This window comes from Piliocolobus tephrosceles, chromosome 14, assembly GCF_002776525.5.
Source record: "Piliocolobus tephrosceles isolate RC106 chromosome 14, ASM277652v3, whole genome shotgun sequence".
Lineage (NCBI taxonomy): Eukaryota > Metazoa > Chordata > Mammalia > Primates > Cercopithecidae > Piliocolobus > Piliocolobus tephrosceles.
In genome coordinates, this window is record NC_045447.1 from 45,710,032 (window position 1) to 45,776,623 (window position 66,592).

A 66,592-nucleotide genomic window follows, 5' to 3' on the forward strand; every position below is an offset into this window, starting at 1 on the left:
CGAGACAGCTGGCACTTACATATTCGCCATTGGCCTGCCTCTGTTCACCCTCCATGGCCCTGCTACTGGCCCTTAGCCTGCTGGTTCTCTGGACCTCCCCAGGTAAGACTGAAGGAAGAGTCAGGGTCAGGGGCAGTGAGGGGCTGGCAGTGGGTAATGTCTAGATCTCAGATTGCTTGGCACTGGACGTAAGGGACATGGTGAGTTCAGGCGAATGCTTAGGTCTGCATATTTCGGTGTGCCTGGCGGGTCTCTGCATGTGTGCCTGTTAGTGTGGGTATCCCTGTGCCCCTGAATTCCAATGCGGGTGTGTCTCTTAGTACCTCCTGGGGCCTATGGCTGTGGCTGTCTCTGCAAGCTCTATTTCCTACTGCCTCCGTTTCCCAGGCAGAAGGAGATTTGCTTAAGGTAGGGAGAATGGCAGACACCAAGCCAAGGCTGATATTCAAAAATTTAGCAATTAATAAGGCTCCTAACACCAGCCTACCCCATCCCACACCCCTCCCACACTGTGACCTGCATTAACTCTTTACTTACTGGATTGTCGTGGGAGAGAGGTTGGGGTGATCAGGGCAGCAGGAAGTCATTTGTGGGGCTCAGGGCAGTGGTTATTTGCAAAACAGTTTAGAAGTATGACAATATGTTTAGCAACCAGCAGAGCCAGAGCCATATTGGTGCATGCTGGTTGAATACCAGGTCTAACTCCTCCCCTACCCCATCACACACACACAAACACACACACACACATACACACACATACACACACAGAGGTGTCCTTAATCCGAGCTAGGGCCATGGCCACGCCACCCTCAAGGGCCCTGTGTCCTGTCACCTTCTTTCCCCATCCCAGCCCCAAGTCTGAGTGGCACCAATGATGCTGAAGACTGCTGCCTGTCTGTGACCCAGAAACCCATCCCGGGGTACATCGTGAGGAATTTCCGCTACCTTCTCATCAAGGATGGCTGCAGGGTGCCTGCTGTGGTGTGAGTGGTGGGGGGGGGTGTCTAGCCTCATCTCCCTTTTTAGCCCCTGCTGAGACTCCCACCTTCTTATTCCCCTTCTCCATGCCAAACCCAACCCCTTCAAGGAAATCTCTGAAACAGGTTCCCAGACATGGTCCCCAGATATGCTGGATTCTGGGGGTCCATTCTCTCTGACCTCTCACCCCAGGTTCACCACACTGAGGGGCCGCCAGCTCTGTGCACCCCCAGACCAGTCCTGGGTGGAACGCATCATCCAGAGACTGCAGAGGACCTCAACCAAGGCAAGCCTGGCCCTCCCTGGCCCTGTATCCTCCCTCTGAGCTCCTGTCTAAGATTCCAGCCCATGACCCTTCCTCTCCTGCCTCCTCTAGATGAAGCGGCGCAGCAGTTAACCCATGACAGCACCAGAGGGAGCCTGGAGTCCAAGTAAAGTGTTGTGAATTATTACCTAATCTGGGGAACCGAGGACCAGAAGGAAGCACCAGGCCTCCAGCTCCTCTGCACCAGACCTGACCAGCCAGGACAGGGCCTGGGGTGTGTGTGCATGTGAGTGTGAGCAAGAGGGTGACTGTGGTCAGAGTAAAGCTGCTCCACCCCCAGACTGCAATGCTACCAATAAAACCACTTGGTGTTTACAACTAATTGATCACAACCAGTTACAGATTTCTTTCTTCTTTCTCCACTCCCACTGCTTGACTAGCCTTAAAAAAAGAAAAAAAGGCCACCTGGCACCCATAGATCTGTCTGCTGTCTGTTTGCTGTCTAGCCAGGAGGACAGGAATAGGAAGGGGGAGGTAGAATGGCAGGATCTATTTTCTCTTCTGTGGCCTAAGGGGTCTCCTCACTCACCTTCACTTAACAACCTGATGCTCTCAGGATCAGCCTCATTGCTTTCCATAGTTCAGCGACAGTAAGCTTGGATCAGTTCCCTGAGTGAGCCAGTGTCTCATGCCTCCCAGCCTTTGCTCTCCAAAGCAGGTGTTCAAGCATCCAGGTGTCTGAGGGATCCAGTGTCACTCAGGGGAAGGGAGTTGTGGGGAACCAGCTCTCATGGCTGGGGGAGGTGGAGTGGGGCAAAGGACCCAGCTCTACTGCCTGGGGGGAAAATACCCATCCACCCATGCCCTTCCCTAGGTCTGGCACACTCTTCTCTCTCCTCTGCCCACCTGGCTTCCCATCTGGGTCCAGACGCCTCTTCCTCCAGGGAGCCTTCCCTGACCCCAGGCTGGGTTAGGTAGCCTCCCGCAGTAGCCCCTCACAGCATTCATCACGCTGACTTATATTTGCTGGTTTGTCCAAATTTGTCCATGTTCTTGGACTGGGATCACATCTATTTTGTGTTCTACTGTTTTTCTGGTGTCCAGCATGCTGCTTGGCACAAGGCAGTCCCTCAATAAATATTTGTTTAGTGAATGAATAAATATGTGAGGAAAGACTCAGAAGCCAGGGCTGAGGGCCCATCTGTCCATTCTGTCCATATAGAATCTGACCTCCAGGCCAGCCTTCCTCTCTCAGCCAAACTGAGCAAGGTCTAGCCCCATCTTTGCAATCCTGGGGCCATGCCTCTCGGGGACACTGACAGACAGATCTGGGAGTCAGAGGTCAGAGACAGGAAAGAGGCCCACGGGGTGGAAAAAGGAGTAGCCAGGGAAGCACAAGAGATTCCGCATAGAGGAGCCCTACCACCGCCCCTACAGTCTACATGGGCTCCAGGGCTCAAAGGCAACACTGAGACGAGAGACATCTCCCCACATGAGACCAGAAAGGAATCTCAGCTCTGGGAAATGAGAGCCGTGTGATTCTTGGAGCATCCCACAGGGCTTCTCGTACAGAGTGAGGGCCTCATACTTGAGAAGTCCCCTGGGGAAGCAGGCTGGCCTCCAGATGGTGTTCTCTAAGGGCTTCTCCAGCTGGGAGTGACAAGTCTGTGCCACTGGGGTCAGATGAGAACAAGGCGGCCAGATTGAGCACCCTTGCCTGGGAAGAGAGGCCGTCGTTATATCAGGTATACCTCAGCCAGCAACAAAACCAGGCCTGGGCAGGCCTTGAAAAGGGAGAAATGGGCCAGGCGCGGTGGCTCAAGCCTGTAATCCCAGCACTTTGGGAGGCCGAGACGGGCGGATCACGAGGTCAGGAGATCGAAACCATCCTGGCTAACACTGTGAAACCCCATCTCTACTAAAAAATACAAAAAACTAACCAGGCGAGGTGGCGGGCGCCTGTAGTCCCAGCTACTCGGGAGGCTGAGGCAGGAGAATGGCATAAACCCAGGAGGTGGAGCTTGCAGTGAGCTGAGATCTGGCCACTGCACTCCAGCTTGGGTGACAGAGCGAGACTCCGTCTCAAAAAAAAAAGAAAAAAGAAAAGAAAAGAAAAGGGAGAAATGTTGAGGGAGTTGTGGCAGCCCCTCCTCACTGACAGCATGACATCCTCTTCCTCTCCTCTGCTCCCAGATGCAAGTGCTCAAAACCTTGGCTATTCCAGGTCTTAGAATCACCTGGGATCATGCATCCATGCATCCATTCATTCAGCAGTTTCTGCATTCATCAGACCTCCATCCATCCAACTGTCCACTCACCCACTTCCCACCCAGCCATTCTTTCATCCATCCACCGAGCCAGCCAGCCATGGTGTTCTAGGTCTCCTAGCTGTGGATCCCGTGCCCTGCATCCCAGCAGGCTGGTGTCTCAGAGGACAAATGCACATGGTGGGGGTAGGGGGAGCACATTGCCTAAAAACCCTCTCAGTGCGAGTGACATTTACAGGAAGTCAGCCTGCCACAGAAGCAACAAAAGTGATCTCTCTGGACTATCGGAGGAACACACAGACAGAGCAGGGCAGGTGAGAGTGGGAGCCTTGAAGAATATGCTACCAGGACAGGGGCCCCTGGATACTACCTCCATGACACTGCTGCCAGGAAGTACAGAGCAAATCCTGAAATCACTCCCTGGGCCAGAGTCCCATGATCCTCTCTCTGCCCCACTTATTGTGCGACTCTGGGCAAGTTCCTTTTCCATTCTGCACCCCAAGACCCAGTTTCCCCATTTGTCAGATGGGAGAGAGAAGCTTGATTTTTGAGACTCCTTCCAAACAACAACTTGGCTCCTGAATCTTTAGTTCTCATATTAAACCCCCAGCATTTGCATAGATATCCCACAAGTCTTGCACATCCAGAAAACACTCCCTGGGGCCACCTTCTGAGATCAAAGGAGAAGCTGAGGCTCAGAAAAAGAGAAAATAGTCTAGGAGCTAGTGAAGTGCCTTGGATTCAATTGACCCTGGAAGCCTGGGAAATGAAGAATTTGGAGGAAATCTGAGGGGGTGGACACGAAAGCCCTAGGGAAGCTGGCATGCAACCCTCCCCACCCCTTCTATAGCCAGTGCTTTCCATCCTAGCTTTCTGCCTTCCTCTTTTTCCCACCCCTCAACCATATCAACCCATCCTGGACACTGGGTCTTATCTCCCTGCCAGGTACATAAGCCCAGCAATCTGAGCAATTGGAGCAACTGAGCATCCTGCCTCACTCTAACATTCTCAGCCCTGTGACTCCATTTAATCAACATCTGCTTTCTACTTCATGGTGAGTCACTGACGATTGTTGCATCTTCATTTATCCAGAGTTCTGGTGGGCTAGGAGCCCACCAGAGATTGCCAGCTCTCTGAGGAGTGGTGTGGACTCCTAGCTCCCCAGTTAGGATGTGGAGGCCTTGTTGTCTGCCTCTAGATAGACACCTTCCTCTCTAGGGCACATGGCATCTGTTACAGGTTCAAGGCCTGCAGCTGGGTGATACCTCCCATCCTAAAGGCCAATATCTCAGTAGCCAATATCTTCCTAAAAGTATTTGACACCCCTGCTCAGGTTTCTCTTAGCCTTTGGGTGATGAAAAGCTCCCTTTTCTATTTGTTGAGAGAGGTCCCGAGGGAGAGGTTGGGCCTCACCCAACTCCATTGCCAACATTGCTCTGCCAGGGTCTGGCACAAAATAAGCCCCAATACATGTATGATTAACAAAAATGGAACTGAACATGGCCTTTTCCCACCATGCCCCGCCCCCCACCAAGAGCACATCCAGTTCTCAAGACAGCTGGGGCTATCTCTGTTGTGTGGTTGAGTGTTTGTTCAGAGCCAGCTTCATACGGTTTTGATCATGTTTTAATCATCTCATATTCAGCTTCTCGGCAGGCAAGCTCCATGTCATCCCCTCCTTCTAGGCTACGGGAAACTCAGAAACCACCAGAAAATCTTAGAAATAATAGTTTCATGAAGGCTCAGGACTCCTAATTGGGAAATTTCCTCCAAGTGCCCCTCTGTAGGAATCAGCAGGCATTTCTCTGGTCAGATAACTTCCTAGGTGACCCCTGAGACTTTGTCCACATGGAAGGACATGGCTCTGAGTGTTAGCTAATTCACCACTAACGCTTACCAGGTACTGGGCACTGCTTTAAGTGCTATTACCATTCTTATGTTGCAGCTGAGAAAACTGAGGTACAGAAGTTAAGTCACCTGCCCAGGCTGGACAACTAGAAAAAAGGCAGAGCTGGGGTTCCTGTCTCGGCAGTTTGGCTCCAGAATATCTACTCTGAACTACTACACATACCACTTCTCCGAGTTGACCTATCTCCTAATTACAAATGGAGAACAGTATAGCAGGGCCAGAAGTGGAGAAGTGGCCCATGGGAATAGGGAAAGTCGCTACTTCTGGATGCTGGCCATGTGCAAGTCTCCAAGCTGAGTCCTTTCTTGGCATTACATCATGGCACCCTCAAACGATCCCATGAGGTATCATTAGTACCATTCTATGCATAAGGAATTTGAAGCACAGAGAGGAGAATGACCTCCCAAGTCAACTCAGCTGCTGAGTGGCAAAGCTGGGATTGTAGTCTAAGCCTGCCTGATGGACAGCACTTGGACTGAGGGCTGGAGGCTGGGAAGTCTAGTTGGGGTAGAAAAGCTCAGCTTGCTAGAAAAAGCTGGGGAAATAAACAAGAGAGGAAGCTGGTGGCCACAGGTAGGGTCCCTGCACTTGAACCCAGACACAAAGACACAAACCCTAGAGGGCTTCCAACCTCCTGTGCCTCTGCAGTAGAAGGAGTATCAGCTTCCCCCGAGCCTCAAAGAGGGAGTTTACTCAGGCCTCAGTTTTCCCAATGGCAGAGCAGTAGAGAAGGGGATTGGGCTACAGCAATGCCCACCCTATTCCTATTCCCAGGGGAGTATCAGATGCCAGGACTTGGTGATATTGAAAGGAAATGAGGAATGTAGAGACAGTGCTGGGGATCTGGAGAGTAAGGGTAGAGGCAGGATAAGGAACCCTCTGACAGGCAGGGCTCCTGGAAAGGAGTGGAGCCCGGCGTCTGATCGGCAGGTGGCGGAGAACCTCTGAAGAGCAAAGCATCTGAGGGCAGCAGGGCAGCATCAACTCTCAAAAAACCCATTTCTGAGGGGCACTTCCATCTCCCAAGGGGCCAGGGGCAGGAAGGGCAGGGTTGGAGGAAAAGAGCGAGGACAGAACCTCTAAGGATCAGGGTAGATGAGGGAATCAGGCCTCCCCACCCTACTTCTAGGGCCTTTGGGTCTTCCCCGTGGCTCCAGTGGGATGCAGAAGATAAGAGCCGCCCTCAGTTCCAACTTGGCAGAGGTGGGAAAGCTTTCACCCCAGCCTCAGGAACACTACCATTCTGGGACAACCAGATCTCCTAGGGCTTTTGATCTCAGAATCCCGATCCCTGGAAATCTGAGCCTAACACCATCCAAACCCCAATCACCACTTCAACCTCATTCCTGTCAAACCATCATTTCAAGGGTCCTCTCCCAAGAGGAAGCCAGCCCTTCTGTCAGGGCCTCAACACTGTAAAGTGCTCATCAGTTTAGGAACCCCCATCCCCGACAGGATGTCCTAATATCTATGATGTCCTCATTGCTGACAGGACTCCCATTAATGTCAAGGTCTCCCCATTACTATCAAGCCACCATTCCTCTCAGGAAACCCTATCACTATCAGGAACACTTAAACCTGTCAGGCAGCACAGCAGCACTGCACAACTCCAGGGGGCACCATCCTCTCTGTAGTCTACGTAAATGGTTCCTGTATGGCAGCGCTGAGTGCCAGAGTATTGCTCTGAATGTTAGTATAGGGCCCCCAGGAGTCTCAGCGCTGCCATCACATAGGGTTCCAGCCCTGGGAAAACCCCTCATGTCTAAAGAGATGTCTCATCACTGTCTGCAACCCAGAACACTTATTCATTCCAGGCACTATTCTAGGTGCTGGTGATAAAATAGTGAACAAGATAGATATGGTCTTGGTCTTCATGAAGCTTCCCCCTCTCCTCCAAAAACAGAAGGCAAATAAACAAAAGTGTTGATCAGGATTCTTACTTGCAAGCCACTGAAACTCACTGGCTGATTCCAACAGAAAAGGAGTTTATTTAAAAAGACCCTGGGAAGATGCAGAAAATAGCAAGAATAAGTGAGCCTAGGCAGCCAGAATCACTCCCAGAGCATACAGTACAGTACAGATGGTCCAGACAGGCCTCCAAGACAGCATGGTTGCACCACCAAAAGGGGATGCCAAGTGGCCAGGACAACGCTTATGTTGAGACAACTGGGGCCCTTGCCCTACATTCCATGTTTTAGATGACCCTGATCTGGCCCTCCTCTAATCATATCTCTGGACACAGGAAAAAAAAGTCCACAGGATCAAGGGAGCACCCACCCAGAACTCATTCTTTTCTTCTAGACCACATTTCAGGAATTGAAAAACAGAATTTCCTGCCCAAATGCCCCCAAGTAGCTTCCAATATCCATATGGGCCTCTTCCTCAGATCTGTTCTTCCTAGGATAGACTGTATCACTGATATACACACTACCAGGTCCAGAGGGGAGCCAAGAAGTAGCTATTTGCAGGGAATGTAGAAAGAGCTTGTATGTTCAGGGCTGGAGCGTTTACACCCAGGCACATGAGACCCTTCATGGTGCAGGATAGAACTGTGGATAGGAAGAGGAGAGGGACAAGTGGAGGGCTAGTGATGGGTTCTCCCCTTACCACCTCATTCCATCATGGAACTCCAAGGAGTTCAAGAAGTCTCAACTTGAACCTAGCCTCCAAGTTGTTTTGAAAGTATATTTTTTGGCCAGGTATGGCGGCACATGCCTGTAATCCCAACACTTTGGGAGGCCAAGGCGGGTGGATCACCTGAGGTCAGGAGTTCGAGACCAGCTAGGCCAACGTGGAAAAACCCTTTCTCTACTAAAAATACAAAAATTAGCCAGGCATGGTGGTGCATGCCTGTAATCCCAGCTACCTGGGAGGCTGAGGCAAGAGAATCTCTTGAACCCGGGAAGCAAAGGTTGCAGTGAGCTGAGATTGTGTCATTGTACTCCAGCCTGGGCAACAGAGCAAAACTGTCTCAAAAAAAAAAAGAAGAAGAAAGAAAGCAAGCATATTTTTCAAGGTAAGGAAGACAAACACATTTTTCATTTGACAACTTGTTAGCTTGATTTTTAGCTTTTAAATATTTAGATAGCGGCCCTCCATTTTTATTATTGCCCCAAGCCTCACCAGTGTTAGGTGGTCAGCCTGCCAGATGCTACCTCTGGAATCATAGCTACAGCTGCTCCTGTAAAAGAGATTTCACCACCCCTCCTACCACCACCAGAAATAGATTCTCTAATAACCCCACTCCTTCACATCGCTACTAGTTTCCTATTCACAGTACTTGGAAGGTGATTATGACTAGCAAAGCCTAGGTCATGTGTCCAAGTCCTAGTGCAGAGGGGGCTGGGAAAATTAATATGTGACCTTTGGGGATTCTATGATGGAAAGCAAAGTCTACCAGTAGCCAAGAGTAATATAATAGGAAATTTGTCAAACACAGAAAGGGGCTAACTTTGTGGGCAATGAAAATAATAATAAATATCTCTATAGTTCACACTATCGCTATCCAAGATCAACATACATCCTTCTTCCCAAACCCTAGATTTCTTAGAAAATTAAGGGTATCACCTAACATAATATCACCTTTGTTTATGCAGCCAAAAAAAATTCACCCCTCCCCAAAGACAGATAACTCAGAGCCTTAGAAATTATCCCATCCATCTTAGTCAGTTCAGGTTGTCATAACAAAGTACGGTAGACTGTGCAGCTTAAACAACAGAAATTTATTTTCTCACCATTCTGAAGGTTAGAAGTCCATCATCAGAAGTGCCAAGATGGGCCAGACGCAGTGGCAGTGGCTCATGACTGTAATCCCTGCACTGTGGGAGGCCAAAGCAGTAGGATCATTTCAGCCCAGGAATTTGAGACCAGCCTGGGCAATGGCTCTACAAAGAAACAAAAAAGAGAAAAAAATAATTAGCTGGGTGTGGTGGCAGGTGCCTGTAGTCCCAGCTTCCTAGGAAGCTGAGCTGGGAGGATCTCTCAAGCCTGGGAGGTGGAGGCTGCAGTGAGCCGTGATCATGACACTGCACTCTATCCTGGGCAACAAGCAAGACCCTGCCTCAAAAAAAAAAAAAAAAAAGTGCCAAGATAGTCACTTTCTGGTGAGGGCTTTGTTTGTAGCTTGCAACCAGCCAGCCACCTTCTCACTATGTGACAAAGAGAGACAAAGAGAGGTCCCTTTCTCTTCTTCTAAGGCTATACTCCTATTGGATTATGATCTCATTTAACCTTTTTTCTTCTTTTTTTTGAGATGGAGTCTCACTCTGTCACCCAGGCTGCAGTGCAGTGGCACGATCTTGGCTCAATGCAACCTCTGCCTCCTGAGTTCAAGCAATTCTCCTGCCTCAGCCTCCCAAGTAGCTGAGACTATAGGCACACAACATCACACCCAGCTAATTTTTGTATTTTTAGTAGAGACAAGGTTTCACCATGTTGGCCAAGTTTGTCTCGAACTCCTGACCTCAGGTGATCCACCCACCTTGGTCTCCCAAAGGGCTGGGATTACAGGCATGAGCCACCACACCTGGCCTTATTTAACCTTAATTACCTCCTAAAGACCCCATCTTCAGATACAGTCACATTTAGGGTTAGGACTTAACATAGGAATTTGGGGGGACACAATTCATTCCATAGCAACATCCAATTCTAAATCCAAGATATTGGGGTGACATGTTTTCCTCCTCTACTTTTATTGTAATCTTACGTCTCTATTTTCTAACACCTGGTAACTACCACCAACACACCTGATTGGTCAGAGCAGGCTAGGAAATGCTGTAATAACAAATGACATCCTAATCTGAGGAGCATAATGCAACAAAATTCTATTCCCCGTGCATACCAAGCCTGCTGTGGGTCCAGGCAAGTCTCCAGCACAGCTGTAGTCCATGTGGCAGCTCAAGTTTTCAAGTGTTTTGATCTTTTGGCATACTTCTTCATCTCAACACAGGCTTCCATGGTCACTCCAGTCAAGGAAGACAAGGGAAATTCTTGCTTAAATGTTTTTGTCCACAGTGACATATGCCATTTCTGTTCACATTTCATTGGCCAAAGTGGGTCACACAGCCATGCCTAACTTTGAGGTGGTAACTCCCAAGATGAGAAGTAAAACCAGAATCTTGCTGAGTAGTAGTAATACCACCACAACAACCTATATTCAAGAATGCAATAAAGGAGGATAAAAGAAAAGAGGAGTCAGTTAAAGAACAGAAAAATAGACACATTTCACAAGGAAGGGAATAAGGATAAAAGTTACAGTCAGTAAGAGGAGTCAGTTAAAGAATAGAAAAAGAGACACATTTCACAAGGAAGGGAATATGGATAAAAGTTACAGTCAGTAGTTCTGCAACTGGTTCTGGGACTTAGCTGACATATATTATTCTTTTCTTGTATTGGTTTCCTTATTTTATTATTTTTTTTTATTTTTTGAGACAAGTCTCCCTCGGTCACCCAGGCTGGAGTGCAATGGCACCATCTCGGCTCACTGCAACCTCTGCCTCCCAGATTCAAGTGATTCTCCTGCCTCAGCCTCCCGAGTAGCTGAGACTACAGCACCTGCCACCATGCTCGGCTAATTTTTGCATTTTTAGTGGAGACGGGGTTTTACCATGTTGGCCAGGCTGGTCTCGAACTCCTGACCTCAGGTGATCTGCCTGTCTTGTCCTCCCAAAGTACTGAGATTACAGGCATGAACCACCGTACCCAGACTTGTATTGATTTTCTATTGCTGTAAAATAAATCACCACAAATTTAGCAGCTTAAAATAACTCAAATGTATTATCTCACAGCTTCTGTGAGCCAGAAGTGTAGGTCTAGGTTGACTGGGTCCTCTGATCATGGCCTCATGAGGCTGAACTCAAGGTGTCATACAAACATATTCAGACTGTCAAGCAAAAATAAAAATTAAAAATATAAAAGAAATGAACTCAAGGTGTCATCCAGCACTGCAATCTCATCTGAGGCTCAGAGCCCTCTTCCAAACTCACTGCTATTTTTAGTAGTTGTGCTTGTAGGACTGAGGCTCCCAGCTCCTAGAACTGCCTGTTGTTCACTGACACATCGTCCTCTCCACAATATGGAAGTTTTTTGAGACGGACTCTCGCTCTGTTTCCAGGCTGGAGGGCAGTGCCGTAATCTTGGCTCATTGCAACCTCTGCCTCCTGGGTTCAAGCGATTCTCATGCCTCAGCCCCCTGAGTAGCTGGAATTACAGGCAGGCACCACCACACCCAGCTAATTTTTGTATTTTTAGTAGATACAGGGTTTCACCATGTTGGCTAGGATGGACTCGATCTCCTGACCTCATGATCCTCCTGCCTTGGTCTCCCAAAGTGCTAGGATTATAGGCATAAGCCACCACACCCGACTTGCTATTGCTTCTTGTCTCTTACCCCAGACATTTTTCTAAAGGTTTACCTGGTTAGGCCAGGCCCACCAACAGTGATCTCCCTTTTGACAAACTCAAAGTCAACTGGTTAGGAACCTTCATTCCATCTGCAAAAGCCCTTCATCTTTGCCATATACAAACCTAATCACTCAAGTTATATCCTGTCATATTCACAAGTCAGGGGGTCAAGTGTATCACTTCATCACTTCAAGGTGAAGAGATTGCACAGGGCATGCACATTGGGGGGCAGGAATCAGAATTCTATACCACACTTCCCTTGTGACTCATTTGAAGGTCTCTTAACCTCCAGCCAGCCCTCACTGGTTGATATTCTATTCCCTCGAAATATCTGAACCTTCACAGCCAAGGGACACTAGCCCCTGGTGGTCCTGCCTGATTAAGATTACAGTGGTCGGGCCGGGCGCAGTGGCTCACGCCTGTAATCCCAGCACTTTGGAAGGCCGAGGCAGGCGGATCACAAGGTCAGGAGATCGAGACCATGGTGAAACCCCGACTCTACTAAAAATACAAAAAATTAGCCGGGTGTGGTGGCGGGCGCCTATAGTCCCAGCTACTCGGGAGGCTGAGGCAGAAGAATGGCGTGAACCCAGAAGGTGGAGCTTGCAGTGAGCTGAGATTGCGCCACTGCACTCCAGCCTGGGCGACAGAGAGAGACTCCGTCTCAAAAAAAAAAGATTACAGTGGTCTTCCATTAACTTTGACCACTGAATTTAACCAGGGCATCATCAGGAGGTGCCCTGAAATTACGTGGGTACCTTTACACCCCTCCATGAATTCATCATGTAGCTACAGCCAATTTCCCCTGAATATTCAGAATCAACTCCCTCTACCAATGTGGTAACTCCTCATTCACCCTGTGGCATGAGAAGCCCAAGCCAGATGGTGGTCTCAGCTTCCAACTCAAGAACCACTCCTCTTCCAAGAAAAGTAGAAAATAAGATGTTCTGCTCACTGGAAAAATTTTATTCTCCACTGTCTTTCAGGATCACCCTGAATGGGGCCTTAAAGCTATAGTGATCCACTCTAAACTAGTTCCACAAAATTGTGCAGAATCATATATACCCAGCTGAAAAATTGGCTTATGAGTCAACGGTCATCAAGAACTCTCCATAGGGCTGCAGGTGCAGACTGAGAGAAGGGTGACTATGACCCAGGAGCAAGCATGCTGGAAATGTGAGCAACCTGCTCTTGGGCTTCACACTGCATGGCAATTGGTCACAGAAACCTCAAACACCACTGGATCTGCTGAGTCAAAGGGCCAAGTGACAGACAATGGCACTGCCACCAATTCTAGTGCCACCACCAAAATGAATTCCCCATGGTCCTTGCTTCTTTGCATCACTAGCACCTGATTCACAGCCCTGAGAAAGTACATCCAGATTGACTGGACTTTCTTAGATGCAAGGGAGGCTGGGAATGTGAGTATCTGGCCTGTTGGGCTTTTATGCAGGAAGGGGGTTCAAATGCTGGTGGGTCAAAAATAACAAAAAAGGTCTGTTACAATATAGAAATAAAACAATTTCAAATTGGGTGCATATATGAAAGATACAATAAAAGGGGTTAAGAAAGATAAAAACAGGATGAGATGGCACTGACATGTTTTAAATAGGGTGCCTACGGAAGGCCTCTTTGAGGAGACAATATTTAAGCTAACAACTGTCAGGTGGTAGCTTAAACTCTAAAGGGACAGAACTAATAGAATAGATGGATCTAAAGGGGCCAGGTGTGATGGCTCAGGCCTGTAATCCCAGCACTTTGGGAGGCCGAGGCGGGCGGATCACTGAGGTCAGGAGTTTAAGACCAACTGGCCAACATGGTGAAACCCCGTCTCTACTAAAAATACAAATATTAGCCAGGCGTGGTAGCCCACGCCTATAGTCCCAGTGACTCAGGAGGCTGAGGCGGAAGAATGGCTTGAACCTGGGAGGCAGAGGTTGCAGAGAGTGGAGATCACATGACTGCACTCCGACCTGAGTGACAGAGCAAGACTCCATCTCAAAGAAGGAAGGAAGGAAGGAAGGAAGGAAGGAAGGAAGGAAGGAAGGAAGGAAGGGACGAGTGAGCCAGGCGTGGTGGCTCACGCCTGTAATCCCAGCACATTGGGAGGCCAAGGTGGGTGGATCACCTGAGGTCAGAAGTTCAAGACCAGCCTGGTCAACATGGTGAAACCCTCGTCTCTACTAAATATACAAAAATTAGCCAGCGTGGTGGCGGGCACCTGTAATCCCAGCTACTCAGGAGGCTGAGGCAGGAGAATCGCTTGAACCTGGGAGCTGGAGGTTGCAGTGAGCCAAGATCATGCCGTTGTGCTCCAGCCTGGGCAACAATAGCGAAACTTCGTTCCAAAAGAAAAAAGAAGGAAGGAAGGAAGGGAGGAAGGGAGGAAGGAAATATATAAATACATTAAGTATCAACTCACACAATCACAGGGTCCCACAATAGGCCATCTGCAGGCTGAGGAGCAAGGAGGGCCAGTCCAAGTTCCAAAACTGAAGAACTTGGAATCCGACGTTCGAGGGCAGGAAGTATCCAGCACGGGAGAAAGATGTAGGCTGGGAGGCTAGGCCAGTCTCTCTTTTCACATTTTTCTGTCTGCATATATTGCCAGCAGCTGATTAGATTGTGCCCACTCACATAAAGGGTGGGTTTGCCTTTCCCAGCCCAGTGACTCAAATGTTAATCTCCTTTGGCAACACCCTCAAAGACACACCCAGGATCAATAATTTGTATCCTTCAATCCAGTCAAATTGACACTCAGTATTAACCACCAGGACACCTAAAAGATAAGAAGCCAGCCATTCAAGAATGAACGACCAGTGTGGCCAGAGGACAATGGACGAGGAGGAGATGGCATAAGAAGAGGTAGGACAGGGAGGTTGGAGTCACAGGATCCAAGTCTTTGCAGGCCACAGGAAGGAGTAAGGATTTTGTTCTATAAGTGCTATGAAAGATTTAAGCTGAGGAGTAACATGATCTCATTAACAGTTTACAAAGACCCTATCAGCAGTCTGGAAAAATGAATTGTACAAAGAAGAATGGGGAAGTCAAAGGGCTTTTCCAGCAGTCTAGGAAAGAGATGATGCTGGCCTAACCTAGGTGGTGGCAGTTGGAATAAAGAAGAGGAGGAATCTGATACGGACTTATAAGTAGAATGAGGGGCTGAACTGATGGATTATATTTGAAGCATAAGGGCAAGGGAAAAACCAGAGATGACACCAGGCTTCAGGTGTGAGCCCCTGGAGGGACGGCAGCTTCCTTTTCTGAGATGGATAACTGGTGAGAAGACAAGCTAGGACAGAAGTGTTGAGAATCAGGAGTTTGGTTTTGGAATAAGGTATCTGACATAGTTTGGAAATGTGTCCCTGCCCAAATCTCATGTTGAATTGTTATCCCCAGTATTGGAAATGGGGCCTGGCAGGAGGTGATTGGATCATGGGAATGGATTTCTCATGGATGGCTTAGCACCACCCCCTTGGTGCTGTCCTCCTGAAAATGAGTGAATTCTCATGTGATCTGACTATTTAAGAGCATGTGGCACCTCCCTCTGTTTTTCTGTCTTGCTCCTGCCCCTGCCATATGAGACGCCTGCTCCCCCTTCACCTTCTGCCATAATTATAAGCTTCCTGAGGCCTCCTCAGAAGCAAATGCCAGTGTTATGCTTCCTGTATTGCTTGCAGAACTGTGAGCTAACTAAACCTTTTTTCTTATAAATTACCCAGATTCAGATATTTCTTTATAGCAATGCAAAAACAGACCAATGCAGTATCTGTAAGAAAGCCAAGGAAATCCCAAATAGACAGTTGGCTCTGCAGCCTGGAACGCAGAAGTAGATCTGTACACCATCCCTGGCTCTTCCAGGCTCTCATTCTGTTGCCCAGACCGGAGTGTAGTGACATAATCACGGCTCACTTCAGCCTCCACTTCCCAGGCTCAAGAGATCCTCCACCTCAGCCTCCTGAGAAGCTGGGACTACAGGCACCCACGACCATGCCCAGCAAAGTTTTGTATTTTTTGTAGAGATGTGGTTTCCCCATTGTGCCTAGGCTGGTCTTGAACTCCTGAGCTCAAGTGATCCACCTGCCTTGGCCTCCCAAAGTGCTGGGAATACAGGTGTGTGCCACCGCGCCAAGCCCAACTTCTACCTCTTCAATGTCTCTGGTATCTGTGCCACTTCTTCATCCCTGCTACTACAGCCTAGCCCTGACTTCAACCTCCTTCCTAAGGGCAGCTGCAGCATCTGGGCTAGGCCATCCCCATGGCTCCTTCCTCAGGAACTTTTCAAAATTATATATGACCAGAAATAACTCCCCCACTCCACCTCCCACACACATATAGCCTCTCCCACCACTAGCCCTTTCCCTACCCCACCTACATTGGGATTAATCACAAACTCTTACGTCCCTCCTCTGAGCCTTTGTGCTTGCTGTGCATTCTACCTGGAATGTCCTTTCTCCATTCCCACCCATCCTTGAGGTTCTATTTGCAAAGCTCCCTCCTTCAGGCAGCCTCCCCTCCCAACCTCCCTCTGACACCCCAGAGTTCCCCATCTCCAACCACGTAGCAGAGGTCACCCTCCGCTTTGCATCCAGGGGCCCTTGTTTCCTGAGCTTGTCCCAAGCAAGCTCAGCCCAGGCCCAGGCACTCTGAGGTTCAGAGTGGCCTGAATTGCAGGGAATAGAGGAGACAAGTATTGAGGAAACCCTGGCGGTGGCGTTATTTCAAGCTCCAGGGGGTAGGAGGCAGGGAAGGGGTGTATGCTATTGCTCAAGACTTCCCCCATCCTGATATCCCATTACCTCCAGAAGTTCTGTGCAATGTTCCACCCACGCTCTGGGACTGCAGAGCCAAGCTCTGCCCCTCCAGCTGGACTGAGACCCTCCAGACATGGATAGAGGATTTGCAGAAGGATAGGAAGTGAAGCCGACCCCTTCCCAGGATCAGGGACTTTCAGAAGTTGAGTAATTTGGTTTCTTGCTCATTTCCAGCCCCTTTCTGGAACAAGACATGACAGCTCACTTAGGCCAGATCCCCACTTCCACAGACCACACACTCCATTTTCCCTGTATGCTAGACGCCCTCTGCAGGCCCCATGAGGTTGAGAGTACAGGCCAGGAGCCCCTTTTCCCTGGGCACTGGACGCCCCCTGCAGGCCTTGCAGATTGAGACCCACAAAGAGATAGATTGAAAAAGCAGTCAGAAAACAAACCCACCCGGCGCAGTGGTTCACACCTGTACTCCCAGCACTGCGGAAGGCCAAGGCGGGCGGATCACTTGAGCCCAGGCGTTTGAGACCAGTCTGGGCAACATGGTGAAACCCCATCTCTACTAAAAATACAAAAAATTAGTGGGGTGTGGTGGCACGCACCTGTAGTCCCAGCTATTTGGGAGGTGGGAGAATAGCTTGAGCCCAGTGGTGGTTACAGTGAGCTGAGATCACGCCACTGCATTCCAGCCTGAGTGACAGAGCAAGACCCTGTCTCAAAAAACAAAAACAACAAAAACATCATACACAAACACATAATTGCCGACACTCTTACCCACCTACACATCTCTACCCACACACATACGTACATAGACACATAATCAATCACACAGTCAATCATTCACATACACCAAGGACACACTACAATCGTTTAAGCATATAATCACAGTACAAACACAAGGGTGCTCCCTGTTCATGTTCCCAGCAATAGAACATAATATGTCTTCCCCATTGATCCAGACTAGCATTGGCAAACTATGGCCCATGGGCCAAATGCAGCCTGCCACCTGTTTCTGTAAATCGAGTTTTATTGGAATACAGCCATGCTTATTCATTTAAATATATCTATGGCTACTTTTGTGCTACAACAGCAAAGCTCAGTAGTTACTACAAAGACTGTATGGCCCACAGAATCTTAAGTATTTACTATCTGGACATTTACAGAAAGTTTACCAATCCCTGATCCAGACTCAGCTTCAGAATTGAAGTTGGCAAGTGAAACAATACTAATTGCCTTCAGTGTCTTGGCATTGAAAGATGGTCAGAGAAATAAATGGATGGGATGGATGGATGGATGGATGGATGGATGGATGGATGGATGGGTGGGTGGGTGGGCAGATGGACACATATAGGTAATAAAGCAGAATTTTGCTCCAAATACCAGCATTCTGCTTGATATAAACTGAGAAATCTTTGGAAAATTAACCTTTCTGGGTCTTCGTTTCCCCATCTGTAAAACAGAAATAATACAGTCATTTTTACTGAGGACTTTTTCGGTTGCAAATGGCAAAAACCCAATTCAAAGCAGCTTAGACAAAAAGTTAAATTTGTTATATCAAAACTAGGTATGAGGCCAGGTGCAGTGGCTCACGCCTGTAATCCCAGCACTTTGGGAGGCTGAGGCAGGTGGCTTGCTTAACCTCAGGACTTTGAGACCTGCCTGGGCAACATGGTGAAATTCCATTATCTACAAAAATTAGCCAGGCTGTGGCACCCAGCTACCCAGGAGGCTGAGGTGAAAGAATCACTTAAGCCCAAGAGGCAGAGGTTGCAGTGAGCCCAGATCGCACCACTGCACTCTAGACTAGGCAACAGAGCAAGACTCCATCTTAAAAAAAACAACAACAACAAAAAAAAAAAAACTTCTCATTAAGGAGATTATCTGCAACCCTGGTTGGATCCAGGGGTTCAAATGTTGTTATCTCCCTCTCTTACCTTGATACCTCTCTAATCTTTTTTTGTCTCACTCTGTTGCCAGACTGGAGTGCAGTGTCACGACCTCCGCTCACTGCAACCTTCCCCTCCCAGGTTTGAGTGATTCTCCTGCCTCATCCTCTCGAGTAGCTGGGACTGCAGGTGTGTGCCACCATGACTGGCTGATTTTTGTATTTTTAGTAGAGACAGGGTTTCATTAGGTTGGCTAGGCTGGTGTCAAACTTCTGACCTCAGGTGATCCACCCGCCTTGGCCTCCCAAAGTTGCTATGGTTTGAATATTTGTCCCCTCCAAAACTCATGTTGAAATTTAAACCCTGGCTGGGCATGGTGGTGCACACCTGTAGCTGTAGTCTCAGCTACTTGGGAGGCTGAGGCAGGAGAACTGGCTGAGACCAGTGAGCCATGATCATGCCACTGCACTCCAGCTGGGCGACAGAATGAGACTTTGTCTCTTAAAAACATATAACAAATTAAAAACAAAAGAAATTTAATCCCCAATGTGGCAATATTGAAAGGTGGGGCCTTTAAGGAGTGATTGGCTCATGAGGGTTCTGCCTTGATAAATGGATGAATCCATCCATGGATTAATGGGTTATCATGGGTGTGGGACTAAGGACTTCCTAAGAAGAGGGACTTGGGCTAGGATACTCAGCCCCCTCACCATGTGATGCCCTGTGCCATACCTCAGTACCCTGCAGAAAGTCCCCACCAGTAAGAAGGATCTCACCAGGTATGTCCAAGAGAGTCCAAGTACCCTCTTGGACTTCTCAGCCTCCATAACTGTAAGAAATAAATTGTTTTATTTATAAATTAGCCAGATTTAGGCATTCTGCTTTAAGCAACAGAAAAATGGTCTAAGACACAGGTGCTCTTCTAGTAGCAAGAAATATGGCCACTAGAAGCCTCAAGCCTAAATTTTTATATTGATTGATCTAAAAGAGACCCTCTTTCTCCTGGCATCCAAACATCAAATCTCATAGAAAACTCTGGTAATCTGTACTTGTGACACATACTCAGTTCTTCAGTCTATCACAGTGGCCAGGAAATGGGGTACTCTGATCAGAATACTGTAGCTGACAGCTCCACCAAGACCATGTTAAGTGGGAAACAAGTTTCCTACAGGAACCACAAAAAGGGTATGGAAAAGCAGAAAAGTGGTCTGCATGAACAAAAACAGCCCACAGAAATCTACTTCATAGATTTGTCATGAGATAATCAATTTAAAGCATTTAGCATGGTGCCTGGCACTTAAGTATCAATAAATGTTAATTACTACCATAACTGAGAGACAAATAAATGAAGGGAAACATTAATAAATGAATAATGGTTGAACATACAGATGAACAGGTGACAATGAATATATGAAAAAATAGGTGAAAGAAGGAAGAATGGGCTGATGGAGAGACAAAGACAAGTGGACATATAGACACATGGATGCATGGATGGATGGATGGATGGATGGATGGATGGATGGATGGTTGGATGGATGAATGGGGCAGAAAAACGCGGGCAATTAAATCTGCTCCATTATATACTCTAGATCTGGAATGGGAAACAGAATAGCACTCCACAATAGTGTCTTCTGAGAGGTCTATCTCTTGGGTCTGGCAGAACAGTTCTCTGGGTGACTATACACTGACCCAGTTCTCCTCCCTTTCTCACTTGGAATGCAAAATCTTGAGATAAGGAAGAGGTGACAGAAACAGATAAGGAACAGGCTCTGTTCTAGTCCCACCCCAGAAACAGAATATCCTTCAACGTTTTAGCCCAGGAAGTCCCATTGCCCTAGGGTATAAAACCCAAGGCAGGCTGCTTTCTGGGGTCCTTGGCTGCAGTGCAAGTGGAGCATAGGCAGATGAAACTTGATCTGCCCTGGGCAGCTTTCCTGAGCCTCAGGGCTGCCTCACAATTAATCCTGGGGCTCTGTTTCCCTTGCTGCCTACCTGTAAGTAATAAATCCATTTCATATAACTTGTTGGATATGTTCTCCCACTGGACTCAGACAAATTGTACACAGTGGGCCTGCTTCCTTTGTTTCCCTGTTACTCTGTGAGCTGACCAGACCCTCTCCTCAAAACTCCCTCTCAATTTCCAGCATAGGGAAGCTACAGTAGAGAATGGGGGTGTTCTAGGCCAAGTTGTCCTCCAGCTATTTTAACTCAGCTCTAGAGCACAGGAATATGGGTCAATAAGGGAGAGGGACAGTGCTGGCTGGGCCAGGAGGGCGAAGTCCTAGAGGCCAGAGATGAGAGATAGGGGAGCTGAACCTGCTTCCAAAGAATGTTCCCTTTAGCTTCACTTTCCAAGGGAGGAATGGATCTCAGATGGTGGATATGTAGGCACTGTGACAGGCCTAGGGAGATCTGGAGAATCTGGGAGGGGACCTTCTCATCCTTACCCTGCCCCTGTGATTGTCCTCAGGGAATCTAGGGGGTGGCTATGTCCCATCTTTCCCACTCCTCCTACCCCCAAATGTCTTAGTACTACAGAGAAGAGCTCGCAGTGAGGAACCTAGGGAAGAGACACATTCCTACCTCTGACCCTAATCTTGAACCAAACCCTGACTCCCAGCCTTGAGTCTGATGGCTCAAATGCCTCCAAAGGAGCAACATCACAAACCTTGCAAATCCTCCCCTAACGGTAATAGTGCAAACTCTCCTACCTTTGTCCAAACTGCTTATTGCTGAGATTCTGAGCTGAAGCCAAAAAGTGAAAACCAGGTGCAGTCTACTGAGGAGAGTTGTGAAAGAGAAAAGTTTCCTCCACAAAAAGGGAGAAACGTTGGGGAGATATTCAGTGGGAAGGTATTCTGCTATCAACTCATGGACTGCAATTCACTTCTGACACTAGCCACGGAGAGTTAGCACCAGAATCCACAGGTTTAAGAGAAAGGTCCCCAACAAGACTGTCCCCAATTTAGATACCAGCCACAAGTAGGGTCTCCAAGCCACCCACATTTCTGGCCAACTGGCTACAAGTCTGGGAGGTTCCCAAATCCCCTGTCAGTTTTGATAACTTGCTAGAATGACTCACAGAACTCAGGAAAGTGCTGTGTTTAATTAGTTTATTAAGGGTGTAAATCAGAAACAGCCAAATGAAAAGACACACAGGATGAAGTCTAGGAGGGTCTCAAATGCAGAGCTTTTCTCAGTGGTTTCTCCCTGTGGAGACATAAGGTGCATCATCCTCCTGGCACATCAAAGTGTTCATCAGCCAGAAAGTTTTTTGTTTTTTGTTTTTGAGACGGAGTCTCGCTCTGTCGCCCAGGCTGGAGTGCAGTGGCTGGATCTCAGCTCACTGCAAGCTCTGCCTCCCGGGTTTATGCCATTCTCCTGGCTCAGCCTCCCGAGTAGCTGCGACTACAGGCGCCCGCCACCATGCCCAGCTAGTTTTTTGTATTTTTTAGTAGAGACGGGGTTTCACCGTGTTAGCCAGGATGGTCTCGGCCTCCCAAAGTGCTGGGATTACAGGCTTGAGCCACCACACCCGGCCTGGTGTCTGAAGTTTTTATTGAGATTTCCTTACAACAGCATAACTGAATTACTGGCCACATACCTGAATTCAATCTCCAGCGCCCACTTCCACCCCAGAGGTCAGCCTGGCCCAAAGCCCAACCCTCTAATCACATGGTTGGTCTTTATGGTGACCAACCTCCAACCTGAGTCGTCTCATCTCTTAGCATAAACCCAGGTGAGTTCCAAAGGGCTCATGAGTAACAAAGACACTATTACTTGGGAAATTCCACAGGTTTAGTCTCCCTCTCAGGAGCCAGGGACAAAGGCCAGTCAAATTCTTTATTACACACCAGAAGGGGAGGAAGTTTCTGAACGTAGAAAATGAAAGTTTTAGGGGGCCATAAACAGGAGACAGCCACAGCCCCCTGCAGATCCACACACACTCACTGACCCTCAGTCTTCCAAGGACTCCCTCACCCTCATGATCATGATCCCTCTCCTGTTTGCTCTTCCCATCCAACCTCACAACAGTCTCACAGACTCCACACAAGCAGAAGGCCTCTTGCTGCTCTCAGGGACTCTATTCCTTTGTCCATCTCTGCTCATCCTCCATGGCCTCCTGTGTGGCACCACTCCTCTTCTCGGCATACTGGTTTTCTTGCCAGGAGTGAGTAAAATGGGGCAGGGGTTAAACGGTAAGGTGAGGGGCATAGCAGGGATCAACACGCAGGTCTTACGGAGTCTGTAAAGGAAGCTGAGTTTATGTTGTGAACCCAAAAGTATCTGAGACAGGTCTCAATCAATTTAGAAAGTTTATTTTGCCAAGGTTGAGCACACACTCATGAGATGACACAGCCTCAGGAGGTTCTGACAACATGTGCTAAAGGTGGTCAGGGCACAGCTTGGTTTTATACATTTTGCGGAGACATGAGACATCAATCAATACCTGTAAGGTGTTACACTGGTTCAGTCTGGAAAGGCGGGACAACTGGAAGTGGTGGCTTCCAGGCAGATAAGAGACAAAAGGCTGCATTCTTTTGGGTCTTTGATCAGTCTTTCACTGAATACACAATTTACATGGAGTGGGGAGTAAAGGAATAGTCACACTGATGCCTTAGTCTGGCTCAGTGAATCTGCATTTTTGCATAAACAATAGGGCAGAAGAAGCAATTAGATATGCATTTGTCTCAGGTGAGCAGAAGAATGACTTTGCGATCTGTCCATTGTACTGCACCTGTGAAGATAAGCTATCAGTTTACATTGTCAGGGTGAAATTCAACACAACTGTCTTAAGGTAAAGATCTTGAGGCCCACAAGGAATTTCCCTGTGGACCAATTGTGAGGGAGGTACGTAGTTTTTTTTATCTTTGTAGTTATCTCTCTTAGGAATAAAATGAGAGGCAGGTTTGCCTGACACAATTCCTAGCTTGACTTTCCCCTTGGCTTAATGATTTGGGGGTCCTGAGATTTATTCTCCTTTCACAATGTCAACATCCAGGTCCAAGTATGAACCTGAGACTGTACATATGCCAAATGGGTGTGCCCTTGTGATGACTGTACATCCTGTGTGACATGGGTATACCTGTGCATTGTGTGTATTCCTTTGCAGTCTATGTGTGTGCCTGTGTGGTGTGGGTATGCCTATACCCTTTGTGTGCACCTGTGTGATATAGATGTGCCTGTACCCCAGCTGTTCCTGTATGTATCAGTGCCTGGATGGGTCCTGGAGCCATCTGGCTGCTCTCTCTTTATAGGCTCTGTCTCTCTAGCCTGGTCTTCCCAGAGGAAGAAGAGAACAGTGCATGTGGGTGGAGTAGACAGCAACACTAAAGCTCTAGACACAGATATCCCAAGTTCCAGTCAGGGCTGTGGCCTTCCTATCTTAAGCCCTAAAGCTAATACTCACTCCCTAGCTCTGGGTGATACCAACAATTCTGAGGACTCTGCCTCTCACCAAATCAACACCCAATTCCTGGGGACATTTTTGGTGCCTTCTGCTACCTCCTCTTCAGGGATGGCTGCAGGGCACTTTGTCCTATGAGTTGAGGTGGAGAATGTCCAGTCTCCTCCCCTCCCAATAACTTCCTCCATCATCCAGGTCTCCATTCACCATCTTAGTTCCTTCACTTCTTCTTGCCCAATCCCTCCCACAAGGAATCCCCTAAAACAGGTTCCCAGATGTGGTCCCCAGCATCTGCCCCTCACACCAGGGCCTTTCAGGAAGGTGAGTTCTATGGCTCCATTCTCTCTGACTCCAAATTCACCACACTGAGAGGCAGCCTCTAGACCAGCCCTGGATGGATTGCACCATCTGGAGACTGCAGAAGACCTCTGCCAAGGCAAGCCTGGCCCTCTCCAGTCCTGTCTGCCCCCTCTGAGCCCCATCTAAGATTACAGCCCATGGCCCTTCCTCTTCCTCTCCTTCCTTTCCCAGAGCAAGAGCCACAGCAGTTAGGCCATGAGAGTGCCAGAGAGAGCCCTGGCCCGGGAAACAAAGGACCAGAAGGGAAGACCAGGCCTCTAGTTCCTTGGCACCAGACCTGACCCAGCCAGTCCTGGAGTGTCAACGTGAGTGTGAATGTGAGTGAAAGGGTGAACGTTGTAAAAAGCACAGATTCACAACTCCCAGACTGCAGTGCTCCCAATAAAACCACCTAGCACCTATGGATCTGTCTGTCTGCTATCTGTATGTGGCTCAGGTAAGGGAAGTCAAGTATGAAAGGGAGAAAGAGGGTGAGATGGGGGAGGTATCCATTCCTCACATTTCAACCAGAGGAAACTTTCACCCCACTTATTTTTGGTCACTCCCTCCTATACAGTCGGCCCAGCCCCAAGACTGTCTTCCCCCTTACTCAAACGAACTACGGCTCAGTATCCCAGGCCTTGGCTGGGATGTTAGAGGTCTGGGGCAGCTATTTCCAACCTCCCACACTGAGTTAATTGCCCTTTCTTGGCACCTTCTACTTCTTCGCGCCAGTCTGCCCCATTTATTGTAAGAATCTGACTATTCTCTTTTGATCCTCCTACCCCTACCTCTCAGAGGGCAGAGAAGGTGCCTGTCTTCTTTGTTTTTTGTGGGGTTTTTTTGTTTTTTTTGTTTTTTTGTTTTTTTTGAGACAGAGTCTCGCTCTGTGGCCCAGGCTGGAATGCAGTGGCGCGCTCTCGGCTCACTGCAACCTCCACCTCCCAGGTTCAAGCAATTCTCTGCCTCAGCCTCCCAAGTAGCTGGGATTACAGACGCCCGCCACCACGCCCGGCTAATTTTTGTATTTTTAGTAGAGACAGGGTTTCACCATCTTGGCAGGCAGGTCTTGAACTCCTGACCTTGTGATCCACCCACTTCAGCCTCCCAAAGTGCTGGGATTAAAGGCGTGAGCCACCGCGCCCGGCCACCTGTCTTCTTTACTACCACATTCTCATGCCCAGCACAGTGCGTGACACACAGGTGGTCATTCAGCAAATATCTGTTGATTGAATGACTGTAGGGAAAAAAATATATCACAGGAAGATAGGTCTCAGGCCAGAGAGGAAGGGCAATGACCCTCTGGACATTCAGTGGCTTAGCTGAGGCCACTCAACCAGGTATTTCCGTAGCCTGGCCTTTTCTAGACTGGACTCTCTCTGAGGACCTATTCCTCCTCAGCCCAGGGTCATACAAGACCTCTCTCCGCAAGCAAGACAGGCACTTGGCAGGGCAGAAGTCAGGGACGGGTAGAGGAGACGTGGGGATTGGGAAAACAATACTGGACTGCGTCCCAACCCTCTTTTCTTGCTGCCTGGTGCGGAAGGCTCAGCCTCCCAAGGTGTAGCTCCAAAACCTGACTCCACACCTATAAAATAAGTCCTTTGCCCGCATCTTAAACAACCGACTCCGCCCCTGGCCTCACCCCCTAAGATGACGTTTCGACTCCGCCTCCTCTGGGAGACATGCAGACCCCACCCCTTCCGGGGGACAGGCAAATCTAGTGCGCGACGGCATCCCTGTGACGTAATGGTAACGGTCCGTTTCCGGGGTGGAGCCAGGGAGGGCGGGAGTTTAGGCTGCGCTGACCCCTCTCAGCCCCCCCTCCAGGTGACCCCAGCCCCTGAAAATCCTCACCCAGGGCCCCAAATCTCCCAGTTCCATGACCGCCAAACCTCTCGCCCCCTAAATGCCCCAGGCCCCGGAGATGACCGGCCTCCTCACCCCTTAACTTCCAGTGCCTCCCAAATTTCCAAGCCCACCCTGTCCCGTGGTGGCAACTGAGGCTTCCCGGGGGCATCAGCCTCAGATTACCTGAGAACTGGGCAGCCTCGTCCTGAGCGTGACGGAGAAGGGGACCTGGGGCTAGGGAATCCCTGATTCAATCATGCCGCTCCCCAGGAGACGTTCGGAGCCCAGGACATGTCGGGAATGAGGAGATACGAAGTGGCGCTGGAGGCGGAGGAGGAGTGAGTGGAGGCGGGTTCTGCGGAGGAGGAACCAGGCGGCTCCGGGGTGGGGGAGGGTGGAGTTCTGCGAGGGCGAGGGGTGGGCGGGGCGAGCCTCCGAGGGGCGTGGGCTGCGAAGGGTGCCGATTTTAGGGGCGGTGCGGAGCCTTCCTCGAGGGCGAGGCGTCGTGGGGCGGAGTCTGTGGGGTCAGCTCCGCCCCGCCCCGCCCCGCCCCGCCCCGCCCGCCTCTGCCCTCTCTCTGCAGGATCTACTGGGGCTGTTTCTACTTTTTCCCCTGGCTGCGCATGTGGCGGAGGGAGCGGAGGTGAGGGGGCTGCGATACCCCGAACCCGCCCCGGGCATGGACGAGACTCAGTCTCTGAGGACCCATCGGGGGGATTCCGGTAGTTCCCGCCCCGCCTCATGCCAGTGTCGGGTCGCCCCACAGCTCGGCGCACCCCGGGGAGCAGAAGCTGGAGCCTCTGCGAGGCCTGATGAGCTGTCTGTCCAGCGGCCTGGGCCCTGCTCCCCAGCGCTCGGGTCGTGGCCTCCCGCGCCGCAGCCCCACCGCCGCTGCCCAGCCAGCCAGTGCATTAAAGATTTAAACCGAAGCCCACCGTACTGACCTCCTGACTCTGCCGCCGCTGTTGCCATTCGAGCCGAGCGCCCCTCCCCACACTGGCTCTGTTCCGTACTGACAGGGCGTACCTCCCTAAAAGGGTGCCCTTCCACGTCAAAGCGCCTCATCAGTGTCAGGCCTCCTGTTACTATCAGTGACTGTCTCCCCCAACCCCAAGCCCCAAAAACACATACTGTGAATAGCCTATATGAAGAGAACTAAATAATCCTGCCTGTTACTCCCTTCCTCCGAGCCAGGACTTTGCCAGCTGTCTGAAGAATCTTCTCTGCTGGGAGTGTATCTCAAACATTTTAAGCAGAGGTGTAGGATGCAGGCTGTAAATGAGAAGGGGGGAGATTCCTAGAAACTGCCTGCCACAGAGGAGGGACTTGGGTTGGTGACCTTTCCTACAGTTCATACCCCAACTTTTGGCTTCCCCAGTCTGATCCCAGGTTTAGAGATCCTTGGCATCAGCCTACCTAGCAGTTCTTGCTCCCTCCCTAGGAGAGTCCAAGGGCCACTGCTCTCTGCCTCCCCCTTCTGTCACCCAATCAGTCTGGGACCCACCAACTCAAGTGATGAGAATCAGAGGCTGCTATGTGGGCCTGCCTTCAGTTAGGGACTGGACCCAACACCAGAAAGGGCACCACAAGATTAAGTTAAAGAAAGAGACAGCCCAGTTTCTGGCTTTCAGCCTGCAGCTACCCCTGCTACTGCAGATTTTGGCTAGGGAGAAGACTTGGTCTTAAAGGGGAGAGGTGGGTGCACACCCAGAAGCATTTGCTTTTTGCCTTCCGAAGGCCTCTGGACCAACAAGTCCAGGAAAGACCAGAAAGTATGTATCGCACAGCCAACTGATGGAGAAGGTCTTTGATAAGACCGAGGAACCTGGGAGATTTCCTTGGGATTTCCTCAGTGGCTACACCCAAGCCTTGGAGCACAAGAGAAAGGCCTAAGCCCTATCCCAAGAGAAAGCCTACTCCATAGAGAGTGGCTGACCCTACAACAGACGACTGCAACAAGATAAGGCCTGGATTACTGCTTTATGACTTAGTTTATGTTTCAAATATAGAGCAGGACTTGCAGATTGAGATCCCTGGACCAGGAGTGGGAAATTCTTCAAGGAGCCAGGGGTACTGAACTTGGCAGCATACCGCCACCCTAGGCAGTTCCCAGCTTCCCGGAAAGGACTGGATAGAGATGAATATGAGCTTTGCATTGAGGGAGAGGGTAAAGAACAGCTGGGTACGGGATTAGGAGAGAAGTGGCTATAGCTGGAGGGTGGGATGCAGGGGGTATAGGGGTTAGACATGAGGGTGTGACTGAACCTGGGTAGGGAGGGGGGATGTTCCTCCAGGCCCAGGAAGGAGGCTGGAATTTGAGTAGAACAAAGATGTAATGGAGTACTTGAGTCTGATGTCTTCAACAAGTCAGGGACTGGATCTGGAGACCCCAGGCCCCTGCTGGCAAGAGGTTGGCATTCCTGGAACAGGACTAGACAAAAACAGGAAGGTAAGATTCATTGGGTCTTTTACCTGTTTTGACAACAGTAACCTAGCACCAAAGAGCTTTTATCTTTCCTCCTTATCTACCCCACCTTTCCTCCCTGTCTCATCATCCTGGGGAAAGCTGCCCCACCTCAGCATCTCCAAAGCACCCTCAATATTACCAAAAAGGGCCTTCCCCCAGCTTCTCTGAACGTGGCTGGCCTCAGCCAAGACCCCTCCTCAGCCAGAAGGGCCTGCTCTAGGAACCCATTACCATCAGTTTCTCTGATAAGACAGTCAGGTCAGGCCAGGAAGTGGGCAGGAGAAGATGAAGGCAAGCTGGTGCTCGCCTGCCCTCTGCTCCCACCCCACCCAGAACTCCCCTATCAGAATCTGTGTGTGCTAGTGTGAATTTGCTTGTGATTGGATGACTGTGAAAACACAACTGGGTGGGATTGGGACTTTGAGTGTAACTGGGGCTATATAATTTTGTCTATGGTTGTCTGATCACGAGTATGACTTTGTGAGGTTGACCGAATGATTGAGGAGTGACTTCGAATGTGTGGCTATGCATATTTGTGTGTGAATGTCTATCGTCAGAGGTTGCTGTGGATGCTTGACTGCCCTCACTCACTATTCCATCAGTCCCTACATCACACACTAATCCTTCCCTCAGCTTCACTGCCCAGAGCTTAGGAGCACATGGAAAATGGCTGTCCTAGATGAGGAAGGAATCTGTGGCAACAGACCAAGAATTAGGGCCCAGGAATGTCACAGGATACACAATACATCTCCAACCACCTCTGACTCACCTAGTGCCCCAGGTAAAAGGCACCCAGATAAAAGGTAGGGGAGGAGGAGAGAGAGAGAAGGAAGAGTCTAGGCTGAGCAAACATGAAGGGGCCCTCAACCTTCTGCAGTCTCCTGCTGCTGTCATTGCTCCTGAGCCCAGACCCTACAGCAGGTGAGTACTTGGGGGTATAGAAAGCTGGGGGTCTGGGTGAATGGGATGAAGTTGAAAAGATCCAGGAAATCCAACCTAACCTGCAGCTGTCTGGCAGAGAGGTTCTTGGTCAGGATCCCTCTGAACACATGGCCCTGTTGCCCTCTAGCATTCCTACTGCCACCCAGCACTGCCTGCTGTACTCAGCTCTACCGAAAGCCACTCTCAGGCAAGCTACTGAGGAAGGTCATCCGGGTGGAACTGCAGGAGGCTGATGGGGACTGTCATCTCCAGGCTTTCGTGTGAGCTCCCACCCCTAATACCCCTGACTCTGACCTCAGTCCCAACCCCTAATGCTGATCCCAACCCCAGCCCTAACTGCTAATTCTGATGCCAACTCAGGTTTTCATCTGGTCCTTGCTCCTAAACCCTGGACCCTAATCTCATCCCCAAGCTATGGCCATAGCTTTGTACCTTTCTCTACCCAGGCTTCACCTGGCTCAACGCAGCATCTGCATCCACCCCCAGAACCCCAGCCTGTCACAGTGGTTTGAGCACCAAGAGAGAAAGCTCCACGGAACTCTGCCCAACCTGAATTTTGGGATGCTAAGGAAAATAGGCTGAAGCCCCCAATAGCCAAATAATAAAGCAGCATTGGACAATAATCTCTAAGTACAATCTCCAAGAACTTCCTTATTCTCTTTATTCACACCTGCGCAACCCCTGCAAGGGGAAAGGCCAAGAGCCAAGGACCCACGCACACTCCCCAGGCACCTACATACATGCATGCAGAAAACACATGTTCCCTGCCTCACAGACACATGGTCACACATGGATACAGATGTACACATTACACACATTCCTGGAGCAGAACTCCAACTCTGGGGTGAAATCAGAGGTACAAGCACCTTTCAGCTGGCAAATTTGAAATACAGGGTCTCACAGAAATGGGCTCCAAACAGAACTTCCAGCTGAGACCCAACCATAGGGATCTACTGTCCATCCATCCACACCAGCAAGACAGAATTATAGGTGGACTCTGCCGAAGCCCTCCTGGGTCCTCTATAGGTTTGGAGCTCCTAGAAGAAGCAGGAGGCAAATCAGGAGAGACAGTAGGACTGGATCTTGGCCCAGACCCCCTGAGAATGAGGGAGATGATTCAGTTCTAAGCTTAACACTCTGAAGATGAGTAGAGGAGCCCAGCTCTGAGGGAGCCTCTTCAACATGCTGAAGATAAGGGAGTGGACCTAGCTGTGGGCCCAGGAACATTAAGAATGAGGGAGGGGACCCAGCACTGATCCAAGACAACTGGAAAAAAAAAGGATGAATATCCAGCTCTAAGTCTAATACCCTGGAGGAGTATTAATACTAATACCCTGGAGGGGAGTCCATCTGGGGGCCTTCCTCGGTACCCTGAGAAAAGGGGAAGTGACCCACTTCTTAGCCCAGGGACTCAAGAATGAAAGGCCCAGCTCTGAGCCTAGACATCATTAAAATGAGGAGACCCAACTTGGATTCCCAGCATTTTAAAAATGACTAGGGCAGCCAGCTTTTAATCTGGACACTCAAAATAGGGGCACACATATCCAAGTCCAAATCTCCTGGATGTGCTACTCACCTGGAAGCCTGTCCACTGGAATCATTGGGGCCAAGAACCCAGGCTTTGGGGATCCATCCTTCCCGCCCCGTCTCATCCTCAGCCTGGGGCACAGAAAGGTAGCTGTCTCTCCAACAATGTGAGGTATCTCAGTCTCCTCCAAAGGGTTTATTAGTAAAGGGTCAGGAGAGGAATCAGTTAGAATCAAGTGGGGCATGGGGGATGGAGGTGTGGGGAGGTAGTTCCAGAATCAGACAGGTTCAGTGGGCAGTCATGAAGGGTGGAGATGAATGTGGTCTATGGACATCAGAGCATTTGTGAGGATCAGAGGCTGAGGGACCGATGGCAGTCACTTACCAGAGCCCCAGTGCCAGGGCTCCAGCCATCAGTCCCATGAAAGAAAGGATTCCCAAAGACGCCAGTACAGCTACCTGCTCCACAGAGTCCCTGTGATCTAATAGGGAGGGCCACATGTTACTGAGAGCAAGGCTGACCAAGCTTGGTGTCCCCTTTTCTCTGGGGTTTTCACTCCTTTACAACTCTTGCTCATCTGCCCAAGCTCACCAAGTAGCCGAGGGTGTGGTTGGAGGGAGGGCCTTGGAGGAGCAGGGCTGTCCACCTGAGGCTCCACCTCTGGCTGCATGTGTAGCTGGCCCCAGGCTGGTACCTCCTTTGGTACGGTCCCTAAAGGAAGGCAAGACCCAATAAGTGTCCATATGCTGGTGGGGATGGGGGTCACGTCCTATGCTCAAGGCCAAGGCCTAGATTGGAAGTCAACCCTCCTAGGAGGAGGAGCCTGATAGGGCATGGCCAGTTCCTAGGGAGCATCGCAAGCTCCAAGCTTGTAGAAGTGGAGCCTGTAACTGCAGGGGTGGAGGCCAAGGGGAAGGACTTAAGCTAAGACAGGGCTGTAGGCAAACAAGACTGAAGTCTGGGACAGTAATTGCGGTGCCTGCGTGGGCAGGGCATGTGTCACCTGGCTGTCTTTTGGAATTGGTTCAGCTGATAGATGCTTTGGGGTGGGGCCTCTGGCCCTTTTCTTTGGCTTTGTCTCTCACCAGTGCTCGGAGTTCCCCAGGCCTCCGGGCTCCAGGTGCTCCAGGTGCCAGCATCCAGAAAGTCCCGGGCACTGACTCGTACGGCATGGGGTAGCCCAGCCACAGCATCTGTGATCACCTCCTCCAGTCCAGCTGGCTCCACCTGGGGGTAAACATGACTCACTGTTACCCAGCTTGTAAGTGCAGGGCCTTCCCAGCCACCATCTGCGAAGAGCACCCCTTGCTCCCAGTCTCATCCTAAAGCCTAGTAGAGCTGTCCAGGTCTCATGTTGGGTGTCTGGTGGGGCTGAGTCTACACCTAGTGTTTGTAAGACGGCAGTAGTGATTACTTAGAGAGGCTGTGGCATCAAGCAGCCTGGGTTCAAATCTTTGCTGAACCACATATTGAATGACCCTTTGGGCCTCTCTGGGACTCAGTTTCTTCATTTGTAAAATAGAGGTGAATATACCTAAACAAAACAATATATGCAAAAAGTGTGGCCAGAAACCCCACAGGAAGGCAGCACTAAGTAAATATTAGTTATTATCTGATGCTGCTGCTCCCCAGTCCTGATACCAGCCAACCTTTAACATCTCCTGAGATTCTAATTCACTGCTATCCTCAGCTGGGGATATGAGTGTTTGTAGGAGACGTGCCTCTAGGTAAGGCACTCCTTTTCCTAAGAGTTATTTTTAGGCTGGGCACCATGTCTCACACCCCAGCACTTTGGGAGGCCGAGGTGGGCGGATCATGAGGTCATGAGTTCGAGACCAGCCTGGCCAATATGGTGAAACCCCGTCTCTACTAAAAATACAAAAATTAGCCAGGCATGGTGGCAGGCACCTGTAGTCCCAGTTACTCAGGAGGCCGAGGCAGGAGAATTGCTTAAACCCAGGAGGCGGAGGTTTCAGTGAGCCAAGATCATGCCACTGCACTCCAGCCTGGGTGACAGAGCGAGACTCCCTCTCAAAAAAAGAAAAAAAAAGAGTTTTTTTTTTTTTTTTAAGCCATTGCTATCTTCCCACAGATGGGCTTCACATCTTAGTTATAGCCCCACAGGACAGACACTCCGTCTGTCAGTCACCACTGCAACCCAGCACCCAGTACAAAGCCTGGCCCACAGGGAAGTGTTGGGTCTTCAGTGACCTGCCAGCACTGGGAAGCTACACAGAACACCCAAGATCATGAAATCAGAGACAGGACCCACAGCCGCGGGTTGGGACGCACTCCAGGCCTCACCGTGGACCAGGCTGGATGCTGTGCCGGACGGTACTGCAAACGGAACTTGAGCAGGAAGTGGGGCTGGCGCGGCCAGGAGGCAGGGTATGTCCAGCTGGCTCGCAGGCGTCGGGGGAAACCTGGTACCGACTCTACCCGCAGGCCCTGGGGTGGGTCAGGGCGCACTAAGGGCGTCAAGACACAAAGTCAGGGTAGGCTATGGGTCCCCATCACTTCCCTACCACTTTCCAAAGTGTGTGTTTAAAGGAGCCTTAGCCGGACACTCCTGAGAGGGGAGGGGAAATCTTAAACTTGATCATTCATTAGACTCAGACCGGTCATCTGTATTATTAAATGGGCTGAGGCCGGGTGTGGTGGCTCATGCCTGTAATCCCAGCACTTTCGAAGGCCAAGGTGAGAGGTTCACTTGATGCCAGGAGTTTGAGACCAGTGTGGGCAACATAGCAAAACCCTGTCTCTACAAAAAATTTTAAAAATTAGCCAGACATGGTGGCACATGCCTGTAATCCCAGCTACTTGGAAGGTTGAGGTAAGGGGATAGCTTGAGCCCAGGAGTTGGAGGCTGCAGTGAGCCAAGATCACGCCACTGAACTTCATCCAGGCTGGGCACAAAGTAAGATCCTATATCAACAAAAAAAGGAAGCAAAAGAAAAAAAGAAACCACCTGACATCTGTGGGTGGGCTTTTGAAATGCTTGTTGAGTGAATAAAAGAGCAATTCTTATTTTCATCCAAGGAAGATGAATTGGCCCAAATTCCAGCTAGAGTTTTAGTGTCCCACTCCCATGCACAGGTCAAGGAAGAAGGGGCCAGCAAGGCAGGACATGACATACGGCTGCATTCAGTACAGGGCCCATGGCAGGGCCTGCTCTGCGGCTAGGCAGCCAGTCAGGCAGTGTGGGTAGCAGTAGCGGCCTCTAGTGTGCTGAAATAACCATGCCTCCTGGGCTCTGATCCCTTTGCCTTCTTAGGCTCCACAGGGCCTTCTGTGTGTGAAATGGAGTCTATGTTGGGAGGAAACTGTTTGGGAGCTCTGGGAGTGGAGAGATCTGAGTCTATTTGGGGTCTCTGTGATGGGGGTCTGGAGGAGGTCTAGGGGTGGGTACTCACAGATGCTCTGCAAGCTCACATCCAGCAGGCGTGTGCTGGCGCCCAGTGGGTTCACCTCAGTCACATTAATCCGGTACTGGCTCCAGAACTCAGCCCCGTGGACAACACAGCGGGCAGCACCTAGGGGATCCTGTGGGCATGGCCAGGGCCCTGTGGATGGACTCCTCCTAGAAGGGAGGACATGGTCTTGGGCTCTGAAAATGCCTACTGTGGGACCCAGCTGGAGCCCCCACATGCTCCCTCATGTCCTACCTCTGGCTATCAGCTCCTAGAACTGTCTTCTTCCTGGTGGGGAGGGGGCCATCTGAAGTCATGAAGGAAAAGAGGGCCTTCTGCCCTCTCTGAGGCTTTCCTTAGAACCTACCTCCCTGCCTCCCACACCCATGTTGTGCCAGCATACCCAAATGTGTAGGCATCCACACCCAATCACACACACACCTGTAGGAGGTGAGGTAGCGGGTGGGTAAACCGCTGATCTGACTGGGACTCCAAGTGCAAGAGAAGTTCTCATAGTCAGCTGCTTGGCAGGAGACAACAGGGCGGGCTGGAGGGTCTAGAGGCAGAGGGTACACCTGGAGACTGAGCAGTCCTCAGGTCCTCCTGGTCCCAGAGGGCTTACTCAGATCCCATACTCCCTCAGGATCCTCTTGTGTCATCACTGCCACCCTCCCCAACTCACAGCCCAGCTGCAGGGTCACTGTGCCCCCAAGTGCACCATCCAGCGTCTGGCAGATGTAGGTGCCCTCATCAGTGCTGTCTGCCCGGGTCAGGACCAGTTCATGCCCTAGCCCAGAGTCAGGTCCCTGGAGCAGCCTTGGCTCCCCGTCCCGAAACCAGGACACTGGGTCCCTGGAAGTAAGATGAGGTGACAATAGACAAAGACAAGATGTCAAGCATAAGTCAGACCATGCCACAGCTCTCCATTGGCTTCTGACTGCATTTGCAATAGAACCCAAATTCCTTTTACTGGCTTTCAAAGCCCTTTGTGAGCCAGCCCTTGCCTTCCTTTCCTTCTTCAGCTCCTCTCTGTCTCCCCCTCACCCACTGAAAACTCCAGCTACATTGGTCTTCTTTCTATTCCTTGGGGGTATTGAGCTCATTCCCACCTCAGGGCATTTTGCACTAGCTGTTCCCTCTGTCAGGAGCACTTATACCTTAATGTGCGCACGGCTGCCTCCTTCCTGACCTTCAGAAATCAGCTTCAACATCACCTCCGCAGAGAGACGTTTCCTAACTACCAATTAAAAAGTAACCACAGGCCAGGCGCAGTGGCTCACGCCTGTAATCCAGCACTTTGCGAGGCTGAGGCGGGTAGATTACTTTAAATCAGGAGCTCGAAGCCTGACCAACATGGTGAAATCCCGTGTCTACTAAAAATACAAAAAAATTAACAGGACCTGGTGGTGCGTGCCTGCAATCCCAGCTACTTGGGAGGCTGAGGCAGGAGAATCACTTGAACCCAGGAGGCAGAGGTTGCAGTGAGCCCAGATTGCACCACTGCACTCCATCCTGGGCAACAGAGTGAGACAGTCTCAAAAAAATAAATAAATAAATAAGGTAACCACTCAGTTGTCCTCTTCAACATCCCTCTCTTTGGCTTTTCTGCCCTGCAGGTATTACTATCTGGCAAGATTCTCCTTTGCGTATTGTCTTCCCCACTAAGATGTAAGCTCTGTGAAGGCAGGCACCTTGCCTGGCATTAGCACTGCTGTATCCCAGAGCCTAGAATAGACCTGGCACTTGGCAGGTGCTCAAAACATACCAGCTGAATTTTCTGTTGAATAAGGATTGTTAGAGGGTTAGGACAGATAAGAGAGGTGAGGATTACGGACAGAGCAGGCAAGGATGGGAGGGGTGGGACATGAGGACTAGGCAGAGTCAAGAAAGGGTCATGAGTGTCAGACCAACAGGCAGGGGGCACTTACCCGGCAGTCACTCCAGGACAACACAGCTTCACGGACCTGCCGGGCTGCCCATACTGGACCCCTGTGGAGGGCACTTCTGATGTGAGGCTCTTCCTTTACCCCCCTCCCCACTTTGTGAGAATGGCAGATAAGAAGCAGACTGTTAAAACCTAGGTGGTGGGGGGCTCACTGGATCAAAGCATCATGTTATAATCTGGAGACAGAGGTCAGAGAACAGGGTAGAGGGGGACCTAGGTTGGATGACAGGGGCAGCGGTGGTATCACAAGTTAGTCATGGGAAGGGGCCACAGTGAAGGTGGCAAGTCATAAGTCAGAGTTGGGGGGTTGTAGAGCAGGGTTCTTCTCACCTGAGGGGCCCCAGGCCTGGGGGCAGGAGGAGGAGGCAGACACCAGGGCTGTAGCCACGGCCACCAGGACCCTGCTCAGCCCTGAGCAGCCGCTGCTCATCTGTGGGGAGAGGTAGAGTCAGAAATCCCCAACCCCTGAGAAGGGAGGCTAAAGCCTGGCTCTTCCTCTCCAAAACTGAGGCTTCCTAGAGAAAAACTGATGCACCAAGTGGGGTAAGGCTGTTAGAAATCACTGGGGGAACTGACCTGAGGTCCCCTTTCCCACTGTATACCCAGTGCTTCGCATGTGCACACACACACATACACACGGACACACACACCCCCTCACACCCTCCATCTCAGTCCTGGGCTTAGGGCCCAGAACAAAAGCCAGAGGCAAGAGACTGTGCCAGCAACTCCCCCTCCATCGCCCTTGGCGCCCACCCCTGGCACCAAGCACTGGCACCAGCTTAGCCACTCCCATTAACCCCTCCAATCCAGCTGTTGGGAATGCTGGTATTTACCCCCACCTGGTCCAGGGCTTATCACCACCTCTGACTAACCTGGGCAGACCTTATCACCCTGGGGGAAGGCTGTCATCATGGATCTGAGCCCATGTGGCACTCCCACCCTGAGACCTACCCCTGCTCTGGCTGCCAGGCTTCTCGTCTGAACCTGGCTCCTTGCTCTGGCTACTTGAGCCACTCAGCTGGGCCTGGCTCTGACACTTCGTTGGTCTCCAGTCTGTGAAGCTGGATGGGGCTAGGGTGCAGGCTGGGGCTGTGTAGTTAAGCAGATCCAGATGCCCTGGCTGCTGCCAGAGGCTGGGGGTGGGTGAGGAGCCAGCAGATGGAGATGGAGACAGGGTGGCGGGGAGAGGAGGGGAGGGAAGGGGATGGGAGGCTAAGAGGAACTGGGAGCCTGCAGGAACAGGCATGGGGGCCACAGCACCAAGAGATACTCAGAGATCAGGACTAGGAGGTGATGGGGCAGTGCGGGAAGTGTTGGAAAGACTGGATTGGGGTTGGTGGAAACTCAAAAAGCTAACAGTGTGTCTGTATTGCAGGTGGGGGATGCTAGGAGAGAGAGATTCTGGATGAGGGAGAGCAGAAGGAGGAAGGCAGTGGTGAAGTGGATGGAGAAGGAAGGGTCAGGCGGGGAAAGGGTTCTGGGTACAAGACCAGAAGAGGAAGAGCACGGACCCTTCAGGAGTAGGAGTAGAGCAGAACAGGGCCTCCATGTGTCTGTGTGTCTGTCTGAGTGTGTCCAGTTGGCTCACCCCTGGCCACCCAGCCACACTTACCCTGCTTAGCCCCACCCTACCTCTGTGATCCCAGCGGCAGAGTGTCCATGGCCTCCAGGACTTCCTCTCACCAGCTACAGCCCCCGTCTCCTACTCCACTCAGTTCTGGGACCCCAAAGCCATTCCCTCCTTCCCTTTCCCTGCCCCGCCCCCTCTAAGCCCTGGAGCTCCGCCGCCCCTAGCCAGGCCCCCTCCCCGCTTCTGCCTCCTCCCTCCTTCCCTCCCACCCAAGGCCCTGTGAAGGGAAGAGGCCTCCCCCAAGTCTGGAAAGGAAGCCACAGACACAGCCAAGGCCAGCAAGAGGGAAAGGAGGGTGGCTAACACTTATGTCCCTGTCAGTGAGAGACGCCCTGTGTTTTCACACAGCCAGACATAGTCACATTCACACATGGACTCACGACGCACAGTTAACAAAAGGGCATGCCTTTGAACACACGTGGACACTATCAAATGAAAAATCAGATACACACTCCTCCTCTTTTCACTCCTCACCAAATGTTTCCTTAGGGCACAGCTGGCTGTGCTTCCAGGGGAAAGGAGGCCCCAAGTTGGGGGATATAAGGAGAGGCCAAAGAGTCCAGTTCCCCCTCCCCTGGAAGTTCCAGCCATTTCTCACCTCCCCCTCCACTCTTTGGGCCCCAGCACCAGGAAATGCCTTTGGTCCCTTGGTGCCAGATACACAGGACCCACAGTTACCCTCAGACTCACACACTCTCACATGTGGTCACTCACAGTCACACGGGCACAGCCGCACAGTCTCAGACTCAGATACACTTACACATATTCATAAACTCACGCAGTCACACACACACACAGCCCCCACCAGGGCTCACAGCACCGCCTAAACGCAACTTCTCATCATGGTCTAAGCCCCCTCTCTCAGGGAGCTCTTAGCAGTGGCAGACCTGCACCTCGTCACTGTTACAGGCCTCCAACTAGCCAAAGAGATCAAGATCAGCAGGGAAGGCAGGCATAGGGGCACAGGGAGAGACAAAGAGGCAGGAGAAGCAAAACTGGAAATGCACCCACATAGAGACCAGGGGAACAAAGCTATGAAGAAACACGCAGAGACATCTCTAGTAAGACAGCAATAGGGAGAGAAAACGGCATGTAAGGGAAACTGAGTCAAGCAGGGAAACAGAAAGTAAGGAGCAGTAGACCTGATGCTGGGGATTCTTGAGCTGAGGAAGAAAGAGGGGAAGCCACGTGTGTTGTGGGTGTGTCTGTCCATGCTGGACACTTAAGAGAAAGGTCAGTCCCATGGGCTCTTGAAGTAGGTCCCCCAATACATGAATACAGCTGTACTCCCACACGGTTTAAGTTGGGACCCAGCACACACACATAGTCACAAACCTCACTTTTGCTCTGCTACTGCTGAAGTCACACATTGGCACACACAGAGCCAGCCACCCACTCTCATGCTGGCAGACATGGTCTCAAACCCCACAGAGACCTTCCCAAAATACATTCCCCAATGTGGTCACAGCCCCTCTCACACAAACACACAACTCAGTCCCACTAAAAATGTGCATTGACAGATACACACATAATCCCACACTTGCACAGCCACATGCAGCCCCAGCTCCATGCACACTGACACACGCAGTCACATTAGCTGACAGCTGCACCAAGTGACACTCAGAATCGCACACAATGATACTGTCACACAGACACAGCCTCACAGGCACACACACACTGACAGTCGTCAGTCACTCCCGGCCTTTCAGATCATACATCACCCTGCCCCGCCCACTCGTGACAAGACTTTGGCGTCTACACCAGGCCTCACCTTCCGCGGCCGCTGCCGCCAGCGCCCTCTGCCCTCGCCCTCTGCCCCGGCCTCTACTCCCTCCCGCCCTGGGCCCCCGCAGTGGGGGCGGCTCCGCCCAGACGCCAATGGAAGGAGAGGAGTGAAATAGGGGGGCTCCTGGCCCATTGGAGACTCCAACTGCCAATCACCTCCACCCCCACCTCCGCCGGACACTTCCTGTCCCGTCCCGGACTGAAGAGGCTGCCCTGCCGGGGACAGAGTCTGGAGCTGGATTCCTGGGTCTCCGCCTGAAGGCCTACCCACCCTGGAACAGCAGGACAAGAGCCACTGGCCAGGTGATTGGAGAAGCTGAAGGTGCCCCTGACTCCAGATAGGGAAGAAGGAGGGCTGTGTAGGGCAGTGGTTCTCAAAGTTTGCTGGATATTGTGGTTTGAAAACTGCAAAACCCCACCCCATACCAATTAAATCATAATCTCTGGAGGTTGGACCTAGACATCAGTATTGTTTAAAACTTCCCAGATGCTTCCAAAATGCAGCCAAATCAGAGATGTAAGGTGTGTCGGGTATATGTATACCTCAAGAAACCAGCCACCCACCCAGGGCTCTCATCTACTCCCCAGTCACGGAAGCTCGAGGGAAATGTGTGCATACTGTGTCTATCAGATCTTCCAGACCAGGGCAACACGCCCAAGTTCCAGATACTTCCCCTTCAGGATCTCAGGGAAGAAAGACCCTGGTCTGGAAGGCACGCAGCCAAGGTTCTCCTGGGCCAGATTCAGTCACTGTCCAGCCTTAGTGTGATTTCCCCACCCACAGGCTTGGTTCCCCTGGGAAAAGAATGAAGGCAAAAACCATTCTGGCCATTCCTGCATCATTCACAATCCCTGCCTTCACCTTAAAATTTGGAGGACCCCAGGTGGCATCAGGTCTCCTGTGTTGCATAGACTGTTGTTACCGCAGCATTGCCAGGGAAACAGGTCCAGAGGGGACAGAATAGACCCCAGGTCACTCTGAGAGCCATACCTTCCTTCCAGGCCCTGGGGTTCCTAACTCTGGCAGTCCCTTCCCTGTCAGAGCTGTTTCTGTTTGTGCAATGATTGGGGCACAAGGGCAGCAGAAGTATATGGTGCCCGCACATGTGAGAGTCTGGAGGAGCCAAGGACACAAAGCCATGTACACGCTCCCTACATGCTCCCTACCCGCCCCTTTAGCCCCTGTGGGCTGGAGCAGAGCCAAGCTGCAGCCACTCACAAAGCCAGGGTTCTGGCCAGCAGCCCAGGATCTGGCCACTGACCACTGGGATCAGGATCCAGCTCACCCGCTCCCTGTCAAACCCTCAGGCCCAGGCTTGGAGCTGACACCCTAGGTGTGGTGGCAAAAGGGGCTCTGGCCTTCCCAAAGCCTCAGCCACAACCAAGACACAAGATTTTAAAACAGTTTCCTAAACTGGGATACTGTCATTACACCAAGAGTAAGAGAATCTATAGGCTAGATGTAATACTGAATATTAATTTTGTTCAGAAATTTGGGTGGAATTTTTGCATCAAGATTTTACACATTTGTAAACAAAGAGAAGTTGTAGCCGGAGCTATGCCTTTAGCTTTTAACCCTATATCTCTGAAGGTTCACACTCCTCTGTTACTAGAGTATGTGATTAAAGTTTGAGATGCACAGTTTTATTAATGCTATATCTGCCCAAATTCCAGGCCAGGATTCAAGGCCCTTTCTGCTTAATTCAGCAAGACTGTTGAAAAAAAAAAAAAAAAGGATTCAAGGCCCTGTGGTCGGCATAGTCAGGCGATGGTTGCTGTCTCCCCGTCCTTCTGCCCCAGGCTGTAATGAACATCAGGAAGTGCCCTTAGTCTCTCCGCAGCCTGGAAAAGGGACAGGGAGCAATTAAGGAGGATAAGGGCTGGGCTGCCAAGAATGGTGGTATGGACTTCTTTTCTTCTTTTTCTTTTTCTTTTTTTTTTGAGACAAAGTCTTGCTCTGTTACCCAGGCTGGAATGCCATCATGCCATGATCATGGCTCACTGCAGCCTCAAACTCCTGGGCCCAAGTGATCCTATCTCAGTCTCCCAAGTATCCGGGACCACAGGTATATGCCACCATACCTGGCTAACTTTTTAAATTTTTTTTGTAGAGACAAGTCTTCCTATGTTTCCCAGGCTAGTCTTGAACTTCTGGGCTCAAGCAATCCTCCCATCTTGACCTCCCAAAGTGCTGGGATTAAGGCGTGAGCCACCACACCTGGCCGACGGTATGGAGTTCTGGGTGCTCAGAAGATACTTTGCTGGATATTGTGGTTTGAAATATGAATATGAAACATGAATGCCACAGGCCCACTGGGGGTGGGCCCAAGGAACTATCAGGGTCATGACTGTTGGGCTCCCTGGAGGAAGCAGGAGAGAAAGGAGATCTGAGGACTATACTCTCCTTCCAGGCCCTAGGGTTCCTAACTTTGGCAGTGCCTTCCCTGCCAGAGCTGTTTTCTGCCTTGTGCAATGATTGGAGCAAAAGGGCAACAGAAGTATCAGGTGCCTGCACATACTGCATGTGAGAGTCTGGAGAAGCCAGACTGCTCTGAGTCCTGACCTGCTCAGGGGTGAGGTCCCTCTGAGCCTGAGCAAGCATTTCGTAGCCAACCATGAATTTCCGGACAGTGGCAGAGCGCAGGAGCGGAGGGTAGTAATGAGCGTGCAGCTGCCAGTGGTCCCAGTTGGCCCCGGCCTCGGATCCTGTGGGAGCCCCTGACAGAAAGAAGAGAGATAATGGGGAGAGAGAGCCCTTTTTCAGTTATCCAGCTTAGCCCCTACCCCCAAACCCAGCCAGGTGTCTGAAAACTACATCTCCCAGGATCCCTGCCTGAGAAGAGCTGGCAGGAGATTAGAAAGCACATTGGAGACATATTTTCACCAAGTTTGCTGCTCCACCCTCAGTCCCAGCATCTCTGCTCTTGCTACATCCCCCAGCAACTGTTTCAAGGCTTGCTCCTTTGGGGTTGCAATTCACTGGGCGGGGCCCCAGGCCCAGAAATGGTGTTGGAGATATAGGTACTTGAAAAGCCTCACCATGCCAGCCCATGGAATAGGGAAAGGACGTCTCAAAGAGGTTGTCGTACTTGGTCAAGAGCTTCTTCATGATGGAGGCTAGATCTGGAATCAGAGCCTGACTCTCAGCCTGGGGTCCAGATGCTGACCCTACTGGGAGCAACCCCCATCCAGTGCCTAGCCCCAGGATCCTACTTGGGAGACTGACCATCACGCTCAGCAGGGGTCAGCTCAGGTAGCCGCTGCACATGCCGACGGGGCAGCAGCAGTGTCTGGTAGGGCCACGTTGCCCAGAAGGGGACCAGTACTAACCAGTGCTCACTGGTTAGGACCAGACGTTCCTAGGCAGGCAGAATGGATAGGAAGTCATCAAGATGACATAAGAGCTGGGGTGGGGTCAGCAAATAGGCAGGGGAAGCAGAAGAAAAGAATGTGCCCAGAATCTGATGGCTTCTCACCACCTCCACCACTAACCACCTAAGTCTAAGTCACCATCATCTTCCTTTAGATTACTGGATTATTGCTAGGGCCTCCTAGCAAGTCTCTCTCTCTACTAGTTCCCCTCTAGCTTTCTCCTTTACACACCTCTCTCGTGGGGTAAGAAAGTTAGGGACTCCTTGGGAACACAGGGCTTGGCTCTCTCCCACCTTCCTGAGTAGCTCCTGGCGGCTATACTCCATTAGCAGGGGCTCTCCGTGCTGACTCTTATAGGTCTGCTGAGATCGCTCCTCACGCTGGGCAATATCTGGCAGGAAACTGCTGGCCCACACCTGTCAAGGGGCAAAAGCAGAGAAGAACAGACAGGTCCTTTACTTCCAAGCCTCCACATCATTGGCATATTTCCTTTGTCCCATCCATTAATCCAGTTCCTCTGGAGTCTGAGCCACAGTGCTGGCTCAGACTCAGCCAAGAATCCCACTGGATCCCCTGACACCCTTACCTGGCAGTGGGGATGGGGGTTGGAACAGCCCATCATGGCACCTTTGTTTTCAAAGATCTGTCAGATAGGGATAGGGAGCTTTGTTAGCCAAAAGACACCAAGTCAGCTCCCTCCTGACCACATCCTGTGAAAACAAATGTTACTCCCCAGAACCAAAGCTTCATCACCCCCTCCCTGCCCATCCAGGGGAAGGGGTGACTTCACAAACCTGCACCCAAGGGTACTGGGCACCCAGCTCCTCTGTGACTGAGGCCCATGCATCAACAACAGCCCGGATCTCAGGGACCGACATGAGTGGCAGCGTTACATCCGACCAGGGGTGGAAGCACATGACCTTACTGGGTGGTGAGGGGGGTAAAGATAACTGAGAGGCAGGGCTTGGCTGTGCTATGGGCAGGGCCCAACCCCAATGCTGAGTCTCCAACCCTGGTTTGAAAGTTGTAAGGGGAAATCCATAGTTACCAGACTCCTCGAGCAGCCTTTGCTTGGAAAAGGGGATGATCACTGGGTCCTGAGGTAAAGGAGTACGACTCTGCAGCAGCAGTCCCTCAAGAGGTCTAGCCACCCTCCTCCCCAACAGCAGTTGGAGCCAGGTTACCTGGACTGGGGGCATCAGGCTGCAGAGCTGGGAAGTCGTTGTCAAACAGGAAGGTGCTATCGTAGTGGGGATTCACCTACTGACAAGGATGGGCTAGAAGCACTCACTGCCCCATACCACCAGTTACCTGGTGGGCTTCAAAGACTGGACAGGCTACAAGTGAGTAGGCAAGGCCCACTCTAGGGGACCAAAAAGCTTGGTGGGATATGACCCAGAAGGAGGTTCACTACCCCTGTGGGTGGAGGACAGCTCTAAGAGGGAACTACTCCCCGTGGCCCAGCCTGCAGATGCAGGGCTCTACAGGCTTACCTCTCCATTGGCTCGGGTGGCCCCGGGACACAGAGGGTTGAGGGGGTCATGGCGGGGCACTGTCTTCAGAAGCTGGGGCTCCACTTGACCCTGCCAGGGCCGCTTCATGCGGTGAGCTGACACCAGCACCCACTCATCCTGCAGTGGGTTGTAGCGTATATGCTGATGGTCTGGGGGCAGACAGTTAAGATCAGTCCTCAGAGCTCTCTAGCTCCCTCTCTCCTGGGTCTCACCCACCAGCAGGCCCAAGCTCGGAAGCGTCCTCTCCGCCCCGTCCCGCTCAGGAGCTAGAGGCCCAGGATTGGACCTTCCCAACGCCAATTGGCCTGCAGCTCGTACACAGGCGACTGTATGCCTTGTCGGTCTGGCTCGGGATGAGCGTTCCAACCTTAGGTGGAGGCAAGAGCTTTCTAAAGAAGGGGAGGGCTCGGCTCCGCGCCCCAGGGAGTCCCTGCCGCGGTGCAGTTACCGCTTGCCCGGAAGGTTGCTGCTGCGGCGTCCGCCTCTGACGCCTGCTGGCGCTGCTCAGGATCGGTTCCGCTGCGCGACATGAGGCCACCGGGGATCCGCTGGAATATCTGCAGGGCGGTGCCTCACCCTTCACTTTCTCCGTCTACACCGCCCGTCCCCGCGCCGCCCCCGATGATTGGCCAGCCGCCAGCACGTGACTGACTGACTGGGCTGCCCTGCCACCTGGGGGCGGGGTTCAGAACAGCTGTGAACCCTGGGGGCAGACATTGATGATCCCACTCCACCCAGAGCTGGAGCCACTGCACTGGAAGAACCTCTGTGAAAGCTGCCTACTGCAGAATCCTTGGGCTCCAGGACGCCTACAAGACTTGCTTGCTGCAATCATTCATTTGATCTTTCATTCAGCAAATATTTACCGAGCATCTACCATGTGCTACGCACCTAGGCTGTGTGAAGCATTGGGCTGCACAAGTCAGGCATGGCCTCTGCCCTGCCTGAGCTTACATTCTAGGGCGAGTAAGGATATGACCCTGGATCAACAGTGCCTCAGTCACCTGCTCAGTGACTGTAGTGGAGGAGAGGCAAACTTGGTGGGGTCTGTGTGGAGTACTATATCCATATCGTATCCCTAAAAGCAAAAACAGATTTCGGAAAAAGGGCTGAGTAACCATATTGCCTTTCTTTCTCTCACTCTTGCTCTGCTTCTTCCTCTCTCTCTCTCTCTCCTACACACACACCAAGACAGCACAAGAAGTGGGACGGGTAAAAGAGCTATAAAAAATCTACAAATGGCCGGGCTCGGTGGCTCACGCCTGTAATCCCAACACTTTGGGAGACCAAGGCGGGCGGATCACGAGGTCAAGACATTGAGACTATCCTGGCCAACAACAACAACAAAAAAAGCTGCGCGTAGTGGCGCGCACCTATACTCCCAGCTCCTCAGGAGGCTGAGGCAGGAGAATCACTTGAACCCAAGAGGCAGAGGTTGCAGTGAGCCGAGATTGCGCCACTGCACTCCAGCCTGGCAACAGAGCGAGACGTGGTCTAAAAAAAAAAAAAAAAAAAAAAAATCTGAAAATGTGGGGAGTACAGGACTATCAGAAGCTCCAGCCACCATCTATTTTTTTTTTTTTTTGAGACGGAGTCTCGCTCTGTCACCCAGGCTGGAGTGCAGTGGCCAGATCTCAGCTCACTGCAAGCTCCGCCTCCCGGGTTTATGCCATTCTCCTGCCTCAGCCTCCCGAGTAGCTGGGACTACAGGCGCCCGCCACCTCGCCCGGATGATTTTTTGTATGTTTTTTAGTAGAGATGGGGTTTCACTGTGTTAGCCAGGATGGTCTTGATCTCCTGACCTTGTGATCCGCCCGTCTCGGCCTCCCAAAGTGCTGGGATTACAGACTTGAGCCACCGTGCCGGGCCCCAGCCACCATCTAGGTGGGGCCTAGTGTTTCCTTTACACATCCCCTTCCCTTTTCTAAATTTTCCTTGGATCGGACCAATTGGCTAACACTAGGATAAAATTCAAATGAATTCCTCCCCTGGTACTTTTTTTTTTTTTTTCCTTTGAGAGAGAGTCTCACTCTGCCACCCAGGCTGGAGTACAGTGGTGTGATCTTGGCTCACTGCAACCTCCACCTCCTGGGTTCAAGCAATTCTCCTGCCTCAGTCTCCCGAGTAGCTGGGATTATAGGTTCATGCCACCACACCCGGCTAATTTTTGTATTTTTAGTAGAGATGGGGTTTCACATGTTGCCAGGCTGGTCTTGAACTCCTGACTTCAAGTGATCCTCCCGCCTCAGCCTCCCAAACGGCTGGCCCCCTGGTACTTTTAAAGAGCCATCTAAATATTGTCTAAACCTCTTCCCCATTTCACAGTGGGGACCAGGGGACTCAAAGTCACCCAGAGAATTAGTGGCCAAGCTGAGATTTGAATGCGAGTTTCCAAGACTCTTCCCAGTGCTGTGAGATGCCTCTGAGACTTCAGTGGAATGTAGGACAGAAACCCAGTGACTTAGAAGTTGAGCCATAGCAGGGACGTCCCTTCCCCCAGTCCAGGCCAAACCAAGCCAGGTGTTTTACAACTGGGCTGCAAAAACTAGGTCATGGGTCATTTACTTGATCTCTGCCCTAAGGTCCTCAGACTGTAGGGGACAGGGAGCTGGGGACTGAGAAACGGGGGTTTTACCTGTCCCACTGGCTGTTCATATTACCCAAAGAGGTGAGACAGGAACAGGAGATCTGCTTTTCTGTTCTCTCAGTTATATTTGTTTGAGTGACTAGAGCTTGTAGACAGCTCCATTTTCCCAAGAACACTAGTGCTTCAGTGCCACACCCTGAATCATGCTAACTAAATCCTGACCCCCATCAGGAACATCTTTCAGGAACATCTCCATAACTCTCCTCTATGACTCCCCAAGGTCATTTTTTGGAGGAAGAGGAGAATGACTAAGATGGGGCCTACCCAGCTCCCTCCCTCCCAGATCCCAGAGGTGTTGTTACAGTAAAGGGATCCCAATCCAGACCCCAAGAGAGGATTCTTGGATCTCATGCAAGAAAGAATTCAAGGTGAGTCCATAGTGTGAAGTCAAAGCAAGTTTATTAGGAAAGTGAAGGAATAAAAAAATGGCTACTCCATAGACAGAGCACCTCTGAGGGCTGCTGGTTGACCATTTCTATAATTTTTATGTGTTTTTCTTTTCTGTTTTCTTTTTTTTTGGAGACGGAGTTTCACTCTGTTGCCCAGGCTGGAATGCAGTGGCTTACTCTTGGCTCACCGCAACCTCTGCCTCCCAGGTTCAAGTGATCCTCCTGCCACAGCCTCCTGAGTAGCTGGGATTACAGGCACCCACCATCATACTTGGCTAATTTTTGTATTTTTTAGAGACAGGATTTCCCCATGTTGGCCAGGCTGGTCTTGAACACCTGACCTCAGGTAATCCGCCCATCTCGGCCTTCCCAGAGTGCTGGGATTACAGGTGTAAACCACTACACCTGGAAAAGCTTTCTGAAAGACCAGATAGGGGAGCTGTAGGCCCAGACGATCCCAGAAAGCTGTTCCTGGAATGGGGAGCAGAGACCAAATTTGGGGGCTAATCCCTGCTGCTCAGGGTTCTTAGTGAGTTGTCCAGTCAGAAATGCCACAGAAGCCAGAACCAATACAAAAGTATGTTCCCTCAATCCTGCATTCCCCTCTAGATAATCCCTTCTTTATCCTTAATGTCTTTCCCAGGTTTCTTTTTTTTTTTTAGATGGAGTCTCACTCTGTCACCCAGGCTGGAGTACAGTGGTACAATCTAGGCTCACCACCTCCTGGATTCAAGTGATTCTCCTGCCTCAGCCTCCCCAGTAGCTGGGATTACAGGCATGCACCACCACACCCGGCTAATTTTTGTATTTGTAGTAGAGACAGGGTTTCATCATGTTGGCCAGGCTGGTCCCAAACTCCTGACGTCAGGTGATCTGCCTGCCTCTGCCTCCCAAAGTACTGGGATTACAGGCATGAGCCACCATGCCCAGCCTGCTGTTTCTTAAAAACATAGGCCATCTTCCTGGCCTCTACTCTTAGCTGCATGGTATATTGTAACACATCTTTTGCCCTATATTTGTCAGGGTAAGTAATCTTAGTTGCTGTAACAAACACTCCCAAAACTCAATGGCTTAGCACTACAGTCAATTCTGGGGATAACAGGGAGGCCTGTTCCAAGCAGCATTTAGGGATCCAGGTGCCATCCATCTAGTAGCTATGCCATTTCCTAGGGTCTCAGAATACTCCACTAGAGATCGTCTATAACTACAGTAATAGGTGAGGGAAGAAAGAAAATGTAAAGAACTTCAAGCTGGGCATGGTAGTATGTGCCTGTAGTCCCCCAGCTACTTTAGAAGCCAAGGTGGGAGATCATTGAGCCCAAGAGTTTGATACCAGTCTGGGAGTGACATAGCACAATCCTGTCTCTTAAAAAGAGAGAGAGAGAAAAAAAAAAAACAGAATTTCAGAGGAGACTTTAGGAGCCAGCCCTGCAAATGTCATACATCATTTCTATTTCTATCTATATTTCATTGGCCAGAATGCAATCACATGATGCAGAGTAGACTGTGGAATGTAATCTAGCGGTCCAAGAGCAAGAGGAAATGGATTTGTGAATGTATAGCATTGTCTCTGCCACATACCCCTACTGAGAAGTCTAATTATCATTTCCCATCATATTATTCAATCTCTCAATTATACTTCACTGTGTTAACCCTTCATTCCATCACTTTCTTTTTTTTTTCAGACGGAGTTTCGCTCTCGTTGCCCAGGCTGGAGTGCAATGGCATGATCTCAGCTCACCGCAACCTCTGCCTCCCAGGTTCAAGTGATTCTTCGGCCTCAGCCTCCCGAGTAGCTGGGATTACAGGTATGCGCCACCACGCCTGGCTAATTTTTTATTTTTAGTACAGATGGGGTTTCTTCATGTTGGTCAGGCTGCTTTTGAACTGCCAACCTCAGGTGATCCGGCCACCTCAGCCTCCCAAAGGGCTGGGATTACAGGCGTGACCCACCGCGCCTGGCCCATTCCATCACTCTTGAGAAAGAAAAGAAACTTTTTATCTGAGAAATGCCAGCCCCTTTTAATTATCAGGCCCAGAGAGGCATTAAAATGTGACAGCATGGGCCTGGCGCAGTGGCTCATGCCTGTAACCCCAGCAATTTGGGAGGCTGAGGTGGGCGAATCACGAGGTCAGGAGTTCAAGACCAGCCTGGCCAACCTGGTGAAACCCTGTCTCTACTAAAAATACAAAAAAATTAGCTGGATGTGGTGGCGGGCGCCTGTAGTTCCAGCTACTCAAGAGGCTGAGGCAGGAGAATTGCTTGAACCGGGAGGCGGAGGTTGCAGTGAGCTGAGATTGTGCCACTGCACTCCAGCCTGGGCAACAGTGGAGACTCCGTCTCAAAAAAAAAAAAAATTAAGTTAAAATAAAGTGACCAGGCACAGTGGCTCATACCTGTAATCCCACACTTTGGGAGGCCAAGGAGGGTGGGTCACCTGAGGTCAGGAGTTAGAGACCAGCCTCAACATGGCAAAAACCTGTCTCCACTAAAAATACAAAAATTAGCCACGCATGGTGACGCACACCTGTGGTCCCAGCTACTCGGGAGGCTGAGAGAGGAGGATAGCTTGAACCTGGGAGGCGGGGGTTGCAGTGAGCCAAGATCGCACCACTGCACTCCAGCCTAGGCAACAGAGTAAGAATCCATCTCCAAGAAAATAAAAAATAAAAATAAAAACCACTTATAAAATAAAAATAAAAAATGCTTGTATCAACACTCCCCAAGGCAACTTGGAAGTATGTCCCAAGCAGTTGTTCTCTACCTTGGCCCAAATAAACTCTCTATATTAATTTTGCCTCAGCTTTTTCTTTTTTTCCTCACTGTTGTTTTTGTTGTTTGTTTTTCTCTTTTGAGACAGAGTCTCACTCTGTTGCCCAGGCAGGAGTGCAATAGCGCAATCTCCGCTCACTGCAACCTCCACCTCCTGGGTTCAAACAATTCTCCTGCCTCAGCCTCCCGAGCATCTGGGCCAAGTGAGTGGCACGCGCCACCATACTTGGCTAATTTTTGTATTTTTTAGTAGAGATGGGGTTTCACCATGTTGGTCAGGCTGGTCTCGAACTCCTGACCTCATGATCCGCCTGCCTCGGCCTCCCAAAGGGCTGGGATTACAGGCGTGAGCCACTGCGCCCGGACTGTTTTGTTTGAGACGAAGTTTCGCTCTTTCACACCCAGGTTGGAATGCAATGGCACGATCTCGGCTCACCACAACCTCCGCCTCCTGTGTTCAAGTGATTCTCCTGCCTCAGCCTCCCGAGTAGCTGGGATTACCAGCATGTGCCACCACGCCCAGCTAATTTTGTATTTTTAGTAGAGACAGGGTTTCTCCATGTTGGTCAGGCTGGTCTCAAACCCCCGACCTCAGGTGATCCACCTGCCTCGGCCTCCCAAAGTGTTGGGATTACAGGCATGAGCCACTGTGCCCGGCCCCTTTTTCTTTTTCTTTCTGGAGATAGGGTCTCCCTCTGTTGCCCAGGCTGGAGTATAGTGGCATGATCTTGGCTCATTGCAACCTCCACCTTCTGGGTTCAAGCGATTCTCCTGCTTCAGCTCCCAAGTAGCTGGGACTACAGTCACCTGCCACCACGCCCGCCTAATTTTTTGTATTTTAGTAGAGACAAGGTTTCACCATGTTGCCCAGGGTGGTCTCGAACTTCTGAGCTCAGGAAATCTGGCTGCCTGCCTTGGCCTCCCAAAGTGCTGGGATTACAGGCGTATGCCACTGCGCCTAGCCCTTTTTTTTTTTTTGAGGCAGGGTATTGCTCTGTTGGCTCACTGCAACCTCCACTTCCCAGGTTCAAGCGATCCTCGCACTTCAGCCTCCTGAGTAGCTGGGACTACAAGTGTGCGCACCTCCTACTCCTGACTAATTTTTGTACTTTTTGCAGAGATGGGGTTTCACCATGTTGCCCAGGCTGGTCTCGAATACCTGGACTCAAGTGTTCCGTCTGCCTCAGCCTCCCAAAGTGTTGGGATTACAGGGATGAACCACCTCGCCCAGGCTCAGTTTCCTTCTTTAAGGTCAAAAATGTATGAAGGTACTCTCTTCCAGTTCTTTTGTGTTTTATATATATAACCATCACGTAAAATGCTCATCATGTGGGGCACTAACTGCTTTACAAATATTAACCCATCTAATCTCATCACAATGAAGATATGTACTATGAGGTAGGTACTTTTGTCCATTCCATTTTACAGGTGAGAAAACTAAGTTACAGAGATTTTAAGTAACCTGCCCAAGATCAGACAACTAGTAGGTAGCAGGACCAGGCTTTGAACTCAGGCAGTCCAGCTCCAGAGTTTATTTCTTAATCACTGCACAATGCTGCCTCTTTTCTCTTTTGTTTCTTTTCCTTTTTGCTTTCTTCTTCCTCTGCCTACCCTTTGCTTTTGGTGATCTCCAGGGCTCTGTCTTTAGCCTTATCTTACTCTATTCTCTCTCCCTGTGAGAGTTTATCAATTCTTAGAGGTTTTCTGTAGACTCCCCAGTGAGATCTCTAAGCTGGGGAGTGGGACCATTGTTTCTACCCATATCCCTAATGGTCACTACAGAACTTGGCACATACAAGTGCCAACAAAATATCTGAATGAATGACAACTCCCAGCTCTACCTCCAGACTGGAGCTGAGCTTCCAGACCTGGACACTCAACTGCCCACTAGACATGCAAAGGATGTTAGCCAAATAAGGGGAAAGTGGGGATAGGGTAAAGGGGGAAAGAGTATTCCAGGAAGAAGAGATCAAGCCCTACCAACTTCATTTCCAGAGTTGTTAAGCTCATTTCTTTCTTCCATCTCCACTGACACAGACCTTCCCTCTTACCTGGCCCATGCTCATGGTCTCCCTGACTCATCTTGCTCCCCTCCACTCGGCAGTCCTGTGCCACTCGGTGGCAAAATCTAATCCCCTTCCTCCCCTGCTGATAACCCTCAGCTGGTTTACAAGGCCTCCTCTCACATTTTGTGCTGCATAACAGAGAAGGAATCGTAGGCCCCTGAAGACCCCAAGCTGTCGCTCCTCGGGGACCTTTGCTCTAGGGGCCGGTCCCTGCGAACTGGCGTGCCCCTTCTGCGCGCTCTTAAAGACACAGTTCAGGTGTCACCGCCTCTGGAATGCCCACCCTAGGGCTCCCAGCTTGAACTGCCTCCCCTCCCCTTCAGTCCCAGTAAAGGCGGGCCCTAACAATCGTTGAGTCCCAGAAGGCTCCACTTCCGGGTTCGTCTGCTTCAACCAGCCAGTGAACTCGGGCGAGCCAGTCCATTCTGGGTCTCGCTACCCCCACCCCTATCCGTATGTAGAGTGGCGCTAGGTCAGACCTCGCCTGAAGACCCTGCCATCTGCAGCTGGGCGACTTAGCCCCGCCCCCTCGCCTCCCTTGCGCGGCGCCGCACCACTCCTCCGTGCTCCCCCCGAGGAAATGGTTCGACCGAAGGGGCGGTGCCAAGGTGACTGGCCGCTCCGATTGGTCAGGGCGAGCCGTACCACGGCGGTGGCGGGGGAGTGCTTCGTGGGCAGCCGGCGGGCTCCGAGGCGGTGAGTGCAAAGCCTCACGCCCCGGCTAGCTCTTGCGTTGCGCCGTGCTAGGCCGCCCGCCGGGATGCAGTGGGCCGTGGGCCGGCGGTGGGCGTGGGCCGCGCTGCTCCTGGCTGTCGCAGCGGTGCTGACCCAGGTCGTCTGGCTCTGGCTGGGTACGCAGAGCTTCGTCTTCCAGCGCGAAGAGATAGCGCAGTTGGCGCGGCAGTACGCTGGTGAGCGGGCAGAGGGCGGGGAGGGGAGCGGCCGGCCCGGGAGCGGAGCCTAGGGTTCCGAAGGCGCCATCCCCGGACCCAGGACCGGTGCCGGCCCTGACTCTGCCGCCCCTCTGCCTCCGCCAGGGCTGGACCACGAGCTGGCCTTCTCTCGGCTGATCGTGGAGCTGCGGCGGCTGCACCCAGGCCACGTGCTGCCCGACGAGGAGCTGCAGTGGGTGTTCGTGAATGCGGGCGGCTGGATGGGCGCCATGTGCCTTCTGCATGCCTCGCTGTCCGAGTATGTGCTGCTCTTCGGCACCGCCCTAGGCTCCCGCGGACACTCGGGTCAGTGCTAGCGGCGGGCCGGACTGGGAGGCTGGGGTTGTAGAGGGGCCCATGCCCTCCTTTCTGATGTTTGGCTGGGCCGTGCGATGGCGCGAATACCCTGATAGTGTCCATGCGATTGTCACTCAGGGCGCTACTGGGCTGAGATCTCGGATACCATCATCTCTGGCACCTTCCACCAGTGGAGAGAGGGCACCACCAAAAGTGAGGTCTTCTACCCAGGTGGGTAAGAAGGCTCTGTCAGAGAAGTGGGTGTCTTCACGCGGGGGGTGCCCACAATTGCGGGGAGCATGGCATGGAAAAGGAGTGTGTTGGGGGTCCCTCCTCATGGTTCCCTTCCTCCACCCTCCCATAAGCCACAGGTGATTGGTTGGGGCAGAGCTGAGGGACTCTTGCTTTCCTCTGTCACGGGGGAAACAAAACATAACAACTTCCTGTTAAACATGTCTGATTTTTATCTGCCCAGGCACAATTTTGCCCAGACAGTAGTCCAACAACTGTTGGGGAGACAGTGGGTAATCAGAAATGCTCTCAATACTCCAAAAGACAATACAGAGAGTTATCTTTTTTTTTTTTAAATAGTGAAACAATTTGCTTAAGAAATAGAGCATTGAACTTCCCAGTATATTTGAGGTTGGGTGTATGCATCGCAGGCGTGGTGGTTAAACAGCTACACTTTTCAGGTAAAGCCTCACAAGTCCTGGAACTACCCCTTTCCTAGCTACAAGCCCAGCCCAGGTTTAGCTAAATTTCTGCTTGTCTCGAGTGAGGCTTAGGAGTGCAAACTTCCATACAGTGGGCCCATGGCCAAGCGAGGTAGCCATCTATGGCTTCCCCCAAGAGAGGACATGGGTCAGATGATGCCACAGAACATTTAGGAGTAGCCGTATGGGCCAGCCCGGTGAGGTAGGGCCTTTTGTTTTTCTGAGGCTCCCTCTCCATTCCCCACCCCGAGTTAGTCCATGGGCCAGGAAAGCAGCAGCCATGTAAGGGCAAGGCAGAGCTGGCTCTTCACTTGGGTGCTCCCTGTCCCCCAGGGGAGACGGTAGTGCACGGGCCTGGTGAGGCAACAGCTGTGGAGTGGGGGCCAAACACATGGATGGTGGAGTACGGCCGGGGTGTCATCCCATCCACCCTGGCCTTCGCGCTGGCCGACACTGTCTTCAGCACCCAGGACTTCCTCACCCTCTTCTATACTCTTCGCTCCTATGCTCGGGGCCTCCGGCTTGAGCTCACCACCTACCTCTTCGGCCAGGACCCTTGACCAGCCAGGCCTGAAGGAAGACCTGTGGATGGACAGGAGCGGGCAGGCCCGCACATATCCACTTGCTGGAGCCCATGTTTACAGACAGGGATATACTCACACCATGCAGATCCTGAGTTCCTGCTGTATGAGCAGGGATATCCATGCTTATGTATCCAAACACAGAGAACCATGGGAACAAATGAGACACATATAGATACTGAGACCTGTGTGTACAGCAGGACCATGCACTCACACCCATCTGGATAGGGAGCCCCTGGTATACCAAGGGAGCCAGTTGTGTTCAAACACACACATCACAAGCTTGACTCACTAACTCAGGCCTTTCCAGAGCTCCACAGCTTCCCACCCCCTCCCCACCAAACTGGGGTTCTGAAGTTAAGGATGGGGGAGGGTATTATACTGCCTCAGTCTGACTCCTCAACCCAGCAGCAATTTGAGGGCATGAGGGGGAAGAGGAGCTGCCTTTTGGAGGCCCCCTTCACCCGCAGCTATGATGCCCTTCCCCTTCTCCCCTGTCCTCACCATATGCCTTATCCCCATTCTACTCCCCTGCTATGCAAGTGCCCCTGTGGCTTGTCCCCAACCCCCTCAGCAACCAAGCTCAGCTGGGGAACCAGAGTAATGTGAAGAATGCTTGAAGTCAGCATCTTCCATTCCAGAAAGGCCCCCATTCTTCCTTTGGGGATATGATGCAGAAGCTGGTTTCAGCCCAGGACCCGCCACTAAGGAGGGGATCTAGACAGGTGGGCCTAATTCCAAGGGGGCCTTCCTGGCCTGGAGAAGGCCTTTTACACACACACAACACACACACACACAACACAGTTTTCAGACAGCCCCTGCTGCATTCTCTGTCCATCTGTCTGTTTCTGTTAATAAAGATTTGTTGATCTGTTCCATCTTTTTGTGTGTCTGAGCAGCCGGAAAAAGCCTCTGACTCCTGGGGACCTCAGGAAGATCTCTCTCTTGCTGTGTGATTCATGGTTTTTTTTTTTTTTTTTTTTTTTTAAGAGATGGGGTCTCTTCTGTTGCCCAGGCTGGAGTGCAGTGGCACAGCGACATGATCATAGCTCCCTGCAGCCTTGAACTCGTGGTCCCAAACAATCTTCCTGCCTTAGCCTTATGAGTAGCTGGGACTATAGGCAAATGCCACCATGCCTGGTTAGCTTTTTAAATTTTTTTTAGAGACGGGGTCTTGCTATGTTGCCTCAGCTGATCTCCAGCTCCTGGCCTCAAGTGATCTTCCCTCAGTCTCCAGAGTAACTGGGATAACAGAAACAAGCCACTGTGCCTGACAAGACAGTGGCTTTTGACTAGTAGGTACTATATACTTGAGTGTGCCTTAGAATCACCTAAGACACTCTTTGAGTCAGTAGTTCAGACTATTGAACTCCATTGCCAGAGATCAGCCTGTTCAATGATTCTCTCCAACACAGCTGTGAATGCCACAACTTGAGAAATTCAGGGCAGGGTGACCTGGAGTGTGTCTTGGCCTTACCTCTGCTGGTGCAATTCTGGGAACAGTCCTAAGAATCTTCCCCTGGATGGCCACAGGGTGGCAGTGTGCATCCACTTTTTAGCTGAAAGGCATAGTTGTTCTCAGTTGGCTTTTTTGGTGGGCTCCCAGCGTGGTGTCTGCCCCCACCCAGAACAGGAGTTCCTCCAGTCTATGGTCTACCTTCTCCAGGACTCACCACTAATGTGGAGACTCCCACAGTGAAAGGCAGGCACACTACCTGGCAGTTTGTGAGGTAGGTAGGGCCAGGATTCAGGTAAGGCAAGAGAGGTGCCTAAAGTGCATTCATTCCCAAAGACCCTGCTCTTGCCTTAACTTCTGCATCCTACACACCAAGTATGCCTCACCCTCATCCTGGCCTTGTTCTGAGGGTAAGGCATAGATCACTCCTGCTTCTCAGGATTCCTGGTGTTTTAAAAACGGAAGAAACATTGTTATAAAAATTAGATATTTTAAGATTTTAATGAACACAAATCTGAAAGACTATATGTATAACTGCTATATGTATAACTTTCTAAATTAGAAACAACATGAAAAGTCAATTTGTGACTGAATGTGGAGTCCAGGTAAGTTGGCCATCCTGACCCCGACTCTTCACCCCCATTACAACTGCGTCAGGCATAGTAGGCTCTGGCTGGCTCCTCTCCATTGACCCCAGGTTGCAAAGCCATGCCTCCTTGGGGGATTCCTACTCTAACCCAGCTCTGCCTCTAGGCTCAGAGTCCACATGTCAGGGATGACCCAGCTTGCCCTGTCATTCCTCCCAAACGTCCACAAAGGACTAGGCTCCCAGGCCCCTCCTAATCTCTGCTGCTAAATCTGTTGGTCGTTTCATAATTCTCAGCTTTCATTTGACACAGGTAATCACTCTGAAGGCACTCTTAGCTTCTGGGACACTACTCTTCCTTAATTGCCTCCTTTACTGGATTTTTTTTTTTTTTTTTTTTTTTTTTTTTTGAAGTAGAGACAGAGTTTCACCACATTGGCCAGGCTGGTCTCAAACTCCTGACCTCAAGTGATCTGCCCGCTTGGCCTTACAAAGTGCTGGGATTACAGGTGGTAGCCACTGCACCCAGCTACTGGATTCCTATCTCCTCATTCTCTGACTTTCTTGGGCTTAGTCCTCAAACCTCTTCTCTGTTTACACCCCTTCCCAGGTGATTCTGTGACTTTACCATCTATATATCTTGACTTCTAAATTTTTGTCTCAGCCTAAATCTCTTCCCTGAGCACCGGAGTTGGAAATCTTACTGCCTTCATCTCTACTCAACATCTCCACCTGGCTGTCTAATAGGTATCTCAGATTTGAGATATCCAAAACAAACCAAATTCTTTCCCAGCCCCACACCACCACCATCTTGTAGTCTTTATTCTCTGAATTAAGGGCACCTACATTTACCCAGCCGCCCAGAGTCATTTTGGACACGTCTGTTTCACGTCCCAGATCCGATCCATCATCAAATACTGTTTTTGTCTGCAGAATATATCCAGACTCTAACCATGTCTTCTCACCTCCACTGCCCCCACCCTGGTCTAAGACACCATCATCTGTTGCCTGTAGACGATTGCAGTGGTCCCTTAACTGATTACACATGCATCCTGTGTGGAGGGTTCTCCTTGCAGCAGCCAGTCAGACTTTCACTCTCTGCCGAGACATATCCAATGGCTTTCCATCTCATTCTGTCCTTTCACTCCTTACAAGGGCCTACTCCAAGGCCCATGTTTCCTCTGATCAGACATTGCAACCACTCACCCCTTCAGCCCCCCTATTCCGACCCAGCGGCCTCCTTGCTTTTCTTTCAACACATCAAGCAAAATTCTGTCCCAGGATATTTGCACCTGCTATTCTGACCGCAGTGCTCATCCCTAGGTATCCATGTAGCCATAGCTCTCTTCCTCCCCTCCTTCAATTCCTGCTCACTGAGTTCTTCAACACTTATATAATATTATCTCTTGCATGGTGATTTTAAATATCTTCACAAAATTTTTGATGCTCTGTCCTTCAAGAGGTGAAGCCTAAATTCCTTCCCCTTGAGTGGGCTAGACTCAATTAGGTACTTTCACAAATAATGTGGCAGACATAACAGTGTGTGACTTCTAGGAAAAGGCCATAAAAAGCATTGCTGCCTAAAGAGTCTCTCTCGGATCATTCTGGGGGAAACCAACTGCCATGTTGAGAGGACATACAACCAATCCTATGGAGAGGCCCACATTGCAGGGAAACAGGCCCCCTGCCAAGGGCCATGCAAGTGAGCCATCTTGGAAGTAGATCCTCCAGTCCCAGTCAAACCTTCAGATGACTGCAGCCCTGGCCAACCTTTTTACTACAGCACCTTAGAGGACAATGAGTCAGAACCATCCAGACCCACAGAATTGTGAGAAAATGTTTTTTGTTTTAAGCTGCTAAATTATGGGGTGAATTGTCACACAGCAATAGGTAACTAATGCCCCCCTTCTATTCCCCCCAACCCAGCTACATTTTTCTCCATGGTACTTATCACTATCTGACACACTGTATATTTCCCCCACTTAGAATTGTACCATTATAATAAGGACTTTGTTTTATTTGCTCCTGTGTCCAACAGTGCCTGGCAAAAAAAAAAAAAAGGTAATAAATATGTGTTGGATGAATGAAGCATGGGTCTCTGAAGGTCTAGGTCTGTCTCTGGTCTCTGTGAGGTATAGGACCGGACTGTGGGTGTGAGAGGCAGCCTTTCCTTTTCACAAAGAGAGATAAGCCAAGTCCCAGTCAAGCATGTTCCTTCCCCTCAGCCCTTCCCAGTTGTAGCCCTCCTGGCCCAGACCCCAAAAGTGGATTAACTTCACTTGATTGATTTGGGAGCTGGGGGAGTGACTGCCCAGTCCCTTGCCCGTCAACTCAAACCCTACAAAGCACTCTCCAAACACTCAGAACTGGAATTTCCCCAAGCCAATTCCTACCTTTCCAGGAAGACTCTGACCACCTACCTTTGTCCATGCGCCTTCTCTGAGCAGCCAGAGGAAGTTGTGGTGGGGGAAAGGGAGCAAGCAGGGCACAAGAGTTCTGTGGATCGCTACCCTCTGCTCTCCAGTCTTCCAGTAGACTTCTGGGGCATGTCTGTCTGCCTGGCACATTCACTGATTCTCCCCTCCCAGCATCAGGGAGGATTGGGCAGAGGAGGAGGCTTGGCTCTGCCTCAGGATATTCGCACCAAACAAAGCCATGGGGGAGGAGGCATCAGTACCAACAGGAGCTTCTGGAGGCTGGGGGGTTCTGATGGGCTCAGAGGTCTGAAATCTGAGGTGGAGGACACTGGGGCAGCCAAAGGTATGAATGGGGCTGAGCCTCAGCATGGCCAGGAATGGGCCATAGGGAACCAGGACTTAGTGCTGCAGTAGGAGCTGGGCATAGAAGGGTGCAGAGAAGGGTGGTGGCTGGAGGCGGGGAGAGCAGGGAGGAGGCACCCACCATGGGATCCTGGTCAGAAGAGCTGGTGGTTTGAGCCAGAGCAAGCTGAGGCTGACAGAAGTGGACTGATTGGGGGAGGACAAGGGAGGAGGGAGGACACAAAGGTCACATCAGGATTCCTGCCTTCTGGGTGTGAGGTCAGAAGACAGTCCCTGGTGCCACAGTTTCATACCTATGCAGGTGTCACCCCTACAGACATCTGCTGTTCACGTACACACTTGGCATCACCTCACCTCGCTTTGGTAGGTGGTCCCCTTGGGCACAGGAAGAAATAGGAAGTATGAGGATGCCTGGGAGGAGTGGGGTTCAGGCTGTTCAGAGCAGAAATTCTGAGAAGCCTGCCACTCAGAACCCCCAAATAAGGAACGTCATTTCAGCATCTTGGGAATAGTTCGGGAGGGCGCAAAGCAGTGGGCTGAGGGGGTCTGGAGATACACATGTGGGAGTCAGGCACACATGGGTGGAGAATGTGTGTGAACATGGGCGAAGTGCTGCTCACTGTTGAAACAAACCTATGATAAGTACCAGAGGTTCATTACACTATTCACTTGTCTGTGTTTCAAAATTTTCATAATACAGGCTGAGCACGGTAGCTCACGCCTGTATTCCCAGTACTTTGGGTGGCTGAGGTGGGTGGATCACTTGAGGTCAGGAGTTCAAGACCAGCCTAGCCAAAATGGTGAAACCCCATCTCTACTAAAAAGAGAAAAATTAGCCGGGCCTGGTGTTGGGTGCCTGTAATCCCAGCTAATCCCAGCTATTCAGGAGGCTGAGGCAGGAGAATCACTTGAACCTGGGAGGCAGAGGCTGCAGTGAGCCCAGATTGTGCCACTGCACTCCGGCCTGGGTGACAGAGTAACACTCTGTCTCAAAAAAAAAGAAAAAGAAAAGAAAATGTCCCTAATAGAATATCAAAAGAGACAAAAGCTGTGTGTGGCTGTGTATCTGCATGCGGTGAGTGTGCAGTCAGCTTAAAGACCTCTGAGTGTATGTGAGTGCATCCTTGTGGGTCCACCACCGTGTGCATGCATGTGTGCAAACCGCAGCATGCCTGCAGTTGGGGACAGCGGGTGGGCAGGGCAGGGGTGGTCAAGGCAAGGGGAGAAGCTTCTATTCTGACCAGACCCTCCAGCACACCCAAGCATCTTGCAGAGGGATTCCCCTCCTGATCGCAGCCTGCCCAGGCCATTGGCACTGTGGTGACCACGTCACCGAACGTGTGAGACTAGGCAGCTGTGCGCCAGAACTTGTGACAAGGTGTGTTGGTGTGTGGACGCGGCTGTTTGTGTGTGGAAGCCCAGTGTTGAGTGTGGGTGTCGGGGCACGACTTGTGAGGCTGGGCGGGGCTCTGGTCCAGAGTCCGGTGGCGGTGGAGCCCTCACTTTCGCACGATTCCCCTGCAGCTCTCCAGCGCCCCCTGCCCCCGAAGTTGGCTGGAAGGAAGGTGGGAGACACCTGTTGGGTGGCTGAGAGCGGCAGAGCCCACAGGGGCCTCTCCCCATGCGCCCCGCCCGCCCTGTCCCGCTCGGATCCCGCCCCCGCGGCCGCCGCAAGCAACGCGGCGAGTGAGCGCACAGCTGCCAGAGGAGCGCAGGGCGGCGGGAGCGCACCGCGGGGACCCAGCCGAGGCCAGGGCCGCCAGGGAGGCGGGCAGAGCAAAGGCAGCGCCGTGGAGACGCCGGGGGCAGCGGGCCACGCCAGGCAGGTGAGTGCGGCCGCGGGGCCCCCGGAGCGAGGGAGCGGGGCGTCGCGACTCCGCCGCCTTCTGCCCATCCGGTCCCGTGCCCGTTCCAGGCTCTGCCCCACCGCCCTCCATCCCCGCGACTCCTTGGTCCCTGTCCTCTGCCCCTCTCTCCGGCTGTTTTCCCCGTCCTGTCTCTGTCGGTCCCTCTCTATTTCACTATCTCTTTCTAATTTCTCTTTTCTGTCTGCTTCCTGCTGTCTTGGTCTTTTCCTGTCTCTCAACACCTGCCTCACTATTTGTCTATCTCCGCCTCTGTCTCTCCGTTTCTGTCCGTCTCTGAGTTACCTGTCACTTAGGTCTTTTATCTCTTGCTCCTCTACCTCTCTTACCCTCCCTGTCTCTCTACCCAATATTCTATCTCTCTCCATCTCTGTCTCTCTACCCTATCTCTGCCTGATATTTCTGCCTCTCTGCATCTTGGTCCCTCTCAGTCTCTGTGTCACCCCACTTCTTTCTCTCCTTGTCACCCTGTTCCATCTCTATTTTCACATCTCCCTGTCATTGTCTCTGTGGGACATCCCCCCTTCTCCTTTTCTTTCTCTCTCCCTCCTTTCACCATTTCTCGATGTCTCTTGGTCCCTGTCACCCTCTCTGATCTGCTCACTCTTCCAGTCTTCAGTCAATGGCCATTTCTGATTCCCGGGGTCTGGTCCTGTTTCTGTTCACCTCTGGGAAAGCCATCTTTCTGCCTCTTTCCTTGTGACCCCTGCACTTCCCTGAATCCATGACCACCTCCCCCTGTGTTGGGGGCTATGGGGGCAGCAGGGCCCAGCACCCATAATTCCCTCCCCCACAGGCGGCCCTTTCCTCGGGGTCCCGCCTGGTACCAGGGCCCCCCTCAGCTGGGGGACTACGCCTGGAAGCTGTCATGGAGGCCCTGCAGAAGCAGCAGGCAGCTCGACTGGCCCAGGGGGTGGGGCCATTGGCCCCTGCACGCTCGCTGCTGCCACCCGGGCCTCCCCTGCCTGACCACCGGACCCTACAGGCCCCTGAGGGGGCCTTGGGGGAGGTTGGGGCTGAGGAAGAGGAAGATGCTGAAGAAGATGAGGAGGAGGGGGAGGAAGCCAGGGCAGAGGAGGAGGCAGCTGAGGAGAGCCATCCAGGAGCCCAGGGCCCCAGCTCACCTTCTAGCCAGCCCCCTGGACTCCATCCCCACGAGTGGACCTACGAGGAACAATTCAAGCAGGTAGGACCTACGCCCTCGATGTCCGGCCCTCTCCCCTATCTCCCTCTTCTGGCGAAAGCGGAGCCAGGTGATTAGCAGCCCACCCAACCCCACCACTCTCTGCAAGATGAAAAGAGACACAGAGACACGGAGACCTAGAGAAAGAGGGAAGATTGGACGATAGTGACAGGGAGGGAAAGACAGATGCCTGGCTAATTTTTTAAAATTTCTTTTGTAAAGACAGGGTCTCCTTGTATTGCCCAGGCTGGTCTCGAACTCTTGAGCTCAAGTGATCCTCCCACCTCAGCTTCCCAAAGTGCTGAGATTATAGGCATGAGCCACCATGCCCAGCCAGGTGTAGGGAAGGTAGTCTGGGGACTGGGGATTCCTACCTACCACCCTACCTACCTTCTCACACATCAAGTCACAAGGTCATATTCCAGGGACCAGTGGGGGTGTCCCAGTTGCTTCCTCTGTCTTCGGAAGCAGAATGGAGGTTATCACTCCCTTGGCGGGTTGATACACCTCTCCTTTCTTTCCTGTCACATCCCCCTAACCCCGGCCTCATGCAAGTCTTCTCCCTGGCCTGAGTTCCACGGATGATAGTTCCCAGCCTGTGATAGCCACTACAGCCGCAGTATGACTATAGGGCTCCTCTGCAACTCAGAATGACAAGACTTCATTCGCAGGGCCTTAATCTGAGGTTCTTTCTCCCTGGAGAACCCCTCTGGGTGTTATTCTAAGGACACTACTCAAAGCTGTCACTATGAAGGTGTTACACAGGGCTGTGACTCCAGGTGTGCCATTCTGGTGGTGTTAACTTGTAGGATGTTGGTCTGGGTATATTCTAAAAGTGTCAATCTGTGAGTAGTACTCTGGCATTGGTGTAAAACTGAGTGTTACTCAGGGCTCTGTTCTGGATATATGGCTCTAGAGACTGTTTCTCCTAGGTATAATTCTAGGGGTTATTACTTGGAGAGTGTATGTATTATTTGTGGATATCCATCTAAGACTTAGGGCTCAGTTTTTGTGGGAATGTGGCTCTAAAGGTGGATCTGGGGCTTATTACTCATGGGTATTTTGCTTGTTTTTTATTCTGAGGATTCTTATGGGGATGGTGTGATGGAATATTATCTATAGGTGTTACTCCAGGACTGTTACTCTGGGTCAGTGACTCTAGGGGTGGTTCCCTTGGCTGATATTCGGGAGTTGATACAGGAAGTGGGACTCCAGATTACCAGGAAGAGTTGAGCTGGTCTGTGGATCCTTCAAACTCTGACCCCACAGGGCCACTGCCTCTATAGCAGCTTCCGTAGTAGGCAGGGTAACTGCCTCTAAAAGGAAATCAGACCAGAAGATGAGATGAAGGGCACTGGGTGTCAACCCAGGAGCTTCTGAGCATCACCCTGCCTGAGGAGTGGGTTAGAAGCATCTCTGCCATTCACTCACCCCCAGCCCTGGCATACAGGGATGTGAACAGCATGAAGTCCTTGCATGAATGAATCAGAGCATCAGATATGTTTGTCTCCTCAGTCTGGAATACAACCCCAGCCTAGCTTCCTTCCTGGGGCTCTAAATTTCCCATGAGGGTGGGGGAAGACTGGGCCCCAGAGGGCAGGCTGAGCCTCCAAGCTCCATCCTGTTCCTCTCTTCCCTTACTCCCTAGGTGGGTGGTTTGAACAGCCTAGGGCACCACTACCAGTACCAGTCTCTGTATGTACTAGAAAAAGGCACCCCTGCCTGCCCCTAGGCGGAGAGAGCCTAATGCTAATGCCAGGGAGTCCACATTGAGATCCTACTGACTCCTTCAGCTAGGGACCCTTGTTCAGGGTACAACCTGAATTGGGGTCTAGGGAGGGAGGGGGGTCAGCAGAGCTGTAGAATGACCCCAATCCTTCCCCAGCTGTATGAGCTCGATGCAGACCCCAAGAGGAAGGAATTCCTGGATGACCTGTTTAGCTTCATGCAAAAGAGGGGTGAGTCGCATGACGTGGGGGAAGGGCCCTAGAATTGCCCCCTTACCAGGTTTGAGGAAACCCGGTTGGGTTCTCCCTGCAGAGGCCTGAGCTTGGCAGCACCTGTCCTTTGGGCCCTCAATAGTGTCTTTAACCTCTGACCCTGCCCCCCTCCTCCCCAGGATTAATTAGCAGCCAGTCCACTGGCAGGTTAATGAGTGTGGGATCAATTGGGAGGGTGGGAGGGGGAACTGATGGGAGGCTGGCCTGGGGTGGGAGGGTCCCAGAATCAGAGGGCTGAAAATGCCTTGGTTCTCTGTCTAGGGTCCTTCCTCCAGTCATGTCTTTCCTGTTTTCCCTTGATTAAGGTAGGGTGCACCTCATGTGCTCTACAGCAGGAAGGACTAGGATTAGAGGGGAGGAAGGACTCCCCAAGGGGTGGGCTGGGGACTATGTGAGTTGAGGCTGTGCAGGAGGAGAAATTCTTTTCCAGGAATGTCAGAGCTGGAGGAGAACGCAAGAAGGGTCTAGGAGGGCATCAGGGTGGGCGGCAGTCCATCACTTCAGCTTCTCCCCAGATTCATGGGAGGGAACACTGACTCATTATCTCTCTCTACAAAGCTAATTACCTCACTCAGAGCGCAACCTGATAAGCCGCTAATCAACCGGCCGCCCCTCCCCCCCCCCCCCCCCTTTTTAGTGCAGCTGCTGGCCCACTTCCCGCCCCCGGCCCTCGCCCTAGCCCCAGCACCCATTTCGGGTCCCTTGCTTCCCTGGGACCCTCAGTAGGGCCTTAAGTCCTTTTGGTTCCCAGGGAGGCCCATTCTGGTTCCAGTGTCCCCTCTCTGGCCCTTCCTCGAGGCCTCCCCTCCACTGGCGTAGAGGGTGTGAACCGATCCCAGCATTGCCTGCCCGCCCCTCCCCACTAGCTCTGCCTCCCTTCGGTCCCTGCCTCCCACCGCTCCAGCTACAGGGGGAGGGGGTCCCGCGGGGCCGATAATTTTCCCCCATTAATCAGGCCGCAGCTAATTGTTCGGGTCCAAAGGCGCGGCGGAAGGGGACGGGATCGGTAAGGAATTAACTGGGGCCCATCGCTCAGCGCAGACAGGCCCCTTTGTCAGGACTGGCCGGCGGGGGCAGCGCGGGCTGCGGAGTCGGCGGGCCGAGGCGGGAGCTGATTCTTCTCCCGCCCGTCATCCCCCAGCCTTGGGCAGCCACCCGGGGGCTGCTGCTTAGGGGAGGCCGGCTCTTCAGCACTGTCCGGAAGTCCTTCCTGCGGTCTACCCCAGGGGACAGCAAACTAAAGTTTGCAGGCCAAACCCAGCTGCCTGCAAGATAAGAATGGTTTTTACTTATTTAAATAGTTGGGGGACAAAATTAAAAGATGAATAACATCTCCAGACTGGTGAAATTCGAATTTCAGAGTCTATATTATTGGAACACAGCCACATCCATTCCTTTAGGTATTCTCTATGGCCGCCTTTAGGCTACAATGACAACGTTGAGTAGTTGTGACAGAGATCATTTAGCCATCTGGCCTTTTACAGAACTTTGCCCACCCCTGTGCTAGTCTCCTGTCCTTCCTGCTAAAATAGAGGCCCTGGGGTTCCGTGGGCTCCGCCCAAGTCTCCCTCTTTCCCGCGCTCCCCGAGGCTCCCGCCCTGTATCAGTCCCCGGGGATGCTGTAGACAGGGTCTTACTCTCAGTGTCCTGACTGCAGCCCG

General features: G+C 51.4%; 7 protein-coding genes across 11 annotated transcripts in view; 5 read left to right on the forward strand and 2 right to left on the reverse strand.

The window, feature by feature from the left end:
- CCL19 (C-C motif chemokine ligand 19) overlaps positions 1–1,625 on the forward strand; it is a 1,704-nt gene extending 79 nt beyond the window's left edge. Inside the window, exons 1-4 of the mRNA XM_023201626.1 lie at positions 1–102; positions 851–983; positions 1,171–1,264; positions 1,355–1,625. The exon at positions 1–102 is cut by the window's left edge and continues 79 nt beyond it. Of these exons, the coding sequence (XP_023057394.1) occupies positions 54–102; positions 851–983; positions 1,171–1,264; positions 1,355–1,375 (297 nt within the window). The 5' untranslated portion in view covers positions 1–53 and the 3' untranslated portion in view covers positions 1,376–1,625. The remainder of the gene's footprint in view (positions 103–850; positions 984–1,170; positions 1,265–1,354) is intronic.
- A 24,352-nt stretch (positions 1,626–25,977) lies between these two features.
- On the forward strand, positions 25,978–30,122 carry LOC111536784. Its single transcript, XM_023203288.3, has 6 exons — positions 25,978–26,049; positions 26,341–26,408; positions 26,654–26,713; positions 26,837–28,519; positions 29,607–29,739; positions 29,926–30,122. The coding sequence occupies exons 2-4, from the start codon at positions 26,362–26,364 to the stop codon at positions 26,991–26,993; spliced, it is 264 nt and encodes an 87-aa protein (XP_023059056.2). The 5' UTR covers positions 25,978–26,049; positions 26,341–26,361; the 3' UTR covers positions 26,994–28,519; positions 29,607–29,739; positions 29,926–30,122.
- On the forward strand, positions 28,468–30,109 carry CCL27 (C-C motif chemokine ligand 27). 2 transcript variants are annotated; one of them, XM_023203289.2, is made up of 4 exons: positions 28,468–28,519; positions 29,311–29,458; positions 29,607–29,739; positions 29,926–30,109. In XM_023203289.2, exons 2-4 carry the CDS (start codon positions 29,389–29,391, stop codon positions 30,059–30,061), a joined length of 339 nt encoding a protein of 112 aa, XP_023059057.1. In that variant the 5' UTR covers positions 28,468–28,519; positions 29,311–29,388; the 3' UTR covers positions 30,062–30,109. The 2 variants fall into 2 exon arrangements, with proteins under 2 accessions (XP_023059057.1, XP_031789943.1); XM_031934083.1 differs by having other exon boundaries at positions 28,515–29,458.
- IL11RA (interleukin 11 receptor subunit alpha) lies at positions 30,118–40,721 on the reverse strand. The gene is made up of 13 exons (XM_023203283.1): positions 39,764–40,721; positions 36,693–36,792; positions 36,346–36,406; positions 35,100–35,269; positions 34,859–34,973; positions 34,673–34,705; positions 34,421–34,587; positions 33,312–33,475; positions 32,093–32,234; positions 31,599–31,718; positions 31,392–31,488; positions 31,056–31,138; positions 30,118–30,516 (listed from the first exon to the last, which is right to left on the reverse strand). Exons 1-13 carry the CDS (start codon positions 40,199–40,201, stop codon positions 30,500–30,502), a joined length of 1,707 nt encoding a protein of 568 aa, XP_023059051.1. The 5' UTR covers positions 40,202–40,721; the 3' UTR covers positions 30,118–30,499.
- Positions 40,722–41,238: 517 nt separating this feature from the next.
- On the reverse strand, positions 41,239–45,308 carry GALT (galactose-1-phosphate uridylyltransferase). Of its 3 annotated transcripts, none has more exons than XM_023203285.1 (11): positions 45,112–45,308; positions 44,643–44,812; positions 44,334–44,409; positions 44,198–44,246; positions 43,944–44,073; positions 43,736–43,792; positions 43,443–43,565; positions 43,004–43,136; positions 42,817–42,900; positions 42,341–42,495; positions 41,239–41,619 (listed from the first exon to the last, which is right to left on the reverse strand). In XM_023203285.1, exons 1-11 carry the CDS (start codon positions 45,191–45,193, stop codon positions 41,539–41,541), a joined length of 1,140 nt encoding a protein of 379 aa, XP_023059053.1. In that variant the 5' UTR covers positions 45,194–45,308; the 3' UTR covers positions 41,239–41,538. The 3 variants fall into 3 exon arrangements, with proteins under 3 accessions (XP_023059053.1, XP_023059054.1, XP_023059055.1); XM_023203286.3 differs by having other exon boundaries at positions 45,031–45,254; XM_023203287.1 differs by lacking the exon at positions 45,112–45,308 and having other exon boundaries at positions 43,944–44,246; positions 44,334–44,412; positions 44,643–44,781.
- A 6,763-nt stretch (positions 45,309–52,071) lies between these two features.
- On the forward strand, positions 52,072–55,939 carry SIGMAR1 (sigma non-opioid intracellular receptor 1). Of its 2 annotated transcripts, XM_023203290.2 has the most exons (4): positions 52,072–53,449; positions 53,576–53,776; positions 53,906–53,998; positions 54,814–55,939. In XM_023203290.2, exons 1-4 carry the CDS (start codon positions 53,299–53,301, stop codon positions 55,038–55,040), a joined length of 672 nt encoding a protein of 223 aa, XP_023059058.1. In that variant the 5' UTR covers positions 52,072–53,298; the 3' UTR covers positions 55,041–55,939. The 2 variants fall into 2 exon arrangements, with proteins under 2 accessions (XP_023059058.1, XP_023059059.1); XM_023203291.1 differs by lacking the exon at positions 52,072–53,449 and having other exon boundaries at positions 53,678–53,729.
- A 5,638-nt stretch (positions 55,940–61,577) lies between these two features.
- The window catches only part of ARID3C (AT-rich interaction domain 3C), an 8,524-nt gene continuing 3,509 nt past the window's right edge, over positions 61,578–66,592 (forward strand). The window contains exons 1-3 of the mRNA XM_023203292.1: positions 61,578–61,709; positions 62,545–62,934; positions 64,817–64,889. Of these exons, the coding sequence (XP_023059060.1) occupies positions 62,617–62,934; positions 64,817–64,889 (391 nt within the window). The 5' untranslated portion in view covers positions 61,578–61,709; positions 62,545–62,616. The remainder of the gene's footprint in view (positions 61,710–62,544; positions 62,935–64,816; positions 64,890–66,592) is intronic.

Bases quoted from the DNA above. Each gene is read 5' to 3' on its own strand.
- LOC111536784 (XM_023203288.3), top strand. From the start codon at position 26,362: ATGTCGGGAATGAGGAGATACGAAGTGGCGCTGGAGGCGGAGGAGGA. The intron at 26,409-26,653 runs GTGAGTGGAGGC...CTCTCTCTGCAG, and splicing joins GCGCTGGAGGCGGAGGAGGA to GATCTACTGGGGCTGTTTCT. The intron at 26,714-26,836 runs GTGAGGGGGCTG...GTCGCCCCACAG, and splicing joins ATGTGGCGGAGGGAGCGGAG to CTCGGCGCACCCCGGGGAGC.
- CCL27 (XM_023203289.2), top strand. From the start codon at position 29,389: ATGAAGGGGCCCTCAACCTTCTGCAGTCTCCTGCTGCTGTCATTGCTC. The intron at 29,459-29,606 runs GTGAGTACTTGG...GTTGCCCTCTAG, and splicing joins GAGCCCAGACCCTACAGCAG to CATTCCTACTGCCACCCAGC. The intron at 29,740-29,925 runs GTGAGCTCCCAC...TTCTCTACCCAG, and splicing joins TGTCATCTCCAGGCTTTCGT to GCTTCACCTGGCTCAACGCA.
- IL11RA (XM_023203283.1), bottom strand. From the start codon at position 40,201: ATGGGGTGGGGTTTTGCAGTTTTCAAACCACAATATCCAGCAAACTTT. The intron at 31,489-31,598 runs GTGAGCTTGGGC...CCTCCCTATTAG, and splicing joins ACCACACCCTCGGCTACTTG to ATCACAGGGACTCTGTGGAG. The intron at 31,139-31,391 runs GTAAGTGACTGC...TCTGTGCCCCAG, and splicing joins GCCCTGGCACTGGGGCTCTG to GCTGAGGATGAGACGGGGCG.
- GALT (XM_023203285.1), bottom strand. From the start codon at position 45,193: ATGTCGCGCAGCGGAACCGATCCTGAGCAGCGCCAGCAGGCGTCAGAG. The intron at 44,247-44,333 runs GTAACCTGGCTC...CCTTTACCTCAG, and splicing joins GCCTGATGCCCCCAGTCCAG to GACCCAGTGATCATCCCCTT. The intron at 42,901-43,003 runs GTCAGTCTCCCA...CTCTGATTCCAG, and splicing joins GACCCCTGCTGAGCGTGATG to ATCTAGCCTCCATCATGAAG.
- SIGMAR1 (XM_023203290.2), top strand. From the start codon at position 53,299: ATGCAGTGGGCCGTGGGCCGGCGGTGGGCGTGGGCCGCGCTGCTCCTG. The intron at 53,450-53,575 runs GTGAGCGGGCAG...TGCCTCCGCCAG, and splicing joins GTTGGCGCGGCAGTACGCTG to GGCTGGACCACGAGCTGGCC. The intron at 53,999-54,813 runs GTGGGTAAGAAG...CCTGTCCCCCAG, and splicing joins AAGTGAGGTCTTCTACCCAG to GGGAGACGGTAGTGCACGGG.